The 67,172-nt window shown below is 38.9% G+C and overlaps 1 protein-coding gene and 1 pseudogene across 5 annotated transcripts; both read right to left on the minus strand.

Annotated features, from left to right (window-relative positions):
• Positions 1–21,050: 21,050 nt before the first annotated feature.
• Positions 21,051–51,401, minus strand: LOC118845753. 5 transcript variants are annotated; one of them, XM_036753774.1, is made up of 6 exons: positions 51,199–51,384; positions 49,918–50,013; positions 32,793–32,998; positions 24,664–24,854; positions 24,103–24,153; positions 21,055–23,622 (listed from the first exon to the last, which is right to left on the minus strand). In XM_036753774.1, the coding sequence occupies exons 5-6, from the start codon at positions 24,131–24,133 to the stop codon at positions 21,074–21,076; spliced, it is 2,580 nt and encodes an 859-aa protein (XP_036609669.1). In that variant the 5' UTR covers positions 24,134–24,153; positions 24,664–24,854; positions 32,793–32,998; positions 49,918–50,013; positions 51,199–51,384; the 3' UTR covers positions 21,055–21,073. The 5 variants fall into 5 exon arrangements, with proteins under 5 accessions (XP_036609668.1, XP_036609670.1, XP_036609669.1 ...); XM_036753773.1 differs by lacking the exon at positions 24,664–24,854 and having other exon boundaries at positions 21,051–23,622; positions 51,199–51,401; XM_036753775.1 differs by lacking the exons at positions 24,664–24,854; positions 49,918–50,013 and having other exon boundaries at positions 21,051–23,622.
• Positions 51,402–56,557: 5,156 nt separating this feature from the next.
• Positions 56,558–56,931, minus strand: LOC118845631 (annotated as a pseudogene).
• Between the last annotated feature and the right edge of the window lie 10,241 nt (positions 56,932–67,172).

The following is a 67,172-nucleotide window of genomic DNA, read 5'->3' on the forward strand; positions in this document are numbered from 1 at the left end:
ATAAAATATATTATTTATTTACTTAGTGCTGGTTTCCAGAGTTGTGCCTAGTTTGTTATAAATTAGTCAAAAAGTCATTCTTTTATAAATGCATTACTATCATTAATAAATACCATGGCAAGACATAGTCCAAGGAATTATAATGTTGACCTGCATTTGACTATCTAATTACATCAAAACATTTATTTTCTTGATCCATTTTTGTAAAAGGAAAAGTTTGGCAGGTGGTATGAAATGAACATTTAAAAAGACTAAGGAGGCTATAATGTGTATTTTGATGATATAAACCTTTCCACCCTTGCCTACTGTGCTCTAAAAGTATTCATCCTCATCTATGGTTCTCCACATTCTTCACAAAATGATTCTAGGACTATGTAAGTGCTGATGAATAGGTTCTGTGAAAAATTGCAACAATTTTTCTATACAGACAGAGTTACCAGTGGGAAAGTCCCAGCTTCTGATTTTTAGGGGCAAAAAAACATGTTGGCAAGGATGATTTTCTCCCAGTCATTTTTCAACACTGCTTTACATGTTTAACATTATCTTTGCTGGTTAAACAAAGATTATGTCTCCAATAAGGAGATGCTGCAATCTACTTACTTTCAGTTACTGTTGGGATCCTTAAAATAATTTTATGTAGACAATCTTAAAGTAGCTTTGTTTTGCCTCATGGAATAACTAGATGAAGTTTTAGAAACTTTTCATTCACCCAAAGATGTTAAATGAGAACATTTTTATAGTAAGATGTTGAAGAAAAGGATGCCAAAGAACATTTTTGGAAAAGATCTGAGGGTCAGAATATAATGTGCAGTGACGAGTAACGGCTATCTTCACAACTATATAGTAAAGTGTCAGCCTCTTGTTGACAAACTTGGCATTCTACCTGATTTCTCTGAGTCTTCATATAGGTCATTCCCCACATATGTAATACAGTCTTTCCTTGTATCAAGCTGATTAGAGAACTGGTCTGATTGCTGAGGATCTCCTATCCTTCTGGAATACTCTCCTTCCTCATCTTCCCTTTATAGAATTCCTAGTTTCCTTCAAAGGTCTGCTTAAATGCCACTTCTCCGATAGGATCAATATCTAGTAATCCCCTCCCTTCTATTTTCCCTTCCTTCACCAGGCTAGATAAGTTCTTTCACTAAAAGGGAAGCCTAGTTCCTTATCTACAAGGCTAGAAAAAGGGACTGAAGGATCATGGGAAGCAGAAGTCTACAACTTTTGAATCTTGGAGTAGATAGGGGCCAGTGATATGCTGGACTAGTGCTAGTGACCAGCTGATGTACTTGAAGCCTTGTCTGCCTCACTGACCCCACTTAAGAAGTGACCTTCCTGGATAAATCTACTAACTACCCCAATGAAATTAGGTGACTTTATGTCATCTCCCCACTCTGCACTCCCCTGCCTCACAGCTGCCTGGCATACTGGCATTTTACCCTTAACTGGTATGTATTGTAAGCATTTCTACAAGGGGTTTTTGTCCCCAGATAAAGATAAACTTATTTTTTTTATTCCAGTACAAGCAAAGATCTGCTACAAGAGCAGGCTATGGCACCATGCAAAAAGATGAAGGAGAACCTTTGAACAAATGGTCATAGACTGAATCACTAACCTACATAGATGATCCCCCACTCCCTCCCACCACTCCCCCATTCCCTCCACACACATACAATACTAGCAGAACTTCCTAGTATCCTCAGATTGTATTGTGGCTTCTGGTCATCTAATGGTTTTAAAGGCCCAGCCACATGGAGTTGGACCCTTCAGTCTTGGCACATGTCCTAAGGCCTCAGGAATCATCCCAACAGGCACTGTTGACCAGATGACCTCTCCTTATGGGGATGAGGCAGGTGTGGACTAAAGAGTCTATATAAAAATGCTTCACACTATTATTCTTATATCATTAGGAGTTCTAATTGACTCCACGGAAAACTGATATTTCAGAAGCCACAGCAGCTCTGTCATTGCTCCGAAGGTTTAACAAAACATTTCAACCGCAAAGCCATATATGATGTTTGTTCAGATTGAGTTCAGACAATGTGTGTTCTATACAGCAGCATCATGAAGAAATCATTGCATTGAAAAGACATACTCCTTTGCCTCTGGCTCTTCTTAGACTCCTTTTTGTTAGGTGGATCCATCCTTTGTCTTTGATCTTTATTAAATCTATTTTGCTAATTACACAGCTAATTTCTTCATCCTATCCCAGAACCATGATGATATTGAGTCTTTCAAAACCTAATGTGGGGCAGAGCCAAGAAGGTGGAGTAGAGACAGTTGAACTCTCCCAACATTCCTCTCCAAACAGTTTTAAAATAATGTATCAAATTGAATTCTAGAGTGGCAGAACTAGCAAAAGATCAGAGCCAGCCCAAGACAACATAGGAAGTCAAAAACAGAAATCTGACACAGGGGAGGAAGTTGGACCAGAATCTGTGTAGATAAAACACCAACAGTGGGACTAGGTGGTGGTGACAGAATCAGCAGCAGCTTTGAAGCTCTTAAGCAAGAGATGGTTAGGAGGACCTGGCAAGTGGTCAGAAAGAGATTACCCCTGTGATAGCACTAGACAGAGGCCTAGACACTGACAACTCCATTGTCCACTCCTATGCCCACTTCTGGGTCATAGTTCAAGGGTAGAGAAGAGCACTTTTGGTCAAAAAGGAGCAGTATCAAAGATGACAGGTGGAAAGCAGGGACTAGCGTGAGCTCCCTGCCGAGCCCCTCCAAAAACCCATAAAAAAATGGCTCTGAAGCAATTCTAGAACTGCAGAACTCAAAAAACAGCAGAGGGAAGCAGGGCTCCAGCCCAGGACAGCCTGGATGGCCTCTGGGTGAGGTCTATCCCGCATGGAGCTGGGAGCAGAGCGGAGCTGGGTGGAGTGTGCCCTAGCGCCCCGAATCAGTGAGCTGCAGCAGTTACCAGACTTCTCAACCCACAAACACCAAAGATAATAGAGGAGATTAGTGAGAAAAGCTGCAGGAGTGGAAGGAGTTTGAGGTTCGGCTACTGCCCCGGGGGCAACGGAGGTGTGGCAGCTACAGAAGTACAGCTGCAGTTGCTTCCATCCCCAGGCCCAACTGGTGGGAGGAATAAAGTGGCAGATCAGAGCAGGAGTGAAGAGCCTGCTGAAGATCTAAGTCCAGTCCGGGTTGGGGGTTCTTGGGGAAGGAGGAGTGCTGGTGTGGCAGAGCTGGTGCATCCCCCAAGGCGTGGAACATAGTTCTCTTAACTCCACAAGCAGTCATACCCTGCTGAAAAACTCGAGGGTCAAGTTAGTTGGCTGCGAATATGGCCAGACAGCGAAAACGCACCCAGATTCAATCTCAGACTTTGGATTCTTTCTTTGGTGACAAAGAAGACCAAAATATACAGACAAAAGTTGACAAAATCAAAGAGCCTACAACAAAAGCCTCCAAGAAAAACATGAACTGGTCCCAGGCGATGGAAGAGCTCAAAAAGACTTGGAAAAGCAAGTTAGAAAAGTAGAGGAAAAATTGGGAAGAGAAATGAGAAGGATGTGAGAAAACCATGAAAAACAAGTCAATGACCTGCTAAAGGAGACCCAAAAAAATACTGAAATATATACTGAAGAAAACAATATCTTAAAAAATAGACTAACTCAATGTTAAAAGAGCTCCAAAAAGCCAATGAGGAGAAGAATGCCTTGAAAGACAGAATTAGCCAAATGGAAAAAGAGGTCCAAAAGACCATTGAAGAAAATACTACTTTAAAAATTAGATTGGAGCAAGTGGAAGCTATTGATTTTATGAGAAATCAAGATATTATAAAACAGAACCAAAGGAATGAAAAAATGGAAGACAATGTGAAATATCTCATTGGAAAAACCACTGACCTGGAAAATAGATCCAGGAGAGAGAATTTAAAAATTATTGGACTACCTGAAAGCCATGATCAGAAAAAGAGCCTATATATCATCTTTCAAGAAATTATCAAGGAGAACTGCCCTGATATTCTAGAGCCACAGGGCAAAATACAAATTGAAAGAATCCACCGACCGCCTCCTCAAATAGATCCCAAAAAGAAATCTCCTAGGAATATTGTTGCCAAATTCCAGAGCTTCCAGATCAAGGAGAAAATACTACAAGCAGCCAGAAAGAAACAATTTGAGTATTGTGGAAACATAATCAGAATAATACAAGATCTGGCAGCTTCTGCATTAAGAGATCGAAGGGCTTGGAATACGATATTCTGGAGGTCAATGGAGCTAGGATTAAAACCAAGAATCACCTACCCAGCAAAACTGAGTATCATGCTCCAAGGCAAAATGTGGATTTTCAATAAAATAGAGGACGTTCAAGCTTTCTCAGTGAAAAGAGCAGAGATGAATAGAAAATTTGACTTTTAAACACAAGAATCAAGAGAAGCATGAAAAAGTAATCAAGAAAAAGAACAAGAAAAAGAAATTGCAAGGGACTTACTAAAGTTGAACTGTTCAGTTTACATTCCTACACGGAAAGACAATGTGTATGATTCATGAGACCTCAGTATTAGGGTGGCTGAAGGGAATATGCATATATATATATATATATATATATATATATATATATATATATATATATATATGTGTGTGTGTGTGTGTGTGTGTGTGTGTTTATGTATATTATATAGATGTTTATGTATGTATATATATGTTTATGTATATATATATATATATATAATAAGTGAATGTGTATGTATGTACGTATATATATATAGAGAGAGAGAGCGGGCACAGGGTGAGTTGAAGATGAAGGGAAGATATCTAAAAGAAATAAAATAAAATTAAGGGATGAGAGAGGAATATGTTGAGAGAGGGAGATAGGAAGAGATAGAATGGGGTGGATTATCTCACATAAAGGTGGCAAGAGGAAGCAGTTCTGTGGGAGGAGGGCAGAGGGCAGGTGAAGGGGTAATGAGTGAATCTTGCTCTCATCAGATTTGGCCTGAGGAGGGAATACCATACATACTCAATTGGGTATCTTACCCCACAGGAAAGAAGAGGGAAGAAGACAAAAAAACGGTGGGGATGATGGAGGGGATGACAGATGGGGGTGGAGGTAATCAAAAACAAACAATTTCGAAAGGGGACAGGGTCAAGGGAGAAAATTCAATAAAGGGGGAGGGGTTGGGAAGGAGCAAAATATAGTTAGTCTTTCACAACATGAGTATTGTGGAAGCGTTATACATAATGATACACATGTGGCCTATGTTGAATTGCTTGCCTTCTTAGAGAGAGTGGGTGGGAAGGGAAGAGGGGAGAGAATTTGGAACTCAAAGTTTTAAAAACAGATGTTCAAAATCAAAAAAAAAAGGTTTTGCATGCAACTAGGAAATAAGATACACAGGCAATGGGGTATAGAAATTTATCTTGCCCTACAAGAAAGGAAGGGAAAAGGGAATGGGAGAGGAGTGGGGTGACAGAAAGGAGGGCTAACTGGGGAAAAGGGCAACCAGAATATGTGCCATCTTGGAGTGGGAGGGAGGGTAGAAATGGGGAGAAAATTTGTAATTGAAACTCTTGTGAAAATGAATGCTGAAAACTAAATATATTAAATAAATAAATTTTAAAAAGAAAATTAAATTAAAAAAATAAAAGAGTAGACTAGAATAAAGTAAGATTATTAACCCCTTAAAAAAATAAAAAATGAAATATGCAGTGGTAAGTTTCTATTTCTCGAAAGCCTGTATAATAAATACTCGCGATCAGAGCTGTTTATCTTTAAAAAAAAAAAAAAAGGAGCAGTATCACTTCCAACCCCCAGGGATGGGGGACCCTGAGGAAAGTGTTGTTTCAATTCCAAAGGGTGGTGGAAACTTAAGAAGTAGTATCTATTATAATTCCAAGGGATCAGGGGCTCTTACCGGGTAAGGACCAGGGTTCAGATCAAGAGAGCAGTAGCCACACCTCTCCCCAGAGCACACCATCTTAGAAGCACAAACATATTTGGCCTAATGCCCCTTTTTGAAAAAAAATTACTCAGGGCCACCCTGAAAATCTACTTTCCTTAACCCTTTAGTGTTTTATTTGCATCATTTAAAAATATAAAATATATATGTACATATATATACATATACATATATATACATGTTATATATATATATATACATATATATACATGTTATATATATATGTATATATATATTAGATGATGCTTCTTAAATTTAAGAAATTAAATTTGTGGGGTTTTTTCTTTCATCGAAATTTTGATGATACAACATTTTATCATATATTATCATATTGTAAACAATTCATTACATGCACATATTCCTGCTTGCTGGACTTCCTGACAATGCATGACACACATGGCTGCCAACACTTGCTTGTTAAGACCTGTCAGAGGATTTGATTATTGGTCAGTCATAACTCAAATTTTGTATGTTTATTTGGAAAATAATATAATAACTATGATTTTAACTCTGTTACACAACAGATGAAGCATGTATAAACAGTTTTCAAAATTTTATTCTCTCCTCTCCTTATGCTTCCTTATGCTTTCCTTATGCTATACCACCCCCTTTATTCAATGTCCCCCAATTGCACCCAAGGATACTACCACACCTATGGATCATTCCAGAGGCCTCTTCCGGGGGGTGGTATCACCCACTTCCGGAGCTTCTGCACCAAAAGCTTCCAAACCCCCAGAACTAGCTCTGGAAATAGCAGTGAGAAAAAGCCTGAATCCTGAGAGAATGCCCCTCCCTGCCCATGCCAGGGACAGATACTGATATTAACATAAAGTTCCAATAAAGAAATAAGGTGGGAAAATGAGCAAGCAACAGTAACAAAAAAGAGCCTTACCATAAAAATAAAATGCCATAGTGAAAGGGAAGATCAAGCCCCTACTTCTGGCTCTTCTATTCCAGGGTTTTCCCCAGGGCAGTGTTGCAACAATCTTGCTAGCAGCTACCATGGCTGTGTAAAACCAACAACAACCAGCACACAGAACACTACAAGCCCAGGTTCTTTTGATCTGCTATACTAAGGAAAGCACGATTAAGGGGTTAACAATCTTACTTTAATCCAACATACAAGTATCGTTTACTCAGCTCAGGGGGAAAAGCCAGCACCCTAAGCCTCAGAGCAAATACAAACAGAGCAAATAGACATGAATCAACAGACAGATTTCTGTCTGACAAAACCACAATATACAGTTACCAGAGAAGCATCAACATCAAAGCCAGGGAGCTAATAACAACGGCTGGCCTAGAGTCATGCACCACTCCTGCTGTGGCTCAGAGCTCCAAAAGAGAAAGTCAACCTCTGTACTTATACATCCTGTTCAGGGCCAAAGGTGAGTCACACATGCGACTCACCCACATGACCTAAAATCGTTGCAAAAATGTGACTTAAACCCATGTGGTCCAAAAGCCTCCGATGTCACAAACATGTCACTCGAACTCATGTAAACTAGGCTTTCCTTTGAGGCAAGGAGGTCATCAAGAACTCCTAATTTAATCAAAGAAATAAAGGCCAAACTCTTCAAGGGCTCTTGGTTGAATAAGTGCTAAGAGGCCATCTTGATTCCCAATACAGGCAGTTTTCTCTGGGTAATTCAAGGGAAGGATGAGAGCTCTTAAGAGTTTACTCTGTCATCATGGCTCCTGGAAGTTCAGGAAGGTGAGTTTCAAACTTTTAGACTGTGGGCTGATAGCCCCGGGAGTAGCTGCTACTGCCGCTGCCACAGGCTCTGTGCTTCTGTCTCACCTAGCTCTGACAGAGAGGCCTGGGGATCACCACTGCAGCCAGTGGGCTGGGCCTACTCCCATTCCTGTATGGTGTCTGGTATGGTCTGGTGTAGTTCTGCATGCTCAGTGCTCTGCTAGCCCAGTGCAACAGATCCCTCCACAACTTTCCAGACTCTCCTGGATTGTAAATCTGCCACACTCTGTCTCCTAGTGGATTCTACCTCTCTCAAATTTGTTCAGATTCACTTTTTAAGAGGTATCTAAAAGAATTTGTGAGAGAGCTCAGGTGTGTCCCTGTTTTCACTCTTCCATCTTGGCTCCACCCATAACAACCATTTTTATGAAAACACCAGAAAACATAAGAATCAATGGAGTCTTCTATCTAAAACCAAGAGCAAGCATTATCTCTAATGGTGATACACTTGAATACTTCCCAGTAAGATCAGAGTGATTCAAGGAAGTCTATTAACCCCACTATTATTCAATATTGTACTAGAAATGCTAGCAGGGTGTAAGCTGTGTTCAGGCACTCTGGTGTGAGGGCTACTGAGCCATTTTTAGGGCTGCTCATCCACTTTTGGTGTTTACCTGATCCACCTAACTCTCACCCATGGCTCCAAGAAACAGTGGCATGTGCAGTGGCCGCCCCCACACCCGATAAACTGTTTCAGCAGACAGACTAAACCAGGTTGAGGGCAACTGAGGGGTCTCCAACCCACTGGTGAGTTAGGGGGTGTATACCCTGAGAATGTGAAGGCCTCTCCTGGTGGAATGGGTGGATGGGAACAATTTGTTCCAATAGCCGTGAAGGCAAGTGAAGCAGGTATTGTGGCATGCTTAGACACCAAAGACACCAAGGTCATCCACTGTATCTTGAGACATCACAAATGATCTTGATTCTATCCTGTCACTGAACTACGATGACTCTGGAAGGGAGAGTGAGGCCAACGACTTTGTGCAACTATGCCTAACTTTAGCTCAATTTGCCCACAAATCAAAAGACATCACCCATATCATTTTACCAATCTTTCCTATCTCAACACCTTGTGGTGACAGGCAAGTCATGAAGCAGCAGGTGTGGATACACTGTGAGTTGTAGTCACAACCCAGGGCACACAGGACACCCAGGGCAAACAGTCATTTTCTCACGGTTAGCAGCAGCCCAATGGGTGTCTGAGCATCCTTTTAAGGATTGTATTGCTCACCTCCTGGGGTGATGAAGGGGCCAGAAAAGGTGTTCTAAAATTGTCTGCTTACTCAACCCTGGCCTGATTACCTTAGCAGATGAGGATCCCACCCTGTGGTCAAAACACACACAAAAAAAGTATGAAAATTTCTGCAAAGATGATTCCACTCCTCATCAGTACATGGAAGGTGTGCACATTTATAGAAAACACAAAATCCAATAGATCTGAAAGACAAACACTCTTGTTGTGAGAGAACTCAGTAGGTATCACATCCAAATAGCAGCCCTGAGTGAAACGAGGCTGGAAATGAAGACCAGCTTACTAAAGTCAGAGCTGGATGCACATTTTTCTTGAATGACTGAAGTAAAGGGGAATGTTGTGAAGCTGGTGTAGGTTTTGCAATCAAAACTAATCTAGTCAAAGAGCTCGTATGCCTACCAAAAGGAATGAATGACAGGCTCATGACAATGCAATTGCCATTTGCAGGAAAATGCCACAGCACCATCATGAGTGCCTATGCTCCCCCTATGACAAACTCTGATGAGGCCAAAGAAAACCCTTATCATCAACGTGCCAAAAGAGGACAAGCTTATAATTCTGGGTGACCTTAATGCCAGAATAGACTGAGACTATCAGACTTGGCAGGGAGTCCTTGAAAGAAATGGAGTTGGAAACAACAACAGCAATGGTCAGTTACTACTCAAGACTTGTGCATCTCATGACCTTCTCATCACCAACACTGTCTTCCATTTACCTAATGCAATAAAACTTCAAGGATGCACCCTTGCAGCAAATACTGGCATTTAATAGATTATATCGGTGTAAGGAGAAGAGACAGATGGCATGTAAGAATGATGAAGGCATTGTGTAACACAGATGACGGAACTTGGACTTACCCTCTCCAAGCTTAAGGCAAAATGACTACCAGGAGAATTAATGTCAGCAGATTAGAGTGCTCCTCAAGAATAGTTTGTTGCTGACTTGAAGGGAAAGTTGAGCCAACACACAGTTGGCAACGGTGGAGAAGAAAAAGAACAGGAAGCTTTCAGAGATTTGTTGTACAGCACTGCATTTGCTCACCTGGGTCAGAAAAGATACAAACATCAAGACTGATTTGACAAAAATGATGGGAAAATTCAGAAGCTGATAAACGAAAAACAAGAATTCCACAGAGTTTACCAGCACGATAGTTAAACCATCTCTAAGAAGGCAGCATAGAGACATGCAGGATTCTTGGCTCAGTAAGAATACTGATGAAATTCAGTTTTATGCTGATAGTAACAATCGAAAATGATTTTATGAAGCCCTGAAGGCTATTTATGGGCCAAAAACCTATGTATCTCAGTTACTTGGTGCTGATGGAGCCACATTGATTATTGATAAGGACATGATCCCATAGGGATGAGCTGAACACTTCCTTAGTGCTCTCAACAAACCATTATCAACAAATGCTGAAGCCATTGACTATTTACCTCAGGTTGAAGTCAATTCCTCGCTAGCTGTTCCAACTTAAGAAGAGGTTTTGAATGCCATTAGGCTCCTTTCATGTGGCAGAGCACCTGGTGCTGATTCTATTCCAGCTGAGATTTACGGTCTCTTTTATTTTAGGTTGGACAATTTTAATCTCCATATTAGTACAATTCCTAGTAGAAGCTTAATTCATAGTAGAAGCTTAATAATTGTTCCTTTCCCTTCCTTTTCCCTATGTAAACCTCTAGTATTCATAAGAGTTAGGACTTAAATTGACTCTAAGGCTGGCCCTCTACCCACTGTGCTACATGGTCAAGTGCCTACTCTCTCACATAAACCACATAATATATGTGTGTTTGAACACATTTATATGTGCTTATACATATATGTGACATAAAAAACGTTCATTTATCTAGATCTGTGATAATTCTTTATCACCTGAAGATAGAATTTTAACATCAATATTAAAGGTCATGCTTCCAAGTGATGAAGCACACTAACCACCTACAGATTGCAAGGTAATGGAATCAAGATGCAGAATAAGGAATACATTTTTTGAATATACTGTACAAGGGAATTTATTTTGCTTGACTATGCATATTTTTCACAAGGGCTTTGTTTTTCTTTTTTTATTTAAGGAGGGGTGTGAGGGAGGTAGAGGATAAGGAAGTTAGGCACAGTGTAGCCTCGCCTCCAAAAAATACAGAAAGAAAAAGAATGTCACTTAAAACATTTTTATGCACAGAAGAGAATACAAGGAAGACCAGAAAGATTCACAAACAGGATAGCTTTGAAAGCTCTGTGTTGAATTTATTATATACTGAAAAAGAAAAGCAAACTATATATGATATGATAGAGATTCACAGTTTCACATACAATCTTCCTTTTATAATTTACTATGTCTGTGGAAATGTTTATTTTATTTGGCATTTGTTAAGGTCAGAATAAAAAATTGAAAATTAAAATAATGACTCACTATATCTTATCATGAGAGGAATATTGATTATTGATAAAGGATTAATATCAGAATCAATTGTCTATGTAATAAAATTACAAAATAGTTAGAGATAAGGTCAAAAGCAACAACAAATTAAGGTGATAATACTTTGGACAATATGATGTGTTCAAATGAATGTTCTATGTGCAAAAGTGGGAAATAGAAGAAGATATTGACTTTGATTATTATGATTTTATAAAAGTGTTTAACCAACATAAAACAAACACTACCACAAGACCAAAAGAATCTAAAAAGCATCATAAGCTGACAAACATTTGATCTTCTTGCCAAGAGCATCCAAGGGCACAGACACAGAACTGGTTTCAAATACAGATATTTCTAAAACTCTACAAAGGAAGATATTTTAATTAGTAATATAATACAACAAAAAAGCTGAGTGAATGAAAACATGTATGCAAAAAACCTGAAGAACATTTATTACACTTAGCCTGACATAAAAAGCCCCTATAATCTGGTACAATCCTAATTTCCCTATTTATCTTTCTGTTGACCAGAAGTTTATATTCATACTTTTCCTTGAGTGTTTTGGCAACCATGTCCCTGGCTCGTGAACTTAGATGTTGACACTTTTTGTTAACTGTGAATTGTGATTTGGTCTGTTTCTAATGTATCTTTGTATTTGTATTTGCTCTGAAGTTCAGGGTGCTGGCTTTTTCCCCTGAACTAAGTGAGTGATATTTGTATGTTGGGTTAAAGTAAACTTGTCAACCCCTTAACATTGCTTTCCTTAGTAAAACAGATCAAAAGAACCTGGGCTTTTGCAGAGTTCTATGAGCTGGTTGTTGTTGATTTTACACTGCCCACAGCAGCTGCTAGCCAGATTGTTGAAACACTAGGTAGGCCAGCAGATAAAACATTGGGCTGGAATTCAAGAAGACTCCTCTTCCTGAGTACAAATGGGGCCTCAGACAGTTACTAGATGTGTGACCTGGATAAGTCTTCTTTGCCTCCATTCCTCATCTGTAAGATGAGTGGCAGGAGGAAATGACAAACCACTCCATCACCTTTGCCAAGAAAACACCAAAATGGGATCGCAGAGTTGGACATGACTGAAATGACTGACAATGGTGAATTACAAGATAAAAAAGAAAACCTCTTAAAGAGATACCCAAATTGTTAGCATTCTGCTCAGGCTTATAAAACTTCAAATCCATCCCTATCATGTTCATTACATAGTAAGCTGCACAGCATCATACATTGAGGTCCTGTTCAGGTCCCATAGTCTATGAAATAAAGGTCCATAAAAGCATGGTGTCATAGAAAACACAAAGTTTACTACAGATTGACTTTGGGATACTTAAAGTATTATCTGTCTGCAGTAAGAAATGAGAATAACTCTAATACTGGGTACTTGGATTGGAAAGCATGGACCACACATTGAGGGGAGGAGCAGTTAGTAGTTTAGTTTTTTTTTGGAATGTGGGATACAGGGTTGAGTACTATGAAATAAAGATGGGAAAACTGGATGGAACTAGATTGTAGGGGACCTTTAAGTTCAGGCTAAGAAATGTGTACTTTAATCATTATCAAGTAAGAACCCATTAAAAGCTAATATGAAGAAGAATCATGTTATCAGATCTCAGCCTAAGGAAAATGCCTGATGGTATGTAAAAATTAGTTTGAAATAGGGTGATAATGGAGACAGGAAGACCTATAAGGCTGCTGTTGCAATAGCCTTCACAGGGGACAATTAGGCCATCTGTATTAGTGTTCTAGTAGTAGAAACTGGTAAGAGTAGAGAATACGTAGGACTTAGTGACTCAATGGGTATAAGAACTAAAGAAAGGGAAAGGGTCAAAAATTTCAAACACAGGAGACTGGATAAATGATGGTGTCAATGAGAAAAATAATAGAAAAACACAAACATGTGCTAAAGGAAAGCTAATGAACTTGGTTTTAGATGTGCTGAGTTTGAGTTTCTGGTGAGATAATCAGGTAAATATGTCACATAGTCAGTGGAGAATGAAGCATTAGTGCTTTGGAGAGAGATCTCAGTACTAGGGATAAGCCTCCAAAGAATACGAAGTTTCTTAGGAGAGTTTCCCTGCATTCAATTCAATGTCAAGCACCGGATAAGCCCTTAGTGTGTGCTAGTGAGGCACTAGAAATGCAAAAATGAAAAATGGCATAGTTTTTGCCTTTATAGAGATTACCATCGACTATTATAACAAAGACTCTTGGTACCATAAGATTTAGAGCTCCCAAAGGCTGTAAAAATAAACCACTCACTTTAAAATAAGGATATTCAAGCACCCAAGTAAAATATGCTTTAAAAACTCCCAAGAACTCTGTGGTCAGAAATCCCGACACTGAATTGCAGGTATTGGTGAGTGATTATGAAACAGGATTTGGTCATTTAAGTCAAAAGTCTGATGAAGAAGAAACATGAAAGTTGAAGACTTGCCCCTCAATCTGACCATTTCAAAGAAGATCTAATGAAGAAAATGGCAACAGAAGAACAAAGTAACCATTTATCTTAGGAAATGTAAGCTGTGAAGAATTGGCTGAGGACCCTCAGACCCTGAAAGAACCTGTTGCTGCCAAAGCATGTAAAAGATCTCCAGACTTTTCCTGCCCCTTCACCAATGCATATCCTCCATAGGCACTAAATAAACTTGTTTCCATCTGTATTAAAAGAAATGAGGATACTGAGGCTCACAGGAGCTAAGTGACATGTGTCACATAGCTAGTAACAGGTACAGAAATAAAAATACTCCTAGATAATGTGTTCTAGGAAAAATTTATATGAGAGAGTTTTGTATTAAGATGAAAAATTACAGGATTATAGATTTAAACCTAGAGGAGTCCCAAGGGAAGTTATTTAGTCCAACTTCCTCTAGATAAAGAAATTTGAATTGATGAAAACTTTAAAGAGAAGATAAAGAAAATGAAGATGAAAATGAAGAAAAACTGAGATCTGAAAGGGAAGATGAATGAAGGACTGACTGGTTGAAAAAGTATTTTTAAGTGCTTATTATGCCCCAGACACTGTAATAAGCACTATAAATACAAATTCCAAAAGAGAGATAATCCCTGCCATCAAGAAGTTTGCATTCTAACAAGGAAAGCCAACAGAGGGAGAAAGAGTTTTGGACTGGGGAGTCACAAAGATGGTGAAGCATATGGACAGGGCACTCAATTGACACACACCCTTTCTATTGATGTGATTACTGTGCCCACAATAAGACATAGAAAGTGGAGTTGTAAAGGTGGAGAAGAAAAAGGGTAAGCACTTAGGCAGATATCAAAATGACTCAAATGGACAGATGAATGGAAAAGAAAGATGAAACATGTTCTGGAATCTGGGGATGACAAGATATACTTAAGTTTATACTAGTTTTTAGGGAAGGAGGGCTAAAGTTGAGTGCATTACTGTGTTGGTAAGCAAAATGAGCTCTTAGCACTCAGTTCAACCAAATGCACTTGAAGAGTTTAGCTTTTGTTTCCTTTGATTAATTCAGTGTATTTCATTGAGTCTTACTATGTGCTAAGCCCCAAGTCCAAAACCATACTAGGCACTAAGCCTATGTGGGTGTGAAGCTCCCAGGGTACTAAGGGGAGGTGCTAACTCAAGAGCCAATCATAGGAGCCTAAGTTCTGGTCATTCAGATGACGTTTGATGATGTCTGAAATGTATAAGAAGAGAAGACAGCCATTTTTTCAGGGCTCTCACTCTTGGTGGTGCGTGCTGATGCAGAGACTCTGGGCAGCTGTAGCTAAGAGCCCTCCAGTTCGTAAACCCTGATGCTGGGACTTTGTTAAACTCTGGTAACTATGTATTGGGATTTGAATCAGACAAGGTCTGTCTGTCGATGTTTGTACTTTGTTTGTATTTTGCTCTGAAGTTCAGGGTGCTGGCTTTTCCCCCTGAACTAAGCGAGTGATATTTGTGTGCTGGATTAAAATAAGCTTGTTAATCCCTTAATGTTGCTTTCCTCCCTAAAGCAATTTAACTTGGGCTTTTGCAGTGGGCTGGTAGCACGCTTGTTGTTGGGCTTGTGTTGGTCTTTCACCCCCACAACACCTGCTAGCCGGATTGTTGAAACAATTACTTTCCTAGTGTCTTGGGACATAGGTTATAGAGTTTCAGATTGCAAAAGTCTAGGTCCAGTGTTAGGGTGATTGGGTCAAGTAGGGAGAACTAAAGTGACAGCAGCAGACAGAGAGAAAAACTGCTTGGATGAATGGTTTTATTGGATGTGGAGGTGAAGACAACTCACCTGAGATTGCATAGGCAGCAAGTAGCAGTGGCAACATCTGAATCTAAGTTTTCTGACTCCAAATTCAGTGATATTCATGGATCTTATGAGTATGCCTTTCTCTCAGACATCCCAGAAAGCATAGATGACAAAGATATATGGGTTCTACTTTCAGCCTATTATTAGAATAGCACAGGTTATTTTTTTATATATTAAATCAAAAGTTTTCCAATACTAGCTAAAACTGAGATAACTCATACGGCCTTCAAGCAATTATATGTTTTGTTATTTGGGTACCTGGTTTAAATGTAGAAACATAATACTTGATATTTTATCATTTGTATCACATGTATTTGTTATATCTATTATTTATTTTGCATCAATTGTTTATGGGAAGTGATCAATGAAAATCTCCTAAGAACTCTGTGAGATAGGGTAGGTAATTACATTAACTTCATAGGGTAGGAAAGTAATTGTTTACATTATCTGGGACTCAATTAACTACAGAAAAATGCAATGCTAGCACAAAAGTTAAAAAAAAAAAGAATGTTGATACATTGAACCTATGGGAAATAGGTGGTTAGGTTCCCATAATCACCAAAAACTAAAATCTTTCACTAGAGACAATGGAAAATACATTTTTCTTCATGTAATTCTTTATAACAAAACATTAATTCTGATAATATACTCTTTCTAACATAGTAACCATGAAATAACCATAAAATGCGGAGCACAAAATAAAATTGGTGACACACAAAGCATTTTTCTCACTAGTAATTTCCTGGAACTCTGTATGCTCTTGCACTAATATCTCAATAAAAAAATTTCAGATATTCACTTTTTGTAACACATGAATTCTACAGTACCATCAATTTTTTTAAAATTTAATTTATTTAATATATTTAGTTTTCAGCATTAATTTTCACCAGAGTTTCAATTTTGAATTTTCTCCCCATTTCTATCCACCCCTCAACTCCAAGATGGCATATATTCTGGTTGCCCTGTTCCCCAGTCAGCCCTCCCTTCTGTCACCCCGATCCCCTCCCATCCCCTTTTCCATTCCTTTCTTGTAGGGCAAGATAAATTTCTATGCCCCATTGCCTGTGTATCTTATTTCCTAGTTGCATGCAAAAACATTTTTTTTTGTATTTGAATATCTGTTTTTAAAACTTTTGAGTTCCAAATTCTCCCCCCTCTTCCCTTCCCACCCATGCTCCCTCAGAAGGCAATTCAACATAGGCCACATGCGTATCATTATGTATAACCCTTCCACAATACTCATGTTGTAAAAGACTAACTATATTTTGCTCCTTCCTAACCTATTGAATTTTCTTTATTGAATTTTCTCCCTTGACCCTGTCCCTTTTTGAAAGTGGTTGTTTTTGATTACCTCCTCCCCCATCTGCCCTTCCTTCTGTCATCCCTCCTTTTTTATTTTCTTCCTCCTTCTTTCTTATGGGGTAAGATACCCAATTGAGTATGTATGGTATTACCTCCTCAGGTCAAATCTGATGAGAGCAATATTCACTCATTCCCCCTCACCAGCCCCCTCTTCCCTTCCTACAGAATTGCTTTTTGTTGCCACTTTTATGTGAGATAATTTATCCCATTCTATTTCTCTCTTTCTCCCTCTCTCAATATATTCCTCTCCCATCCCTTAATTTGATTTTATTTTTTTAGATATCATCCCTTCGTATTCAACTCACCCTGTGCCCTCTGTAAGTGTCTGAGGCTGAATTTGAACTCAGGTCTTCCTGACTCCAAGCCCAGTGCTCTGAACCATCTAACTGCCTTCATTGCCACCATAGAATATTACTATTGGCAGCTGAATTCAGGGATTATTTTATTATCGAAACTTTGTAAATTTCCTTTGGCCTAATAAGCCAGAGAAGACCTGACAGCTGATCTTGGGCCATTTCTAGGCTTTATGTAGAAAAAACAAAAAACCAAAAATAAGTCTGTTTCCCATTCCTCTAAGACAAACACATTCAGAGTTTGTTTGGGAGAATAGTCACCAGTTGCATATATTTAGGGTGGGAGTAAGAGGGTGGTGGGGCAGAAGAAGACAGTCATTCTGTATAAGCTACAAAACATGTCCAGCTGTAGTATTAAATATTGCTTTGGTAAGACTTAGAAATCATCTAATCATTCTCCCTTCATAAGAACTAAATACCGAGTCAACAGTTGCTGCCCCTTCTTTTATAACGTTAAATTTCTTCTAAATCAAGACAATGGACAGAATGAGAAGACATGTATTTCTGAGAATAGTAATTTCTTGCTATTGGAAAAGGACAAATAGAGATTAGGATCCAAAGTAGTCTCTAGTTTTTGGATTGTCACATGTTTTGACTTATAATCATCTCACCTACTCATCCATTTAACTTTGCTACTCTTGTGACTGCTGAGTCCTGCCCACTAGTGAAGTTATCACCGATTTTTCTGTGATGGTCAAGCAATTTCATGTGCTTCAATGTCCACAAACCCAGTGTCCTGGAAAAAAATATAGTTATACAGGGTGTCCTCAAAATGCTGGTGTGGTTTTAACCTTTAATGGCTATTTTAACAGTTTAAAGTTTAAAGACTTTTGGGACACTTGTATAACAATGACATTCTTATAATGCTTACTGTGCACTAGGCACTATGCTGAGCACTTTATATTTGTTTTCTTATTTGATCCTTACAACAATCTTGGGTGGTAAGTGCTTTTATCATTCCCATTTTATATATGAGGAAAGTGAGGTAAACAGAGGTGAAGTGATTTGCCCAGGGCTACACAGCTAGTTTTTGAGCCAGGATTTTAACTCAGGCCTGATGCTCAGTCCCCTGGTCCATGAAGCTGCCCTATATTCTAAGAATTTGGCTACTCCCTGCAATTCTTATACTGTTCTACATCACTGCCTTTCTGAATGTGTACTCAAGGAGTTGGTTGGGTTTGGAAGTTTGTGAGTAAGTTACTAGCCAGTCTCTGGGTAGTCCACAGAGAGATGGAAAGAAAGCCTGGGCATGTGCGTACCAGATAAAGTTTGTATCTTTCTCGAGAATTGGCAGTCAGGATAGATTAGACAAATGGATTGTACAGTTTGAGATGTTAGCAAGAAAGATAACCTAATCTAAAAAGGTACCATAGCTGAAAGAAGGCGTATCTTTCTTTCTTTTTTTTTTATTTTTGGCAGGGCAATTGGGGTTAAGTGACTTGTCCACAAGGTCACACAGCTAGAACATGTGTCAAGTGTCTGGGGCTGGATTTGAACTCAGGTACTCCTGACTCCAGGGCTGGTGCTCTACTCACTGCACCACCTAGCTGCCCCAAGATGTATCTTTCAACAGAGGAATGATGAGTTCACATCTTGGAGTAAGAAAGAGTAGAAGTAAAAGTAGACTAATGGGGGTGGAGCCAAGACAGTGGCTGGAAAGCAGGGACTTGTGTGAGCTCCCTGCCAAGTCCCTCCAAAACCCTATAAAAATGGCTATGAACAAATTCTAGAACTGCAGAACCCACAAAATGGCAGAAGGAAGCAGGGCTCCAGTCCAGGACAGCCTGGATGGTTGCTGGGTGATGTCTATCACGCATGGATCTGGGAGTGGAGGGGAGCAGAGGGGAGCGGAGCCCAGTGTGGGCAGCGGCAGGACCAACCAGACCTGGAGCGGGGCGGAACAGGCCCTAGCACCCTCAATAGGCCCTAGAGCCCTGAATCAGTGAGCTGTGGCACTTACCAGACTTCTCAATACACAAACACCAAAGACAACAGAGAAGGTTATTGGGGAAAGCTGCGGGGACAGAGTGAAAGGAGTTCAAAATTTAGCCACTGTCCCAGGGGCAGTGCAGGTGGTACAGCTACGGAACTAGAGCTTCAGTTGCTTCTGGCCCCAGGCCCACCTGGTGAGAGGAATTAAGTGGTGGATCAGAGTGAGAGTGCAGAGTCTGCTTAAGATTTGAATCAGGTCCAGGTTGGTGGTTCTTGGGGAAGGAGGAGTGCTGGTGTGGCAGAGCTGGCTGTATAAAAATAGCTCTGAAAACAACAGCATAACCCCTCAAGCTTGGAACAAAGTACTCTTTACTCTACAAGCAGTCAAATCCCGACAAAAAACTTAAGGGTCAAGTAAGGTGGCTGGGAACATGGCCAGGCAGTGAAAACGGACTCAGATTCAGTCTCAGACTTTGGAATCTTTCTTTGGTGACAAAGAAGACCAAAATATACAGACAGTCAACAAAGTCCTCCTACATCAAAAGCCTCCAAGGAAAACATGAACTGGTCTCAGGCCATGGAAGAACTCAAAAAGGATTTGGAAAAGCAAGTTAGAGAAGTAGAGGAAAAATTGGAAAGAGAAATGAGAAGGATGCGAGAAAACCATGAAAAACAAGTCAAGGACTTGCTAAAGGAGACCCAAAAAAATACTGAAGAAAATAACACCTTAAAAAATAGACTAACTCAAATGACGAAAGAGCTCCAAAAAGCCAATGAAGAGAAGAACGCCTTGAAAGGCAGAATTAGCCAAATGGAAAAGGAGTTCCAAAAGACCCCTGAAGAAAATACTACCTTAAAAATTAGATTGGAGCAAGTGGAAGCTAGTGACTTGATGAGAAATCAAGATATTATAAAACAGAACAAAAGGAATGAAAAAATGGAAGACAATGTCAAATATCTCATTGGAAAAACCACTGACCTGGAAAATAGATCCAGGAGAGAGAATTGACCAAAAACAAACACTTTCAAAAAGGGACAGGGTCAAGGGAGAAAATTCAATAAAGGAGGACAGGTCAAGAAGGAGCAAAATATAGTTAGTCTTTCACAACATGAGTATTGTGGAAGGGTTTTATGCATAATGATATGCATGTGGCCTATGTTGAATTGCTTGCCTTCTTAGGGAAGGTGGGTGGGGAGGGAAGAGGGGAGAGAATTTGGAACTCAAAGTTTTGAAAACAGATGTTCAAAAACAACAAAAAAAAAGTTTTTGCATGCAACAATGAAATAAGATACACAGGCAATGGGGCATAGAAATTTACCTTGCCCTACAAGAAAGGAATGGAAAAGGGGATGGGAGGGGAGTGGGGTGATAGAAGGGAGGGCTGACTGGGGAACAGGGCAACCAGAATATACACCATTTTGGAGTTGGGGGTGGGTAGAAATGGGCAGAAAATTTGTAATTGAAACTCTTGTGAAAATCAATGCTGAAAACTAAATATATTAAATAAATTTTTAAAAAAAGTAGACCCATGGATGTCAACTCCTTACTAAGCCTTATGAGGCTACATAAGCTATACTCCTATTCTATGGAATGTGCGAGTCATTCTTTCTTCACTAAAGGAAAACAAATGGGAAAGGGAGAAACAGCAGCTTGTTGTCCTGCATACTTAGAATACGTCACCACCTTATGAATCAATAAGAAAAGTCAAATTCAATTTCTACCTGTCTGTAAAAGCCAACAATTAACTCAGAAGAAAAAAAAAGGTTTTTTCCCAAAGATACACAGGAAGTCAATTACATTAGGAAAGAATGACATTTTTTTAATTTTCCTTCCTCTTCATTTGATATCTCTCCAGAAAAGATTTGAAAATTCCCGTAGACTCCACCGATTCTTCTTTTCTCTTGGACGTTTTCCCCGGGAACAGCTCTGGACTTCTACTTGTTTTTCTTCCAGGTGACTGATGACGCTTATCATGGCTATAGTCAAGCCACGAGACCAGCAGAGATTCAGAGGGCATAGGTTCTGAATAAGGGGGTGAAGGAATGACAGGTGAATAGTATGTGTGGTGAGGCCTACCAAAATTTGGGAATGTGAGGTAAATATCAGGAGATGTCCTTTGTGGGGGAAGTTGGAGAATAAACTTAATGCCCATTCTTATATTAGAACCAGGCATAGGTGTTGGTATAGCCATCAAATGGGCTATTGTTTGTCCATGCATTCTATCCACATGAGAACAACCATGCGGAATCCAGGAAGCACAAAGGACACAGACATCATAACTTGAACAAAGGCGTGGCCCATCCTGAAAATTAGGACATTGTTTCATCCGCTTAAGAAGAATTTGTTTTCGAATGTCATTTTTAATTTCTTCCTGAGGGATAGAACTTATGATATTGTTAACAGTTTTGTTATGTACAGTACCACCCTCAACTATGTATGGTCTAATATAATTAAAACACCATGAAGAGTCTCTGTTCTTTATTTCCTGGGTCCGGTATTTGGGAACAGATATAGCCTTCACCTGTTTGTCTGGATGTGGTAAGACCTTGGCACAATGGTCAGGATATGAATGACTTTGTACAAAAGGGATAGGATCTCTTGGAGGCTCCAGCTTCTCATCAGAGGTTGCTGGGTTCATTTGTTCATGTTCAAAGTTCAGTGGAGATGTTTGCTGATGGTCAAGCTCTTGGGAGGGTGTATCTGGATGTTCAGGATGTGTAAAATGTGTGGCCCAGTATTTGGGAGTCTGTGAAGGTTTGAGCCATTGTTTCAGGGCTGAAGATGTAACTTGTGTATTTCCCAGAGGAGGTGTGGATGGTGGGTCAAGACCTGAATAAGGAGCCGTCTGATTGTTGGGGTTTTGAGGTGTGTCCCTGTGTTTGGTGTCTAGAGGAAATGTGACCCAATTTGTTAGATTTGAAGGAAGTTTAATCCTCTGGTCAGGATCTGGTGTAGTTCTCATCTGAAAGTCAGAATCTGATGAAATTTCATCCAGCTGTTTAGGTCTTGCTTCATATTTAATGTAGTAGTCAGTACCCTGTGTAAGTTTGACTTTGTGATTTAGTCCTGAAGCAAAATGAACTTGTGGTGTAGGACTTGTTTTGCCCTCTACCTGCTGCTGATCAGCATCCAAGGTAGATTGAACATTGTGGATAGGAGCCAATAGACAGTTAGCCTTCTTATCTGGCCCAAGATCATCATTATCTTGGTAACTGGGGCCCAGACAAACCTGGGCATGGTTATTGGATCCAAGAGAAAACTTAGTTTGGTACTCTGGGTCTGGTAGAATTTTGGTAAACATTTGATCAGAGTCTGAGAAAACTTTAGTCCTATGCTCAGGATCTGGTGGAAGTGAGACTTGATGGTCAGGGGCTACCTTTGTCTCTGTCTCAGGATCTTTTGATTCTAATGGATATGTAATGCAAAATTTGGGGTCTGGAACTTTGACCCATTGGTTGAAGGTTAGTCTACCTTTATCCCTGTCTTTGTCTATCATCTGATCAGCATCTGCTAGAGGACTTGCCCTGTGATATCTGCCAGGTTCACCACTGGCTTTAGAGAAATCAGGGCATAGCAGTGGTGAACCTTTGATTCTGTGTTGGTGACTGAAGGTCTGCAATGGTAATGGGGAGATTATACCCCTTTCATAGTGCTTCATGGCCTGTGGAGCTTTAGACTGATGACTACAGGATAGAAATGGAATAGCTGTGGCTTTGGCCACTGGGCCAAAGTTAAAGGATAGAGAAGCTATAGTTTTGACTATTGGTCTGCAATCTATATAGGATGTAACCTCATTCTGATAACAAGGGGATGAGGCAATTGTGGGCCAGTAGTCGATGTGTCGTACATTTTCAGCCCAGTGGTCAAATCCTTGGGGAATCCTAGGAAGGTGCTCTGGGTCCAGTGAAGCCTTGTTCCAGAGGTTAGGGCTAAGTGGAGGAGCCATCCAGTTTTCTGAGCACGGTAAAGCTATGACACCAGCTGTCCTTGCCCTAGTATCAGGAAATGGCAAGGATGGAATTGTGCTTCTAGCCCAATGTTTAGGGCGTGGTGACTGCGTGGCTATAGGTTTGGTAGGGCCTTGATGATCGAGATGGGGTAAGGGTACAGCCGCTGTTTGACTCTCAGCATGGGATGATTGTATAGCTGTGGTCTGGTGTTTGAAGCATGGTGAGGGAGTGGATGTGTTCTTGTGGCCAGGATGGGGTAACACCTTGCTTTTGGCCTGGTTTTGGTTTAGGCGTGGCATCATCAAAGGCTTGGACTGATGATCTTGTTCATTTGATGGTACAGTCTGGTGTGAGGAACATGGTGACAAATCCATCTTGGTCCGGTGATTAAGGCCTTTTCCAAGGAGTTGGTCTGAGGCTGTTGAGAGATGACATGAGTGAGGGTAATGTAACACACCTTCACCAAAGTAAAAGAATGCTATGTGAGCAGGATTTACGAAAAGAGCAACTGAGAAGGAGAACGTGGAACTGATATAAGAAATCTAAAAGTAATAATACCTGACATTTTTGTTACAGCTTTCAAAGCACTTTCACACATGTGAGGTAGGCTGGGTTGCTATTATTTTATACCCTTTTGGAAGAGGGAAAATTGAAGTTCAGGAAAGTTCAGTGACTGTTTCAGGATCAAGCGGTTAATAAGTGGCAGAGGTAGGACCAGAACGTTGATCTTCCCATGCTTCTACCAGAGCTCTTTTGGCCACAGATTTGAAGGCCACTAACTATAGAGGATAAATGTCAGATAGATGAGTCACAAAGAAAGATGGATCCATGGACTTACAGGGAGAATAAAGACTAAGCAAGGAAATATGTGATAAGCACCAAATACTAAAGTTCTCACCGTTTGACAGAATCTTCTGTCTTCTTCTCATTGTGATGTTGGATGCTTTTCCTGGAGAAAATATTTTTTAAAATGAATCAGGTGACACCTCCATTAGACCTCCCATGCACAAAATTCAATTCACTAGGACTATTCCTTATACCTAGTTGCACTAAGCCCAAATAACTTTTTAAAAAACTATTTCTATTGTTCTTATCTCTGTTCTTGGTAATATATTTTGAGTGATATCCTCATCTTTCCCACAAATGAGAAATAGGTAAAGCCAGTCAGTGGCCGTCTGCCCATCCTGCTTCCGTTCTTAAAAGTCATTATTCAAAGGGAATTGTATTTATTTTTGCTTGGCTCAAAAGGGCAGAATTAAAACTATTTGGAAGTTACAGAAAGGAAGATTTTGATTTAAAATAAGGAAAATACTCCCTCTACAATTAGAGCTATCCTTTATGTAATGGGTAGCCTAAAGAGTGAGGGTAAGTATGACATTATCAATACATATGTTTTTGTTGAGATTTAATGTTTTTTAGATAATTAAAAACAGGACTGAGAAATGCTCATTTCTCCTACCCTTCTACATAGAACCATTCTGAAGAGCCCTGATGATATTTTTCCTCTCTGGCTTCTCAGTCCTCATTCCAAATTATTTCTCACCAATAGGAATTTCAAGAAGTACAGGAAACAGTATTCTAGATGTTCCAAGGATCAGGAACCCAGATCAGTCCAATTCCAAGTAGTGATAATGGTGGTAAAAAGCTTCCCTAATACAGGATGATGTATAATGGATAAATGAATTCTCTATAAAAATAAAGCAACTAAGAAAAAAAAAACAATTTGTCCAGAAATACAAGAGTGTTTCATGAGAACACTATGCCCTAAGATGCAGAGAAAAAAATAGGATTGCTTCTTCAGATACAGATATGCTGCAACTGAGCCCTTATAGTCTGGAGTCACTGAATATAGGTGATTTCTCCTCACACATACTTAAATTGCTAGGTTCATTTTTTATTCTTTACTTGTAGCCAGAGTTTCCTTATTCATCTCTGGGGTACTACTCGGGACAGATTCAGAAATAACACTGTTTTATTGACTTGCAGAAACATAAAACAATAATAACTTGCATTTATGTATTTAAAGGTTTGCAAAATACGGTTTTCTCACAACACACCTTTGCAAGTTTGTTGAGTATTCCTATCCCCATTTTACACATGATGAAACAGTCCCCAAGAAGTTAGGTAATCTGCCTGCCCACAACCACGTGGATACTGTTTTGTGAAAATACTTGAAGTCATGTTGTCTTCCATGGTACACAAATTGTTATGCTTTGTATCTGCATCAAACCCTAAAATTTCCTATTGCTCCACACCAACTGGTTTCTCCAAAAGGGCTATTCAGTTCAAGAGAATAATTCTTGGAGAACACCAAACACTCGAGTTTCTTAAATTCAAATTTAGTTTTTATTCCTCTCTAGGCCTTAGGCCTATAAGCTCTATGACGGGAGGTACCATGTCTTAATAATCTTTTAATTTCCTATAGCTCCCAGCGTAGGACCCTGAGTATTTATTAAACAAAAAAAGTTAATAAATGATTTTTAGCCAGGAAACAGTAGATATGTGGTAACGTATAAGGGCTTCTGTTGGATCTTGGGACAAATATAAGAGGAATAAAAGAAAAAACCAGCAATGTTTCATGCCAGAATTTCTTCTTCCTGGTAGGAAATATAATCCATATACACATCTCTTTCCCCCTTAAATAAAGGAAACATAAAATATAGATTTAATTTGAGGCAGCAACTCAGTAGAAAATTATTTTTTCCTATGTCCTTATCTAAAAAATATCCCATTTGTCACTGTAATCCATTCAACCACAGCAATGTCCATCATAAAATTGCTTAAGGAGTATTAGAAAGAAAACATTTTTTTTAATTTTTATTTTACAAAACTCAGTTCCACAAGTTTTTGAGTTCCAAATTTTCTCCCCTTCCCTATCCTCCCCCCCTCTCCCCAAAGACAGCATGTAATCCCATATAGGTTCTACATATACCCTCACATTAAATTTATTTACATAATAGTCAAGTTGTAAAGAAGAGTTATAACCAATGAAATGCATCATGAGAAAGAAGAAACAAAACCAAAAAAGAAGGAAAAAAAAAGAGAGCAAATAGTTTCCCTCAATCTGCATTCAGACTCCATAATTCTTTCTCTGATCTGGATAGTTTGTTTTTTTTGTTTTTTTCCTTCATGAGTCTTTTTGGTACCCTTGAAGATTTTGGCCTTTGTTTCTTTGATTAAATTAGGAGTCTTTGATGACTTCCTTGCCTCAAGGGAAAGACTAATTTGCATGGGTTTGAGTCCCAGGTTTGTGACACTTTTAGGTCACATGTGTGAGTCACATGTGTGACCCTGAACAAGATATATAAATCCAGAGGCGGGTGTTCTCTCCCTTAGGGCTCTCACTCACTGGAGGAGTGGCACATGACTCTGGGCCAGCCGTTGTTAAGAGCTCCCTGGCTCATTAACCCAGATGTGGATATTTTGCTGGTAACTATGAATTGTGGTCTGGTCTGTCTATATTGTGTATGTTTGTAATTTGTTTGTATTTGCTCTGAAGTTCACGTTGCTGGCTTTTCCTCCTGAACTAAGTGAATGATATTTGTGTGTTGGATTAAAGTGAGATTGTTAATCCCTTAAAGTTACTTTCCTTAGTAAATCAGATCAAAAGAACCTGTGCTGGCAGCTCTTGTTGCTGGTTGTTTTTGGATCTCACACCCCACAACAGCTGCTAGCTGAATTGTTGCTATATCATCACAGATACTGTGTGTCTGTAATTGCGTATAATGCTCTCCTGGTTCTGCTCCCCTCACTCAGCATCAGATCATGTAAATCTTTCCAGGTTAATATGAAGTTCATCTGCTCCTCATTTCTTATAAGACAATAGTATTCCATTACATTCATATACTACAACTTGTTTAGCCATTCCCCTGTTGATGGATATCCCCTTGATGTCCAATTCTTTGCCACCACAAAAGGAGCAGATATAAATATTTTTGTACATGTGGGTCCATTTCCCACTTGTGTGATCTCTTTGGGATACAGCCCTAGAAGTAGTATATCTGGGTCAAAAGGTATGCACATAGTTCCAAATTTTTGTAGTTCCAAATTTCTCTCCAGAATGGCTGGATCAGTTCATAACTCCACCAACAATGTAACAGTGTTCCTATTTTCCCACATCTTTTGCAGCATTTATCATTTTCCTGTTTTGTCATGTCAGCCAATGTGACAGGAGAGATATGGTACCTAAGAGTTGTTTTGATTTACATTTCTCTAATCAATAGTGATTTAGAGCATTTTTTCATATGACTATAGATATCTTTAATTTCTTCCTCTGAAAACTGCCTGTTCGTATCCTTTCACCATTTCTCAATTGGGGAATGACATGTATTCTTATAAATTTGACTCAGTTCCCTATATATTTTAGAGATAAGGCCTTTATCAAAGACACTGGTTGTAAAAATTCTTCCTGATTTTCTGCTTCCCTCCTAGTCTTTCTTGCATTGGGTTTATTTGTACAAAAACTAGAAAGGGAATAATTGCTTGGGTAAGCTCCACATACAAGCCTAACCTTAGCCATCCATTTGTGAGCCTCTAGGACTAATGGTCATGAGGAAGAAAACCTAAACTAACACAAAGAATCCATCCCATAATCCATTTCTAGCCCAAGTAGTTGTAATGAAAAATCTTCTCTATTGATTGGAACTGCAATATGGCAAGTGATTCATTTGTAACTCATCAAAGCATATACTGGTTTACATGCGAAGAGTTTAAAGAAACTCAAAGTGAAGGCTTCTGGCAAATCTAGCAACAGTCAGATTGTGAAATCAATCATAGGTTCTTCCTAAAAAAATTACCACAAACTTTCTGTTTATATGGTCTCATTAAATACTATTCCAAAATATTGAAACACTTTTCAGTATCATAAAGATAGATTAGGCATCAGTAGCCTAGATCATCGGATTGCCTATCCCAGAATCCTACTATCCCAGTATTATAGATTTGGAGCTGTAAGGGACCATAGAGATTATCAAAACCAGCCTCTTTGCTGTATAGATAAGGAAACAGACCCCAAAAGCAGAAGTGACTAGCCCAAAGTCTCACCAATCATCAATGACCAAGATATAGATATAAAAATACACAGCCTACATGATTCCCAGGAAATTCCCTTTATCAGGGCCAAAGTCTTCAGAGAAGCCAGTTTCCTTCTTCCTTCTTCAGCTACGAGTGATTCCATTTGATTCCTAAGGCCTGATCCTGAGGAGCTCAGACCCTTATGCCTTTTTTTCCATTTTTGTTACACTAAGAAAATGTCTATCATATTTGCCCCTTGTAATCTCTATGACCCTGACCCCTTTACTCTTTGGGCAGCTCTTTTTCTAAAGGCATGTTCACCGATAAGAACATCAGGCACAGAAGAATAATAGGATATTTAAATACAAATCAGGAAACTGACCAGTTTTGTTCCAAGTGGTCCTGATGAATACAAACTCCCTCCCTTCCAACTCCCAACTAATGTGGTCCCAGTACAAAAAAGGCACTGTTGTGATTATAAATAATAAGCAACTAAGAAAAAAACCATCCAGTACCCCCCCCCAAATCATACTCTTTTCTTCTCTTAAGGGAATTGTACCTGAGATGCAGAGAAAACAAAATGCTCTTCTTTAGATATTTATTCCATGATTTGAGTCTTTAGCTGCCCACCCCAAATAAATTACCTGTGGTTACCTTAGAATCACAGAGCAAGGGGGGAAGAGCCAAGATGGTGGCTGGAAAGCAGAGACTAGCATGAGCTCCTTGCCAAGTCCCTCCAAAAACCTATAAAAATGGCTCTGAACCAGTTCTAGAACTGCAGAATCCACAAAATAGCAGAGGGAAGCAGGGCTCCAGCCCAGGACAGCCTGGATGATTGCTGGGTGAGGTCTTTCACACACGGAGCTGGGAGCTGGGAGCAGAGCAGAGCAGAGCCCAGCATGGGCCCCACAGACCAAACAGACCAGGAGCCAGGCAGAGCAGGCCCTAGTGCCCTGAATCAGTGAGCTATGGCAGTTGCCAGACTTCTCAACCCACAAACACCAAAGACAGCAGAGAAGGTTAGTGGGAAAAGCTGCTGGGGACAGGGTGATAGAGTTCTCGGTTCAGCCACTACTCCCAGGGACAGCGGAGGTAGTGCAGCTACAGAACTACAGCTGCAGTTGCTTCAGGCCCCAGGCCCACCTGGTGGGATGAATTGAGTGGTGGATCAGAACAGGAGTGCACAGCCTGCTAAAGATCTAAGTCCACTCTGGGTTGGGGGTTCTTGGGGAAGGAGGAGTGCTGGTGTGGCAGAGCTGGCTGTAATAGCTCTGAAATCAACAGCACATCCCCCCAAGCTTGGAACATAGTACTCTTTACTCTACAAGCAGTCATACCCTGACAAAAAACTTAAGGTTCAAGTAAGTTGGCTGGGAACGTGGCCAGGCAGTGAAAACGCACCCAGATTCAGTCTCAGACTTTGGAATCTTTCTTTGGTGACAAAGAAGACCAAAACATACAGCCAGAAGAAGTCAACAAAGTCAAAGAGCCTACAACAAAAGTCTCCAAGAAAAACATGAACTGGTCTCAGGCCATGGAAGAGCTCAAAAAGGATTTGGAAAAGCAAGTTAGAGAAGAAAAGGGAAAATTGGGAAGAGAAATGAGAAGGATGCGAGAAAACCATGAAAAACAAGTCAAGGACTTGCTGAAGGAGACCCAAAAAAATACTGAAAAATATACTGAAGAAAACAACACCTTAAAAAATAGACTGTCAAATGGCAAAAGAGCTCTGAAAAGCCAATGAGGAGAAGAACGCCTTGAAAGGCAGAATATGCCAAATGGAAAAGGAGGTCCAAAAGACCACTGAACAAAATACTACCTTAAAAATTAGATTGGAGCAAGTGGAAGCTAGTGACTTGATGAGAAATCAAGATATTATAAAACAGAACGAAAGGAATGAAAAAGTGGAAGACAATGTCAAATATCTCATTAGAAAAACCACTGACCTGGAAAAAAGACCCAGGAGAGATAATTTAAAAATTATTGGACTACCTGAAAGCCATGATCAGAAAAAGAGCCTAGATATCATCTTTCAAGAAATTATCAAGGAGAACTGCCCTGATATTCTAGAGCCACAGGGCAAAATACAAATTGAAAGAAACTATCTATCACCTCCTCAAATAGATCCCAAAAAGAAATCTCCTAGGAATATTGTCGCCAAATTCCAGAGCTCCCAGATCAAGGAGAAAATATTACAAGCAGCTAGAAAGAAACAATCTGAGTATTGTGGAAACACAATCAGAATAATCCAAGATCTGGCAGCTTCTACATTAAGAGATTGAAGGGCTTGGAATACGATATTCTGGAGGTCAATGGAGCTAGGATTAAAACCAAGAATGACTCCAAGGCAAAATATGGATTTTCAATAAAATAGAGGACATTCAAGCTTTCTCAGTGAAAAGACCAGAACTGAATAGAAAATTTAACTTTCAAACAAAAGAATCAAGAGAAAGAAAAAGAACAAGAAAAAGAAATTGCAAGGGACTTACCAAAGTTGAACTGTTTTGTTTACATTCCTACATGGAAAGATGATGTATATGATTCATGAGACCTCAGTATTAGGATAGCTGAAGGGAATATGCATATATATCTATATGTGTGTGTGTATGTGTATATATATATATATATATATATATGTGTGTGTGTGTGTGTGTATGCATGTATACATGTTCATATATATATATACAGAGAGAGAGAGAGAGAGAGAGAGAGAGAGAGAGAGAGAGAGAGAGAGGGCACAGGGTGAGTTGAAGATGAAGGGAAGATATATAAAAGAAATAAAATCAAATTAAGGGATGAGAGAGGAATATATTGAGAGAGGGAGAAAGGGAGAGATAGAATGGGGTAAATTATCTTCCATAAAAGTGGCAAGAAGAAGCAGTTCTGTAGGAAGAGAAGAGAAGGCAGGTGAAGGGGAATGAGTGAATCTTGCTCTCATCAGATTTGACCTGAAGAGGGAATACCATACACACTCAATTGGGTATCTTACCCCACAGGAAAGAAGGAGGAAGAAGATAACAAAAGGGGGGATGATAGAAAGGAGGGCAGATGGGGGAGGAGGTAATCAAAAACAAACACTTTCAAAAAGGGACAGGGTCAGGGGAGAAAACTGGATAAAAGGGGATAGGCTAGGAAGGAGCAAAATATAGTTAGTCTTTCACTACATGAGTGTTGTGGAAGGGTTTTACGCATAATGATACGAATGTGGCCTATGTTGAATTGCTTGCCTTCTTAGGGAAGGTGGGTGGGAAGGGAAGAGGGGAGAAAATTTGAAACTCAAAATTTTAAAAAAAGGTGTTCAAAAACAAAAAAAAAAGTTTTTGCATGCAACTAGAAAATAAGATACACAGGCAATGGGGCATAGAAATTTATCTTGCCCTACAAGAAAGGAAGGAAAAAGGGGATGGGAGGGGAGTGGGGTGACAGAAGGGAGGGCTGACTGGGGAACAGGGCAACCAGAATATATGCCATCTTGGAGTGGGGGGGGGGAGAGTAGAAATGGGCAGAAAATTTGTAATTGAAACTCTTGTGAAAATCAATGCTGAAAACTAAATATTTTAAATAAATTAAATTTTAAAAAAAAGAACCACAGAGCAATAGTCTTTCATTTAAACATCTACATTCAGTTTCTTCACCTATCTACCGAATGCTAGTCAATACAGGGGCTGACTCAGAGAAGGCCTTGCTTGAATATAGAGTAGAAACAGAGGCCAATCACCAAAACCAAAACAAACCAAAAAAAAAAAAAAAAGAACAACCAAAAAACAACCAGACAAATCTCACTACCAACAACAACTTGAAGAACACAGAGCAATAATTGATTTCTTATTTGAGCCCTATATTGCAGCTTAACTTCTACCTTTTTGACTATGAGGCCAAGTAATGGTCTTTGGAATTTTGACAGCATACCACCTACCACCACAACCATTTCTGGTACTTTTACCACTATTATTTCTGCTTCGACTCCTGCTGCTACAGCTACTACTACTGCTGTTGCTGTTACTCCTGCTACTACTACTTCTTCTACTACCACAACTACTACTACTACTGCTGCTACTGCTGCTGCTGCTACTAATCTACTACCAGTATTTCTGCTTACTATTGCTGCTCCCACTGCTGCTGTTAATACTAATACTACATTCCATGCTTCTGACTTCAGCCTATCTCAAAGTTTTTGCATACATTATCTCATTAGAATTCCACAATAACTTTGTTAATGTTGACCATAAAGGACCCAAAAGTGATTACTCAGATAGGGTGATAGATTAGTTATCTCATCAGTGTGGGTTAGCCCCTGATAAGCCAAGCACGATTTCTAATTCTAAGAGATATTTGCCTGTGTCTTTTAATGAATCCTTCCTAATGAATCCATCCAAAGTTCTGGGTGTTTTCCTTTGCTTCCTTTAATACATGAGGGGTACCAATGTAGAGTTTCATCCTTCCCATTCTCACTCTTTAAGCCTCTTACTTATTTTAGTCATATACGTCATTAACTTTGAATTTCATCCCACTTCTCATGCAAAGATCACTATTGATCACTCATTGATGCTTACTATATATTAGGTGTCAACCTACCATTTTTCTCTGCATTGTCCTTAGGATTACTTGTAGTTTTTATTCTTCAAATTCACAGCCTTGTGAGAATACTGGTTTTAAGGAGGTGGACTTCAGTAGCACTAAGCAGTTGGTGATCATTGAAAGTCCAGAGCAATTTTCCGGAAATGACCCTGACTAATCTCTTCTTTCTCAACTCTAAATCCATCATTTTCCATCTACAGCACCTGTCCAAGATAGACATAGATATATTTATAAATAGACAGACAGGCATACAGATAGATGAGAGAGAGAGAGAGAGAGAGAGAGAGAGAGAGAGAGAGAGAAAATTACCTCTAAATCAATGAGTTTTTCCATTTCCAGTCTACATAGTTAAGATACAGGCCCTCTAGACAGTTGTAACAACTTTCTGCTTGCAGCTGCTATGGAGGTGTAAGGCCATTAATGCCAGCACACAGGAGGGCTGCTAGCAGCATTGTTGTTATAAAATGGCATAGTTGTGCCAGATCTGCAGATTAAAAGGAAAGTATGGGGCTTTAGGGGACTAGGAGAGTTGTTGGATGTTTCCCAGTTATTCGGTTGCTCTTTATACTTATAGTGGCTATGGTTCTGTGGAGCCCCAGGAGCAGCAGTGGCCTGAAAGAAAACAGGCAAATAGCAATGATGGGAGTGGTTTCCTGGGTGCCTAGAGCGGGCCCCTGGGAGATAACCTCTCCTTCCCCCTCCCTACCCCACTAGCACTCCAGAGGAGACAAGAGGAGAGAGGCTGGAGCAACAGCTGTGGGAGGAAAACTAGCAGAGGCTTGGAGGAGGCCAGAGCCAGGGCTTGAGTGGATTAGCTTGGCTCTAGATTGTGCTGCAAGGGTGGATGCCCTGAAAGGGTATTGTATTTGGAAGCCAGACCAGAGCAGCTAGAGCCTGTGTGAGAACTTAGGAAAGGTGAGAGCAGGAATGGAGAAGTGCCTGCATCAGGACTCAGGCAGAAGCCAGGAGCACTTGGGTCCTGCTGGAAGATGAGGAATGCTGGAGCTAAGAATTCAGCCCCAGGGCAAGAGAAAAAGTTTGCAGTGGGCTCTGACTGTGCTCTTTTGCTTCCTTCCTCTGGGACAGTTTGGGATGGGGAGGAGGAGGCAGAGTTACCTATGGGGGGTGGAGAGAAGTGCTATGGACCCCCAAGGACCCTACCCTGTTGGCTTTGTTGCCCAGCCCAGTGCCCCTCAGGACTTGGAAGCAGGAGCTGGAACAGTGTAGACTAGAAGAACACACCCCCCAAGAGAAATTTATTTCGACTTTTTTATTTGTCTTGGGACTTTGTTATTAAAGCATGCTGGTACCTGAGGGTGCCAGGAGGAAGCCTACAATGGCAGCATGGGGAGAAGGACACACCTGCAAGAAGGACTTCACTTGGACACTCTGTGTTCACTAAAGAGATTGTAACTTGCTGTGACCTAGGGGAGAATGGTGTTTGTATTGTAAACAAATATTTGGGGGAATGATACTGAATGATATGTTTTGTTATGTTGTGAATGCTGTGCTTTAGTTCCCTGAATGTGATTGCAAAGCATAGTGCCTCTATTTGTTCCAGGATTCATGGCCATTTAAATTGTAAGGCCAAGGATCTTGGAGGGGTGGATTATAATGGTAAGAAGGGTGGGGCTTTTTTTTTTTTTTTACTGTTTTCTCTTTTGGAATGCTAAGGTAATCAAGTACCTTTGACTCTTGTCTTTCAAATGTAATGGCAAGCAAAGTGGAACTTTTTGCTGTTTTTTGTTTGAGTGCTTCTCAGCACTGAGGTAATCAAGTGCCTTTGATGAGCTTTGCCTTTGTTTCTTTGATTGAATTGAGAGTCTGATGGCCTGCTCAAGAAACAAGAAAGCCTAGTTCACATGAGTTTGAGTCACATGGTTGTGATGCCCTCTAACCCTGAGAAGGTCATATAAGATCTGAGGTTGGCATTTTGTTTTGGCAGTTCTCACTCACTGGAAGAGTGTCATGTGATTTGACCAGACAAGACCCAGGTAGCCATCATGGAGCTCCCTCAGCTTTGAAAACTCAGATGTTTATGCTTCTCTCTCTGGTAACTGTATGTATTGCTAAAGTTAGATGGTTAGAAGCATGTCCACTGATTTGTGTTTGCTCTGTTTATATAGTGTATGCTTGTAATTTCTGTTTGTATATTCTCCGAAGTTCAGGGTGCTGGCTTTTTCCCCCTTTTCCCCTATATGTTTAATTAAAGTAAGATTGTAAACCCCTTAAAGTTACTTTCCTTAGAAAAGCAGATCAAAGAATCTGTGCTAGCAGCCCTCGTGTGTGCTGGTGTTATTGGCCTTACACCTCCACCACAGCTGCAAGCAGCATTGTTGGTACAACAGTTTAATCAAGTATGGCAAATAACTCATCTCTTAATTGGATATTAGCCCACCTATGTGCTCAGAGCCTAGAAGAAAGCAAGGAGGAATCCTCCAACACTGCCAGTGCTTAAATTATGGAAATCATACAGGACCAACCATCCCCAAAGAAATTCAATATATACCGTTTTGCATTATTATAACATGAACTGTGCTTCTGTTATTTTTTAATACAGAAATTTTTGTGTGTGGGGGGGTGAATTGTAGCTACTGTGAGAGTGATTTCTGTTAAATCTTTTAGACTGACTGTGCCAATTTAGAAGACAATAATTATATCTATATATACTTACCATTTTAAACTATGATATTCTTATAGAAATGTAACCTAAAGTAACTCTGTTGCTGAAAAATTGGTGAGAAAGTGGGCCAAAGGCACCAGTGATATAAAAAGTAATGATGAAGATTAAAATAATACTTTTCTTTTGCATAAAACTTTATAGTTTTCAAAGCACAAAATATGGTATGGTGCAGCTCATATTTCAATTTTAAAAATTAACTCACTGGGTATTTTTGGCAAGAATAAGATGTTGAATTTCAGCCTTACTAAGAAAAATAACGTGAAGTTAACCAAATACATAACTAAAATTATAAGAAAATGGTAATTCCTGATTTAAAAAAAAATAAAATGGAAGGCTATGTTACTGACTCACTAAGCTGAGTTACCCTCAATGAACCTTACTCCTTATCTTACCATGCCATTATTTTGAGTTTTGGGTAGAGTAACATATATTGTCTTTCCAATATTTCCTCTTAGCAATTATTCAGAATGACACATTGTGTTGGCAATCAAAATGGGCTCTTAGCACTTAATTCAACCAAGTGCCCTTGAAGTGTTTGGCCTTTCTGTCCTTGATTAAATTAGGAGTCCTTGATGACCTCCTTGCCTCAAGGGAAAGCCTAGTTTATGTGGGTTTGAGTGACATGTTTGTAACATCAGAGGCTTTTAGACCACGGGGGTTTAAGTCGTGTCTTTGTGACGATTTTAGGTCAGGTGGGTGAGTCTCATGTGTGACTCACCCATGACACTGAAAAAGGTATAAACCCAGGGGTTGGCTTTCTCTTTCTTGGAGCTCTGACCCACAGCTGTGGTGACATGTGTGACTCTGGGCCAGCCCTTGTTATGAGCTCCTGGGCTGAACTTAGGTGTTGGTAACTATGAATTGTATTTGGCCTGTCTCTCGATGTTTGTAATTTGTTTGTATTTGCTCTGAAGTTCAGGGTGCTGGCTTTTCTTCCTGAACTAAGTGAATGGTATTTGTACTTGTATCAAAGTACACTTGTTAACCCCTTAACATTGCTTTCCTTAGTAAAGCAGATCAAAAGAACCTGGGCTTGCAGCATTCTGTGAGCTGATTGTTGTTGATTTTACACCCCTCCCACCCACCCCCCCCCCCCCCGCAGCAGCTGCTAGCCGGATTGTTGAAACACACATTCTCTCTCTTACCCTTGGCCCTACACCTTAAAGAAAGGATAGCCTTGGATTCTCCTGCTCTTGCAACAGAGAAAGTCAGTATATTGTGTATTGGAGAGGCACCTAGAAGCATAGAGCCAATTAATATGTTATCTTCTAAAAAGTAAAAAGTATTTCTTTACCAAGTGAAAAGAATGAAGATAATCCCAGCTGTGGTTTTTCTCCATTAGAATTTCCATGTGGCAGGAATACATGAGGCTAAACACTTACCATGCTGCGTAATCTGAAGAGGTCATTAAAGTCACTTAGCCCTAGCTTTCTAGATGGAAAAAAATGGATGGTAGTGGATAGGGAGAGGGGCCTAGCAATGTAGGACTTAAGACATTGTTTGGAATAGAGAGGAAGGGAAAGATGGTGAGAAGGCCAAGAAGTGAAAAAGAGCAATTGAATAGAAGCCCTGTCCCATTTAGATATATTAGCAGTGAGAATCACAAGGAAGGGGAAGATGGCAAGAAATATAGAAAAATTTACAGTAAAAAGAATAAACACCATTGAGTGAAGAATAGTAACTCAGAAATTTATGATCAAAAGAAAAACTTTGCAACAAATTCTATGGAATCCCCACTAATAAGAAAAACAACATCAAGCAACTCAAAAATAATTTTAAGAGAATCTTTAAGTAACAAAAGACATTAAGCAGAAATCAGAGCTCTCAAAGAAGAAATATGAGGGGAAAATAAAGTGTCCCAAAAGAATTAGTGCAATTTTAAGCTATTAAAGATTGAAACTGTCATAATGTTTTTGGGACATTCTCTATTCTGGGGGGGGGGGGAATGAAATATTTGGACCTCAAAAACATAGAAGTACAATAAAATTTGGTAGAAGGGAATCGAAACATGAGAACATAAACAAGACATATGGGTTGTTATACAAACCAAGCACCTGACTTTGAAAATATATTAAAAGAAACATTAGCCTACTTCAGGAATTAACTCAAGAAAATTCTCCTGAGGAATTGGAAACAGAAAATAAAGTACATAGAATCCATGGAACATAGACAGAGAAAAACTCCAAGTTTAACTCACAAGGAAACATAATGGTGAGATATCAGAACTTCTTTGTCAAAGAAATACTCCAGGATGCAGAGAGCAAGTTATTAACCTACCAAAGAAGTGAGTTTGAATCATTTAGTACTGCACCTTGTCTTTAATAAACCAAAGAGCAAATCAGAATATGATATTACAAAATGCAAAGGAGACTTCTGTCCCCAAAATAGCATATCCCACGAAGCTAGATCTAATCATCAATGAGAAAATATGGTTTTTCAGTATAATTAAGGAGTATGAGTCATTCCTCCAAAATAAATCACAGGTGAGTTGGATATTTGACATGGAAACACTTCAAAAAGAGAAACATATGGATACTAAATTTTAAAAATGAAGATGAAGCCTAGCAAAAGAACCATTGCTGCTTTGATTCTAGGTATAGGTAAGGCTATTTTACTGAAGATCAAAGAATACAAAAAGAAAATATAGAAGCAAAAGACTAACAGAGGTTTAAAAGGTTAGGATAAAGAGAGGGAGAAAATAAAAACTTTTTTTTTAAAAAGAGGTGGGGAGTGGAGTAATGAGATCCACAAAAAAAGAAAAACTAAAAGATGTGATAGAGGAGGGAACAAAGCTTCTTCTCCACAGAAGACCTGGGAAGGATATAGATGCTAACAGTTATGCTCCACAAATAGGATATTAGATTCCAAAATAACCCAGTACATAAAAGAAGTAAGGGTGGTAGTGAAGTAAATGAGCACATCCTGGAAAACACTGCCCCAAATAAATAAATATCATTAAAGTGAAGAGAGTAGATATTTAGGCAAGGCAAGAAGGATTCTGAATATTTGGGCAGAAAAGGAAGGAAGGAAGGAAAGAAGGAAGGAAGGAAGGAGGGAAGGAAGGAAAAAAGGAAGGAACAAACAAATGAATGAACAAAGGAAAGAGGGAGGGAGGGAGTGAGGAAGAAAGGAAGGAAGAAAGGAAGGAAAGAAGGAAGGAAGGAAGGAAGGAAGGAAGGAAGGAAGGAAGGAAGGAAAGAAGGAAAGGAAAGGAAAGGAGAAAGAAAGGAAGGAAGAAAAGGAGGGAGGGGGAGGAAGAAGAAAGAAAGGAAGGGGGAGAAATAATCAAAAAATAAACACAAGAAACATGGGACAGAGAAAAGTAATGGGAGGGAATAGGGTCTGCCAGATGAGTTTGGGATCAGATCAATGTGAAACAAACCACAGGGACCAAGAACTGAGGGAAAAAAGGGGGGGAGGGACAGAAAAGACATTGATAGAAAAAAACAAAATGGAGAAAAAACTAATTATATTCATATATGTATGTATATATGTGTAGACATGTATACATACATGTGTATGTATGTATATATGTGTGCATATATATATATATTCCTCATTAAGATGAAAGAATATGATAGAATGGATTAAGAAAGCAAAACTCAAGAAATTTTTGCATTACAGAAATACAATAATTCCACACTATTCTTTCCCTCCACTGAGACTTTACTATAATTTAAGCCTCATCACTTCTCTTCTAGATTATTACAATAGCTTAAACATTGATCTTTTTCCTTTCAGTCTCACCCCACCCCCAATCTATCCTCCATATAGTTGCCAAGTTAATATTCCTAAAACAAATCTGATCATGTCATATACCTACTTAAACATTTTCAGTGGCGACCTATTAGTTGTAGAAATAAAATACAAAATCCAAAGATTTTAAATCTTCCACAATATATTTTCAACCAGACTTTTCTAGTCTTATTTTATATCACTCACCATCACTCTCTGTTCCAGTCAAACTGACCTGGTAACTGTTCCTCAAGCACAACATTCTGTCTCCTTCGTGTGTGGAATGCTCTTCATCCTCAACTTCACTTCTCAGAATTTCTAGCTTCTTCCAAAACACAGCTCATAAACCTCTTCCTACACAAAGTCTTTCCTGATCTCTCCAATTTTTAAGGTTTTCTTCTTGAATTTACCTTGAATTAATTTGTTTCTATTTTGTGTTGGTGTGTGTGTGTGTGTGTGTGTGTGTGTGTGTGTGTGTGTTGTAAGCCCCTAGAAAAATGGAAATGGATTTTTTTTCTTGGTTTCCATATTGCCTAGCACATAGTAGACACGAAAATTTTGTTAAAATGAATTAGAAAGAATTCTAATTCAAAAATGAGAAGCAGGTTATTAGATGATTTCAAAAAAGCAGGAATTGAAATTATGATTTTAGGTAAGAAATAATATAATCTGATATCAGGAGTAAGAAATTCAAAACACATTATGCTTAAAGACACAAGTTAAATGAAATAATACCATTATTAAGTATACACACACACACACACACACAACAACACCAAGTAGCACAGTTTCTAAGTATTTAAGAGAAAACTAACAAATTCCAAAAAGGCATAATTATATAATAATTAGGAAACTTTAATATTCATCTTTTATAACTAAATAACTTTTAAAAATAAATAATAGGGAAAATATAGAACTCAGTAAGCAGTTAGAATAATTACATTTGAAAATTTTTAGCAATTTTTTTTTTTAGAATATGAAGTAGCTTACATATTTCTCAGCAACTGGTATGTTCACAAAAGTCATGTTGTAGGGCATAAAATAGGAAAAGGCAGAAAAACTAACCATATATTTTCAAAACATAGAACAGTAAAAAGTAATTAATATAGAAAACATAAACCTAAAGGTAGGCTAAATAATGTCAAAAAACAAATGATAGAATATTATATATAAATATGTATATATATATGTATATATATATATATATACATATATATGAAATTGATAGCATGAGAAAACAAACCAAAATGTATGTAATGCATTGCATGCAGTATGCCTCAGAGGGATAGATATCTGAAAATATGCATATTAACAAAATGGAAAAATAAATAAGAGCAGTATGCATTTAAAAAGGAAACAAGAGAATAAAGAAAATAACCAAAAAAAGAAATTCTGAAATTAGAGTATAAACTGAAAAAAATATAAATAATATACTGACAAGCAATACAAAGAATTGTATTTTGTAGGACTAAGCAAGTTTAATTACCTATAGCTAAAGATTTTTTAAAGACAATTATAGGCTAAAAAGTATATGATTATTTACAAAAACATAAAATGCCAAAATATCAAATAAGAAATAAAGATAGTTTTTTTAAAAAAATCTGACACTAGAAAAAAAAATTGAGAAGCCATAAATAAAATTCCAAAGGGGGAGAAAGAGAAAATACCAGTAGAGAGAGATTTATGCTCTAAGTGAAATCTATAAAATACTTAAAAGTAGTTGATATGTATCTTATAAAAATTATTCTCAATAATAGAGAAATAAGGCATTTTGCCAGACTTGGGTTTTTTGAGGCAAATACAAGAATCTAAAGAGGCATAAGACAGAGAAAGGCAATAATAGAATTATTTTACTAAAGCCTATTGGTATAAGAATTTCCAAAAAAATCCTAGGAAAGAGATAGCATCTATATTTTTAAAATCCACTGTGTTGGATTTATGTTTAGCAATATAACTAGCATAATTAATATGTTTGTACATAGAGATATGTTTTTTTCTGGATTTGTGATTTCATTGATACAGAGAATTCATAGAAACTCGACCAATGTAGACCAGCACAATTTTTTCCTCTAGATTGTTGTATTTGAGAGTCTCCTAGGGCCTTTGATATCTTAAGTGACTTGCCTTGTGTTCCTTACACAGTTGCTGTTGTTTGTTCATTTTTCAGGCCTATCCAACTCTTTGAGAACCCGTTTGGGATATTCTTGGCAAAGATAAGAGAATGATTTGTCATTTCCTTCTCCAGATCACTTTGCAGATCAGGAATGGAAGGGTTAAGTGACTTGCCCAGGGTCATACAGTTAAATAGTGTCTGAGGCTGAATTTGAATTCAGTGAAAGTTTTCCTGATTCCAGGTCCAGCACTCTAATCCACTCCACTACATAGATGCCACAGTTAATATGTGTCAAAGGCAAGGTTAGAAGTTAGGTCTTCCTGACTGCGAAACCAGCTCTCCAACCAATGCACAATATCACCTCTCATGTTTAATCACTTAAAAGACAAAAATCACATGTTTATATCAATGGATGCAGGAAAACTCTAACAAAAAGGACATGCATGCAAAGGTTCTACTTTAACAGGATCAATCATCTAAAATAAAGAATATCATATGTGGCATAAAATACCAGAAGTGTTTCCAACAAGCAAGTAAAGCAAGAAATGCTAGCTAAAGAAATGGAAGTGAGAAGGAGAGAATAAGGGGGAAAGAGAGAGAGAGAGAGAGAGAGAGAGAGAGAGAGAGAGAGAGAGAGAGAGAGACATACTTCGATTCCTCAGAGAATCTAGAATAAACTAATTAAAATAATCAATAACTTTACTATTGTGGTAGGACCAGTGGTTTCCTCATGCAGCTTCCCTGACCCTGACACAACTTCCCTGATCTCCATCACTACAGAAGAAATATCTTTCACGTCAACTGGGAAGCCAATATTGTATTTTTTTAATTACATGGATAAGGTTATTATAAGGACTTACATTTCACTGCTGACAGGGGTCATAGGGTGTGGCAGGCCTTGCCCTAGCCCTCTTATAAATTCAATCTATCAAAACAATTTCCTTTAGGAATATTTCATCCTCTCCATTGCAGATCCCCTTCTGTGAGATGGCTGCAGCAAGGGGAATTCATCTTTACAAGGCCAAGTCACCTAAAAAGGGACAAAGATCATATCCCTTCTAAAGGCTCTAACACATTTAGTTGGCTCAGTAAAAGGTCTTCAGAGAGTTTCTCCAGGCTCTGGAAATCCAAAGTATTATCAGACCACACCCTCAGAAGCCATGGCCCCAGGGACTACTCAGATTTCTCTTTGAACTTCACCTGCAACCACTTCAGTTTCCTGGTAAAGAGGATCCAACCACATTTCCCCACAGGTAGCTCCTACACAGTTCTGTCCTCCTTCAGCTGCTGAATGAAGATGGACAAAATCACATAACCTTAACTCTTCTGATTAATAACCATTGGTTACACAACTTCAATTGGATCCTCAATGCTGCTAGGCAATCCAACTATGTTGTTGTTCATCCTTTGTTTTTGAAGAAGACTAGAGACATCACGATGAGTCAAGGTACAGTGTGTTTGGCTGTGGCTTATCAGTCCAATGTGAGTTCAGAAGACTCAACCGTAAACCAGGCATAAGTAGTCTGTAGGAATATTTGAGATGGAGACATCTCTGGATTTGTGTAGCTCATGTTTCCTTTGTGCAACGGCGATTCTGCTTTGCTCACAGAAAACTGTACTTTCTTTGATGTGGGCATGCCATGGTGGATGGTCCTATGCCAGGGTCTCCCATGTCTCACAATCAATACTAAAGTTTTCAAAGAGACCTTGAGAGGGTCCTTGTACTGCTTCTTCTGACCATCCTGTGAGCATTTGCTTTGTGTGAATTCTCTGTAAAATAAATTTTTTTTAGGTAAGTGTGCATTTGACATTCAAGTTACATGGACAGCCTATCAGAGTTCCTTTCCTTGCAGTAAAGTTTGAATGCTTGGAAGTTCAGCTTGAGAGAGGACCTCAGTGCCTGGTACCTTATCTTGCCAGATAGTCTAGAGAATCTTCCCAAGTTGATTCAAACTGAAGTGGTTCAGGTTTCTGGTATGGCACTGATAGACTGTCCAGGTTTTACAGGCATACAGCAATGAAGTCAGCACAACAGCTATGCAGAGCTTCAGCTCAGTATGCAGTCTAATAGCTCTTTTCTTTCACCCTTTCTTTCAGAGCTTCTCAAATGCTGAGCTAGTTCTAGCAATGAGTATATCAACCTCATCATATATATGGACATCCCTAGAAAGTATATGGCCAAGGTGAGTGAACTTATCTACAGTATTCAAAATGTATCTATTTCCCATAAGCTATGCTTCCACATACAGATAGTGTGGTGCTTGCTGGTAGAGGACCTCTATTTTCTCGGTGTGGATTGTAAGGCCAAAATTAGCACAAGTGGCAGAGAATCAGTGTGTACTCTGTTACATCTTAGCTCTAGAGGCTACGTTGAATACGCAATCACCTGTGAACAAAGAGTCATGCACCAATTCATCTTCATTTTGGTGTTACCTTGCAGCCTTATCAAGTAAAACTGTTTACCATCAGTGCAGTAGCGGACCTTGATGCCATTTTCATCCTCATTGAAAGCATCTGACAACAGAGTAGAAAATATTATGCTAAAAAGCACAGGAGCAAGCACACAGGTTTGCTTTACTCCATTGGTAATTGGGAAAATATGGGAGCATTGCCCTTCATCCAGAACCTGTACAAGCATGCCATCATGAAACTGGAGTATGGGGAGGTAGAACCAAGATGGCCAAGTAAAAGCAGGGACTTGCTTCAGCTCTCCTCCAAACCCCTCCAAATAAATGTAAAAATGACTCTAAACAAATTCTAGAGCTTCAGAACCCACAAAATGACAGAGTGAAACAAATCTCCAGCTCAAAACAACCTAGAATTTAGACAGGAAGGATCTGTTGCACCAGTCAGAGAGAAGAGCACAGCCCAGGGTGGCCTGCACCAGCATAGAAGGGGCTAGATCAGTCTCCAGGGGATTGAATCATTGGTAGTTGTGGCAGTTTTCAGACTTCTTAACCCACAAATGCCAGAGACAAAGGAGAAGGTCAGTGAGAAAACTCTGTTGGACCTGAGTGAGAGAAGAGCACAGTCCAGCCCCTGACCAGAGGTGGCTGAGGAGATGGTGGCAGCAGCATCAACAGCAGAAGAAGAAGCAGCTTCCAGAGCCCCAGGCCCACAGACAGTGTGGGGATTGAGGGGCTGATCAGAGGGGGATTGCAGGGATCTCTTTGCAGGCACTGAGGTAGGATTTTCTTACTTCGCCCTGCTTGGATCTGGGTCCCAGCCCTGGGTGGCAGTCCTGGGCTGAGGAGGTACACTGGCATGGCAGAGCTTGGGGCAACTGTGGAGAGGGAATCCTCTTAGCAGTTCCAAGGCAGAAAAGAGTGATTGAGGTCACTCACAGACCAGAGCACAGGCTAGGAGAGGAGTGAACACCTCTCTTTTTATCATATCACTTCAGAAGAACTGAAAATTTATAAGTGCCTAGAAGTGGCTATGAAAAAAGCTGTGCAAAACCCCTGAAACTTGGGACAGAGCACTCTCCACTCTAGAAGCAGAGGCTTACCTTGACAAAGAGCTCAAAAGGCAAGTAACTAGCTAGGAAAATGAGCAGACAGTGTAAAAAAAACTCAAGACTATAAAATCTTACTTTGGTGACAAAGAAGATCATAACATATGATCAGAAGAAGGCAACAAAGTCAAAGTTCCTATATCAAAAGCCTCCAAGAAAAATATGAATTGGTCTCAGGTCATGGAAGAGCTCAAAAAGGTTTTGGAAAATCAAGTTAGAGAAGCAGAAGAAAAATTAGGAAGAGAAATGAGAGTGATGTAAGAAAATCATGAAAAACAAGTCAACAGCTTGCTAAAGGAGACCCAAAAAAATACTGAAGAAAATAGACTAACCCAAATGGCAAAATAAGTCCAAAAAGCCAATGAGGAGAGGAATGCACAATTGGCCAAATGGAAAAGGAGGCCCAAAAGCTCACTGAGGAAAATAATTCCTTAAAAATTAGAATGGAGCAAGAGGAAGCTAATGACTTTGTGAGAAATCAAGAAATTACAAAATAAAAGCAAAAGAATGAAAAAGTAGAAGACAATGTGAAATATCTCGTTGGAAAAACCACTGACCTGGAGAATAGATCTGGGGAAGATAATTTAAAAATTATTGGACTCCCTGAAAGCCATGATCAAAAAAGAGCACAGACTTTTTCTTTCAAGAAATTATCAAGGAAAACTGCTCTGATATTCTAGAACCAGAAGGTAAAATAAAAATTGAAAGAATCTACTGATCACCTCTTGAAAAAGATCCCAAAAGGAAAACTCCTGAGAATATTGTAGCAAAATTCCAGAGTTCCTAGGTCAAGGAGAAATATTGCAAGCAGCTAGAAAGAAACAATTTGAGTACTGTGGAAACACAATCAGGATAACACAAGACCTAGCAGATTGTACATTAAGGGCTTGGAATATGATATTTCAGAAGTCAAAGGAGCTGGGATTAAAACCAAGAATTACCCACCCAGCAAAAGTGAGTATAATCCTTCAGGGCAAAAAATGGATATTCAATGAAATAGAAGACTTTCAAGCATTCTTGATGAAAAGACCAGAGCTGAACAGAAAATTAAACTTTCAAATACAAGAATCAAGAGAAGCAAGAAAAAGTAAACAGCAAAGAGAAAACATAAAGGACTTATTAAAGTTGAACTGTTTATATTCCTACATGGAAAGATGATATTTGTAACTCATGAGACCTTTCTCAGTATTAGGGTAGTTGAAGGGAATATACATACATACATGCATATAAATATATGCATATATAGACAGAGGGCACAGGGTGAGTTGAATATGAAGGGTTGATATCTAAAAAAATAAAATTAAAGGATGAGTGAGGAATATATTGGGAGAAGGAGAAAGGGAAAGAGGCAAGAAAAAGCTGTTACAATGGAGGAGAAGAGGGAGGAGGTACGAGGGAATGAGTGAACCTTACTGTCATCAGATTTGGCTTAAGGAGGGAATAACATACACAATCAGTTGGCTTTCTTACCCAACGGGAAAGTAGGGGGGAAAGGGATAAGAATAAGGGAGAATGATAGAAGGGAGGACAGATTGGAGGAGGAGGTAGTCAGAAGGAAACACTTTTGAAAAGGGACAGGGTCAAAGGAGAAAATAGAATAAATGGGGGCCAGGATAGGATGGAGGGGAATAGAATTAGGCTTTCACAGCATGACTATTATGGAAGTGTTTTGCATAACTATGCACATATAAACTATATTGAATTGCTTGTCTTCTCAATGAGGGTGGATGGAGAGAGAAGAAGGGAGACAATTTGGAACTCAAAGTTTTAAAAAGGAATGTTCAAAATTTGTTTTTACATGCAACTGGTAAATAAGATATACAGGCAATGCGTTATAGAAATCTATCTTGCCCTACAAGAAAGTAAAGGGGAAGGGGATGGTGGTGGGTAATAGAAGGGAGGGCAGACTGGGGGAAAGGGTAATCAGAATGTTTGTCATCTTGGGGTGGGAGGGGAGAAATGGGGAGAAAATTTCGAACTTGAAATCTTGTGTAAATGGATGTTGAAAACTAAAATTAAATTAAAAAAAGAAAAAAACTGGAATATGATACTGATGAACTTCTCCAGGCAACCAAATTTTGCCATAATCATCCCCAAGTCCACATGGTTCAAAGCCCTTGTTCAGGTTGACAAATGTTATATAAAGATCTCTGTTCTGCTCTTGGTGTTTCTTCTGTCAACCATTCCTTGGCCCTTTCTGAAGTTATACTGGCTCTCAGGCAGATGACCATCTTCCAGATGAAGGATCCGACTATTAAGGAGGACTCTGGCAAGAATCTTGCCAGCAATAGTTATGAGAGAGACCTCCCTGTGATCAACACAGGACTATCCATTTCCTTTACCTTTATAGAGATGGACAATGGAGGAATCCTTAAACTTCTGGGGGTTAACCTCCTCCTGCCATATAATCCAGAAGGTTTCAGTAAGCTTCTGTATAAGCAGTGGATCCCCTGCCTTGTAGATCTCTGCTGTACCTCCCTTATCAACTCACTTTCTCACTGCACAACAGCTCTTCCAAACCTCCCATGGCTCTTCCTCCCCCTACTTTTTCAGCTGAGAACCTTGCCTCAGATTTACAATTGTCTTTCAGACATCTTAAATTGGATGACCAGTAGACATCTTAAGCTCAATATGTTTAAAAAAAAAAACAAGCTTCCTAAACCCTCTCCATCTCCTTCTTTTTCTACTGCTGTAAAAGACAATATCATCTCCCTAGTCCCTCAGGCTCAAATCCTAGAAATTATCCTGGACTTCCTACTATCTCTCATCCCTTATATATTCATGCGAACTATTTGTGCCTGACCTGTGGTAGAGCCTTCTGAGCTCATATTGTTCTGATCAGACACAATTAGATGCACTATACCTCAACTCCAACATAGTGGCGTCATTTTGGTCCTCTTTGAGAATAAAAGACAGCAACCAACCATCCCCCATATCCAATTTAATGTCCTCTGCTGATTTCACTTTTGTGACATCTCTGGAATACATCCCTGTCCCTCTAACATTGCCACCACTCTCGTGGACTATTGCCATAGCCTGCTTATGGGTTTGACTGCCTTAAGTTTGTCTTCACTTCAATCCATCCCCATTTTCCTAAATCACAAGTCTAATCATGTTGCCTCTCTCTCTCCCTCCCCCCACCTCTCTCTATCTATACACACACACACACACACACACACACACACACACACACACTCCTCAATAAATTCCAAAGGTTCTCTATTGCTTTCAGGATCAAATATAAAGTGTTCTTTTGGGCATTCAAAGCCCTTCATAATCTATCCCTCTCCTATCGTTCCAATCTTCTTATATCTTACCCCAACACATACTTTGATCAGTAACACTGGCTTCCTGGCTCTTCCACAAATAAGACACTCCATCTCAGTTCTGGGCATTCTTTCAAGCTGTCCTCCATCCCCATACCTAGAATGATCTTCTCTCTTCTACTCCAACTAACCTCCCTGGCTTCCCTTAAGCTCCAACTGAAATCCCATCTTCTACAGGTAGCTTTCCCCAACCCCTCTTAATTCTAATGCCTTCTCCTTGTTATTTCCTATTTATCCTGATTATTATAGCTTATTTTGTATATATTTGTTTGCATGTTGTCTCTCCCATTACTTTGTAAGCCCCTTGAGAGCAGGAACTGTCTTTTGTTTCTTTTTATCTCCAGAACTTAGCACAGAGCCTGATACATAAAAGGATCTTAATAAATGTTTATTGATTGATTTATTGGCCCCTGAAAGGTGAGAGTTCTGTCCACAGTTAAATATTCAGTGCTTTTATTATTCCAACATTGAATCTGAATTGTGAATGCTTCCATTAGAGCCACACCTTAAACAACTCTTTTACTAAATAGCAGAATAAACATTTCACCATATACATGATCCACATTACTAAGGGGGAAAAAGAGGAAACAATAGAAAGGGAAATTCTTTTAAAAAATAACTACAAAATGCATAAAGTATTTGGAAGGTGACCTACCAAAACAGTCTAAGAACTTATATAAACTGAACTACAAAATGCTCTCTATTGAAATAAAGCAAGAATTAAATAATTTGAAAAAATTTGTGCTTGGTCACATCAGAATAACCTAAAGCAAAATGACTACATGGTCTATATTAAAATATATTTATTTCTATTCCAATCAGTCTACCAAGAAATTGTTATAGAAAAACTAAATGAAATAATGACAAAATTAATTTAGATGAACAAAATTCTAGAATCTCAAGGGAAATAGGTGGGGGTAAGAAACAGCATTGAAGGAGCCAGATCATTGCTGGATTTCTATCTGATATGACATTAATTCTCAAAATTATTTAATGATGGTCAAAAAATGGAAGAGTTCATCAGTGAAATTGAATAAATAAGACCTAGAAGCAACTGAACACAGTAGCCTGGTTTAAGGTAATCCAAGAACTGCTAGATAAAGGATTCCTTATTTGGTCAACATTATTAGAAAAACTAGAAAGCAGTTTATTGATTCCATCCAACAAATATTTACAATCTCTTCCTTCAAGGAGCTTATGTTCTCCTGGAGGAACACAACATATACTCAAAAAAGAGAAAGCTAGCAAGGCCCCTAGCACACTGGGTGCTTGTGATGACAAGCATGAGTGAACATGGACGAGAGTTAAACAGGATGGGCAGACATGGATGGGCAGTGATATACATCTTTGCAGAATGCTTACATCAATGAGATCATAGATCCTTTTAAATATTTAAAGTTCTTCTTAAAAATCCTCAAGTTACATTGCAAACATGCACGATGACTCAGTGTGATAGTATTATTTAAAAAATCTGCCAAAGGCCTAGAATTGACCATCATGAAAAAACAAACTATGACTCTAATTTCTTATTCTATTTTAAGCAATAATTCTAGCAAAAAAAGAGTGAAAGAGTTCTAGAAGTGGTGATGTAGCATTCTAGGTGTGAACAGATTAGCTACATGTTATAACATACGATCAGTTGGGAAAGACAGAGTAGTTGCCAGCAAGAGTAAGGGTCATTCTATATGTAAAACTGGCAACCTCATGAGAAGTGAATAAACTAGATAGCCAAGCTCCCACTGTTTACAGACCTGAAGATTCAAGTGATGGATGAATCTCACATGAGGGGTCCTACAAGGTTCAGGTAACATAGACTGGAAGCTTGAGCTTAGTTCAACTCTAATTCTCTGTGGGAGGCAAAGTGGTGAACAACAGAATAGGTTAGTAAGAACAAATCGTGCCATTCTGGGAAGACAAGTATCAATCTCATAGGATAGTCTCCTGTTGGATAGCAACTATGATAATCTCTGTGAACAGGAAGGGAGCTAATTCTGCAAATATGAATAGACATATTCTGGCTAAATGGGTCCTTCTTGTCTTTATTCTCTTTGATTTAGTGATGTTTCCATAAAGCAAAAGAAATAGAGAAAGAGGAATGGAAAGGAGAATAGGAGCTATAAGAAAATTAATAATAATAGTCTTTGGCTTCCTTATTTTCCAAGATCTTGAAGTAAATTTTGCTATAACTTGAAACACCTATATAAGGAGCATAAAATGTTCTTGTCTGCAGTGTGAAATTTTCTACATGGAAATCAAGGAAAATAATAAGTTTACTCTTGATTCCTTTAAATCAGGAAGAGGGGTGGGACCAGAAAAAAGAAAAGGATTCATCCAAAAAAATACAGCCTATATTATTCCCCAAATGGACAATGGCATGAGCGAAAATGCAGTGGTACTGGATAGTCAATGAATCAATACTGTACTTTCAAATATATACTTTATGGATAATCTTGTACCATTAGGTGCTAAGATATATTATAAAAGGCTCAGAAGACAAGGTTTTTATCCTTGAGACATTTACAATTTGGGAAGATGAGGTGATAAAATAACATATGAAAACTTGTAAGACATTAGGTATATAAAAAATTGATTAAATATTGCAAGCTGAAAGATACATGTGATTAGAGCCAAATGGAGAAGACCAGGAAATGGTACAAGGGGAGAAAGGTACTATCATATGCCCCTTCAGAAAGTGAAGTCCTGATTAGGCCTTGGGATTACTTCCTTAAGAGGAAAGGAACTATTCCCCTGCATGGCAGATGAAGCTGACTTTAGCCACATTAGGCATGTATCTATCCTGGGTAGTCAAGCAAATGCTTGTTTTCTACATATAATCATACTTATTAACATTTGTATAGTATATTGTTTTGCTTTGCTGCTTCCAATTGTTTGCCATTGTATTATGTTCACATACAATTTTTGAGACAGAGATAGTGCAAGAATTATTCTATCCACTTTATAGATGAGGCAAATTATACAGTTAGCAAGGTAAAGGCAGAATCAGAACTAGAGACTGCTAACTAGAGACTTACCTTCCGTCTAGACTATGCTGTCTTTCAGGGGTCTTAATCTATCTGAGAATTAATTTTCCAGACAGAGAGTTCAGGGGTTATGGTGAGATTTTTGGTTCTCTGAGAAGATAGAGATAAGGACATATATATATAAGATGGGCACAAAATCACATGGAAAGTTCCAGTTAGTAGTTGGGTTCCATGACTGTTGGAGCCTTGAGAATGTTGTGGATTTTTTTTTCAGATGGAGGGCAGTAATAGCAAAAACAAACCTGAGCTTTGATCCTACTTTGTTGTATTTCTGGGACCAGATGCTTCCTACGCCCATTCATTCATTCATTCAACGATTTAATGAGCACTTATTTAGTACCTTCCCTGTGCTAGAACTTTGAGATATGTGACAAGTGCAAGAAGTTTATATGAGGAAAGATAACTAATTCCATAATTATATGAAAGGAGTAGAGAGAGGTGGGAGAAAAGGAGGTAGCTTTATTGTTATTTGTTGTTGTTAATTATCATAATGATAATAACTAATATGTATAAAGAGCTTTATAATTTGAAGAGCATTTTACATACATTAATTTTATCCTTAAAATGACCCTATGATGTAGGTATTTTAGGTATTAGTATTATTATTATTAAAATTGGCAAGATATAGAGCACTTTTAAGTTTTGTTATAAAATATGCTTTTGTTCTGGTCTTAGGAATTTGTATTCTCCTTTCAAAGAAACAAGATATTGAAGCGTCAAAAGAATATTCTTTTCTGAAGTGCTAAGTTTTCAAGTATATCAAATAAACTAACTAATTCACATTTCACTCTTTTAAATTAAGAAGAGGGAAAGGAATAGAAGGAAGGTACGAATTCATCTGGAAAAATATGGACTAAATTATTCCCCAAATGGACAATTTCATGGGTGAAAGTACATCAATAGTAAAAGGAATAGCATAGAAAGGGAGTAGGTAAGATAAGAAGTAGTTTTGAATGGATTAAAGCGTTTGCATTCTCTATAATTCATGGTACATAATACATTAGTCTCGGAAATACTTTTCAGCCCATAATTCCTCTTTGATTCATCCTTCCACCACTGATGGAACCTAGAATATTTTCTCCTAATTTGAAAACACCTTCAACAACTTTATTTTCTTTTCCAAGTCTCTTCATCATATAAAGCAGCTATCTCTTCATTACCAAGTATAATATAATGGTACCTTCAGTGAAGAAGGGGAAATGTAGATAACAGGAAGCATCTTGCATTGTGGGAATCACAACCATATCATTCTCATGATTTAAGGGGAGCAACTTCACTGGGGCATGGGACTTGGATTGCTATGAATTTTTCTCGATATATATTTAATGAGTTAAAAAGGGAAAATCCATAATTTAGACAGCAGAATTTCACAAGAGATTTCAAATAAATTTTGCCATATTGTTAAATGAGTATTCATTAAATATTACACATATGTGTGTATGTATTTGTTATATATACATGTGTGTGCATATATATAGTTAATATAAAATGATAGTGATTCCTCAATTCTCTACATTTTTCTTATATATATTAAAGGTTCATTCATTTAATGAATATTTATTAAGTGTCTATTATAAGAAGATACTATGAAGTATATAAAGATAGATTACACATCCCTGAGGATCAATCTGCCTGACTCAGCTCAGCAGTGAATCAGTTCAGGAGCTGAGACACTGTGTTCTGCAAGCAAGGGAGCACCTCATACGTGAGTTGCAGTATACCCAGAAGCTTCTTGAGAGGGAGTGAAATGTTTGTAGCAACCACATTAAATCAGAGCCCACTCTTAACACATGACAGTAGAGGAGAATGTGATCCTGGTTTGGGAGATTTTTGTACCTCAGCTCTTGCTATATCTTCTCAGAAAATATCCATTTGTAAAAGCTAATTAATGTTAACTCCATCAATGATAGTGAAGAGATAACTGCCAAATTAATATTGCATAATAGCAAACAGGTAATGAGTGAATGATATTGGGTACAACACATTAGATGAGGACTTGTGATCTGATGATGAAGCTGGTGACCTTGCACAGCCCTCCGTCACTCAAATCAAAGTCAACTGCAAGTCATGTCATCATTTCCCTGATGTCATGGTCCTCTTCGAAAACGAAGGACAAACACAACCAGTTTGGGAAAGTAAGTCCAGAATCTATACACACACACACAACAAATGTTCAAAATATCATACTCATTTGCTAACAAAACATCAGGCAACTCAACTACTGCATTTTGATGTTTTTTTTTATATTTTCAAAGAGATTATTTATTCCTAGATATATTTTAGGAATGGCATATTTTCAGAAACTTCATGCCATAAATACAAAGCACACAAAAAAGGCTTCGATCCAAATGCATGTCTTTTCAATCACTGTACTGACCCATGGCTCATTAGGAGTGGCTGACTTGGGAGTTTTGGTAGCCCTGGTCTAGGAACCACTGAGCTTGTTAGTGTTTATGCTATGCTAATTTAATGTCTTTAAATTTGCACTGAATAAACAAACCAGTAACAGTGTGACATCTGTTTTATACAACATCCCGGTTCCTATGGTCCACTAATAGAATCCTCATCACCCTAACAAATTAAGTCAAAAATTCTTATATCATCTACCTGTTCACCACTCTGATTTTAGTCATGCAGTATTTCTTTCCTATTCCTTCACTGAATTGATTTGGCTTCTATTTCAGCTTCTCAAGGGCTTCTGCGTTGTTTGGTTATTCTGAGGCAAATGACAAGTTGGATAAGAAGATGGTGCCTGGGAACATGATTTTTGAGAAATGATTAAAATTATGTAAATGAAAAACCCTTGACCCGAGGAGATAGACACCTAACAAAAGCTGATAAGGGCACATTTGCCTGGGACTTTGCAAAAAATTATCTAAAGAACTATTATCTGACTAGGAAAGTTTCAACATATATCCATCAAGCTATATACCACAGAAGGTATTCACAATATAAGAACAAGAACAGCAGTTAAGACATCCAGAAGGTCAAAAGAGAGAGAGAAAATAAAACAGTACTTAGCACAGTCCCTAACACATAGTGGCTCTAAGGCAAGCATTCACAATTCATATTCAATGTTGGAACACATTGTAAACACTTAATAAGTGCTTGATGATAGATTAATTGAATGAATCCAAGAAAGGAGCTATTGCATAAAACATACAAACTTTAGGAAACTAGCAAGGTGAACTAAAGATCCTAGTGCAAACCAAAACATTGATACTTTACAGGTACCACCAAGACTTGGAGGGATGAGAGCAAGACAGGTAATATGGCTCTGGATAGCTATGCCTCATTCAAAAGAAACAAGTATGAGAAGAAATGGAACAAGGCTTGTTGCATTTTGAGAAGGTTCACCAATGTGAAGAAATCTAGGAGCTGGAGAGGGGAAACATTTAGATGAAGTTCAAAAGAAGAAAGAGAAGTGATTTCGATATCAAAGCCTGCTACAGACTACTTGATGGATTTCAAAAGAAGAGTACAAGCCTAGCACAAAATCACGGCACAGTAGTGATAGTCTTTCAATTATCTGCACTTCTGTTGATCATATCTGATAGTGGAACAGTTAATATCTTCTTCACTCAATTGTAATTTCATGTTTCATAAAAGTGAAGAAAGCAATAAAAAGAAATCATTTTCTATATTTGACCTGCTTACAGGTGTGGAAATGACCTGGTGGGAAATGCCCACTCCATCCTAGAATCTGGGATATAAGAGACACAAGTAGAGGATACTCTGATATACTGTACATTTGGGTGAAAAGACTTCAAAGAGTTCAGAGGAAGGAGGGAGGATCTCACAGACTAAAATTTTGTGGAGAATGTCGGCCCAAGCCAGAAAGGGAAACTCTCAAGAAAAAAATTTTGAAAACAAAAAGTAAATCTGAAAAGATTGATGTGGATATGCAAAGAACTCACCACCTAACTTGGATTTTCAAAAGATATATACAGAAGAGGGAAGAAAGGGCAAGTAAGAGGATAAATAAAATTTTTGTAAGAAGAGTGTCAGGAATATAAAGTTCAAAATGAACTGAGACTAGCAAAGAAAGCTAAGGAAAACAAAAATTTGTAATTTTTTAAAATTTTTTTTAAATAAAAAGATACATTAGGGAAAAGATTATTAAAGACATAGGACCATTGCTTAGAGTAGGAGGAAAAAACATGAGAACTAACGAAAGAGAAGGCCCAGCTATTCAAATCCTACTTTGTTTCTGTTTTCTTTACCAAGGAGGATGACCTTTGAACTGAAAAGGACAGAACAAAAACAGCTAATAGAGAACTGATATCCAAAATAATTAAGATGAGAGAGGGCCTCACTGCCCTTGATGAGTTCAACTTGTCTGGCCCAGATACTGACAAAACTGAAAGATATGATTACTGAGCTATATTTGGTGACATTTGAAAGGTTATGGATACGTAATACTACAAAGACTAGAGAAGGGCAAATGTCCTAATTTTGAAAAAATAAGAGGAAGAAAATGAAATCTGTAAACTATAAGCCAGTGAGCTCAACTTCAAACCTTGGCAAAATTGTAGAATGTGTTTGTAGGGACAAGTAACAGAAACATATAAAGGTATCCCATTCAGACTTGATTTACACTTTGGAAAGGCTTATCCTCTTTTATATTGGAATATATTTTGCACTTTGGAAAGAACAGACCCACTTACATCTTCTAAAGACTGCAAAGTTTCGAGTGGCTCACTTACATTTGAAAAGGGCAAGAGAGCAGCTGAGCTATGAGCAGAAAAAATAAACTTATTCTCAAGGTATGAACTGCTTCTGTCCCTTTTCTCTACCCACTCATGTGCGTGGACCAACAGGAGACACTTGCAATTTTAAAAACTGGGGGACCCTGAAACTCAGAGTAGTTTGGTAATTACTGAGCAAAAGACCATTGCCTGACTATGGTCTAGCCTGAAGAGAAGAAAAAAAATTTTAAGAAAATTTTCATGGTTTTATTGTATAATGAGCCATTGGAACATCTGAACAAATCAAGATCTGGGCTGCACATTAAGTTACTGCTTTCGCCTTCGTTTCTTTGGATTACTAGAGCAACTTGTCAGTATATTAAAAACAAAAAGACAACCTTTTGCATTACTTAGTCTTTCTAAGGCATGCACTAGTACAATACAAACTTCTCCTGTCAGATGCAGCTAGTCTAACGTCCAAACATCATGCATAGCACACTCAAATAGTGATACCACTGCCACCACCACAAAGTCCACCCACTGCAGTTTTGCAGGTTTGTGTGTGATATTTGGAGTGTTCTGAGGGGGCTAGGAAGAAGTGTGAATAATATCAGGAAGAGGAGAGAGAAGGAAACGGAGTGGGCATCTGGGGAAGAGGAGGCTCAGCCAAAGTTGTGCAGCACTAGTCTGAACATGTCATTGGTGCACACACAAGCACCGTTGATGTTCTTTAATAGAAATATCTGGGGGAATCCCCTGATGTGGTCTTTATCGGCCTTTAGCTGCCCCACCACCATATTAAATATACAGCTGTCAGGGGTGGGCTGGTGGTCCTGAGCTGTGATGCTGGGCTGTATTTTCTGAAATGGAAGGCTAGACAATTTCTCCACGATGGCTGCTTTGCTTTGCTGCCCTTCCCATGGAAGGCAAGATACATCAATATATATTGCTCCTAATTGCATTCTATAATTATCACATAACTGATAGCAATGTTAAAGCTGGATCCAATCTGCTCCCAAATTGGCTTGTCTCCCATTCTGGATCCTCACCTAGCAGCAGAAACCGACTGGCTGGCACAATGGCAGTAGAGGTGCCAGCAACTGAGCACAGTCCCAGACCGACTGTCTCACCCACTCCCCTCCCCCCTCCCTGCCCAACACACACCCACCTTCCCTCTTCAGATGAAACTTTGAGAAATGTACTGTGTAGACACCTTGAGTAAGAACAAGGTCTCTCATCAAGGAGACTCAGCCCTGAACCAGGAAGAAAACACTAAGCCTTAAGGATTTGCTAAAATAATCCTTCGGTCTCACCTCCTGCCTGGGAAATAGTAGGTTTCGGAGACCAAGTCTCTAAAGTATTACAGGTGGAGAAGCTTCAGCCAGTCCTCTGAAAGAGCACTACAGTATTTTTATGACAGCAGCTGAGTCTGAAGCCAGAAGCAGTGGAAACTACATCCTACCCAATGAGACAGTTCAAGTGAATCCATACAGATTCCAGACTCAAAAACGCTTATCTTGATGCGACATGAGAAAACAACATGAATTGAAGTAGGAAAAGCTGTGAGAAACTGTATAGAGGGACAAGGTTGTTGGGACGAGAGATATGGCAAAAGACGTGTTTGGGCAGATACAGTGTTGCGGAAATTCCATCATGGATTATAGAACCCCAAGGAGGTAATCTTACCACTCCCTTCTCTTGTATTTTCTCATGGAAAGCTGAAATCTTTCCCTCTGGGAAAGTCTATTAACTATTCTTGGTTTTATATGTTTATTTGTCTTTTTAAACATATAGGCCTTTGCTATTATAGTTATAGGAAATGCAGTTGGGAGACAATTTGGGAGAGCACCCTCAGAGAAGTGGACAGCGATAACTGATGGCAGAGAGGGCACAGCTATTCTGTTTTCCCTACCAAACATAACAACCTTTGAATTGAAAAGAACAGAATAAAAATGACTAATAGGGAGTTAATATTCAAGATAATGAAGTTGACAAAAAGAGAGAATCTTGAAGCCCTTGTCAAATTCCCAGATGAATTACATTCTCAGGCTAGAGACCGATTTAGCACTAAGGTGTTTTGTCAGAGTATTTTCTCTGGCTTGGGTTTCAGAACTAAAAATTATTAACTGAAAATCCTTTGATACCACTTTCTAGAACAGATAAGAATTGCTTATGCTGGCAAACCCATCGAATCAGAATTAGTAATGGGTTTGGGGGACTAATAGAAATGCTGGAATGACTCTTCTTACCATACTTCCCCACCACTGTTGCATAATATTAAAAAGATGGTTGATGAGCAACAAGAAAAGAAAGCAATGATCACAAGGAAATGGCATGACTTCACCAAGGACAAGTTGTGCCAGACTAAATTTTTTGACAGAATAATTAAGCTCGTAGGTTATGTAAATTTTCCGAGAATCTTTCAAATTGTTTTGTAATATTTCATGCTATTCTTGTGAATACTATAAAAAAGATGTGAGCCAGACAATATTACAATTAGATGGATTTGCAACTAGTTGAATAACTGGATGAAAAGGTAGTCCTTAATGGTTCAGTGTCTATTTTGAAAAAAAATTCTAGTAGTGTGTCCAAGAGAACCATGCTAGACCATGTGCATTTTCTCTTGGCTTCCCTGGTTTCCTGCAAGTCTGAGCTATAATCCCACCTGCTAAAGGAAAACTGCCTTAAAACAATGATAGAAGAAACCCTTAGATGATTATGTGGACCCTAGTCCACTCTATTCCCAGGCACCCACCATTAATTAGAAGCAACCAAACAATTATTTGAGCCACAATTGTGCAAAATAATAATAATAATAATAATAATAATTCTTGGGTTTTCCTCAGTTCTTGCCAAGAGTCTTCATTCAGGTCCACAACCTAACACTCCACCTGCTCAGTATAAAGAGAGCTTCCCCAGATCCCCTTCTAGTTCTTCTCCCAGAGAAACCCAGCAGACTCCTTTGAGAGCTACCAACCAACTCCTCCAGAAGAAAACAACAAAAACCTTTCCTGCACTTCTCCACGGGTGCTAGCTCCCTGCTCAACATTTCTCTAATTTTCCCAATGAGTTGTACTTAATAATACCTGATGAAAGCCTTTCTCTTTTGTAACAAACCCTAAGCCAGCAACAGAATCACTAAATTCATTTCTCAACCTCACTTAATCCTGGTGCCTTCCCTTTGTTCTCCAATTTATCCTGTATATATCTTATGTGCATGTTGTCTCCACATTAGACTGTGAGTTGCTTGAGAGCAGAGACTTGTCTTTTGCCTTTCTTTGTATCCTTAGCACTTAGCAATGTGCCTGGCACATAGCAGGTGCTTAACAAATATTGATTGCCTAGAATGAACTCCTTCCTTATCTCTGCCTTTTAGAATCTTCATATTTTATCAAGGTTCAGCTCTGGTGCTAAAAGCTTTGTGTATTCGGATTCCCTCAACTGTGAAAAGTATTCTTTTAAAAATCCTCAAATATTAACTAAAAATGAATTCCCCCTGTTGTGAAGTATTCTCTTACTCTTCAAATATTCACTCAAAGTAAACATTCCTCCCCTGAATTTTCCACTCTTTATGCTTATTTTTGATTGTAAGGGGAATTGGCACACCACTAGAGTTTATTGAGTAAGGCCCTGATATAGTCAGACCTGCACTTTAGCAAGATTACTTTGGCAACTGAGGGGATGATGGACTGGAGAGGGGAGAGACTCAAGACAAAGAGATTAACCAGCAGGCTATTGCAATAGCCCAAGCATGAGGTGATAAGAACTTGCACCAGGGTAGTGGCCACATGAATGTAGAGAAGGGGTCATATATGAAATATGTTGGGAAAGTAGATATGGCAAAACTTTGACATATTGGACATGTGGACTGAACCCAGGTGACTAGGAGGATGATGATGCTCTTTATAGTAATAGAGAAATTCAGAGAGAAGATTTGAGGGGAAAGATAATGAGTTCTTTTCTGGACTTGCTGAGTTTGAGATTTCTATGAGATGAATACTTCAAAATGTAAAAGAAGCGGTTAGTGATATGTCTGGAGGTTGGAAGAGAGGTTTGGGGATAGGTAAATAGGTCTGAGAATCACCTGCATAGAAATGATAATTGAACCCATGGGAACTGAATAGATTACTATTAGAATCTTTTTTTTGTATCATGAATTCCTTTGGCAGTCTGATGGACTATGGACTCTTCAGAATAATGTTTTTTAATGTATAAAATAAAATGCATAGGATTGCAAAGGAAACCAATTATGTTGAAATAAAAATGTAATTTTTCCATCCAAGTTTATAGCCCCCTCTTTGCAAAATCCATTAACCTCTTGGTTAATGGATTAAAAATGCCTGATTATGGAGGAAGAAGATTAGACAACCCAGGACAGACCCTTGAGGGACACCAGTTGTTAATGGGTATGACCTGGAGGAATATCTAGCAAAGGATGAGACAGTAGCAGAACAGGAAAGAATGTTATCACAAAAAAAGCCTTAAAAAGACAAAGTATCCAGGAGAAAGGTGATCAACAGTGTTAAAGGTTGAAAAGAGACCAAGAAGGATGAAAATAAGAGAACCAGCAGTTAGATTTTTGAAAGTCCTGGAGACAGAAATTTCAATTCAAAGATGAATTAAAGTATAGAAGATTTAAATTTGAGAAAGAAGTGAAAACATTGATTGTAGGTAGTTAAGAATTTTAGTTATGAAAGGGAGGTTAGATTGTAAATGATAGTTAAATGGTTGAATCAAGTGAAGTTTTTTGTAAGGATTGGGAGACGTGTGTATTTGAGGTCAATAGGAAAGAAGCCAATAAATACAGAGAGATTGAAGATTATTGAGAGAGTTGGGATGATAGAAAAAAAAAACATTCTGTTAGGGAAGATGGGATAGAATGGGATCAAGGATACATGTAGAGTGGCTTGCTTTGGCAAAAAGTGCCACATCTTTATATGATACAGGGATAAAGGAGGAGATAATTGAGGAAGACATCTGAGTGGTATGTGACAAGGAGGAGAGAAGAGGATGCTCCTAGCAGATGTCTTCAATTTTTTCATTTAAGTCTAAGACAAGTTCCTCAGTTGAGAGGGTGGGCAGAGAGGGTGGGGAGAGAGGGTGGCATAAGAAATGTGAGAAGGGATGAAAAGGTTTGGGATAGTCACTATGGTGAGTGGGATAGTGAATTGATTAAGTGGGTATAAAAGGATTCTCTTACTGCAATGAGAGCCTGGGAACCTCTTTGAACTCTCCTTGAATCTTCCCACTAGATCTAGCCTCACCCAAGGCCATAAGCCTTTCCTTATCACTAGGCCCGAATCACTACCTGGCCTAGACCAGCTGCTTCCCACCCTTAATCCTATCAAAATTCCATTCTCTTATTTCCTGGAGTCTTGGACCCCTAGTCATCCCAGTTCCATCAAGATCCTCCTTAGACTCCTCCTCAAGACCCTCCCTAAATTCCTCCTCTAGTCACCACAGACTACTCGATCGCCCCTCAATCCCTCCCACAATCTTTCTGTATATAAGTCTCATCTTGCCTCCATGAAGGCACTCAGATTCAATCTAGCTCAAATTGAATCTGGCCCGCTTGTGAAAACAAGTGTCACAAATGGTAAGATTTTTTAAGACAACTCATTATGGCGAATCTTGGCTGAAAAAGCTTGAATCGAATTCATTCGGCAGGACCCGGCATGTCAGTGTTTGGGGTCTCGAGCATCCCTAAAAACCTGTGGCTCCCTACCATCATCATTTTTCTTTAACCTCACCAGATCAATTCAACAAAGTTTTATTATTTTCTCAAGCTTTGTTCAGCAGCACATGAAAAGGAGCAAAGGTGAGTGATTGTCAAAGAATAATCTAAGGTTATGGCCTGGTAAGGCATGATCAGTGATAGGAGAGTGGAGCAAGGGTTCAAGTGTAGAAAATAGTGTAGAGTTTAACTTATTCATAAAAAAGGGGTCAAAAGAGGGAAAAGGAAAGAGAGAAGACTGTAGTCAGTACAATAGCCTGAGAAAGAACTGAGAGTTAGAGGTATGATTTTGGGTGACCATGAGGACAAAGGCCAGGGTAAGGGGTTATAATGCATAGGGAAAGGGGGAATGATAAAATATTAGGATCTCATAAAGGAATTACAGAGTTTATGAACACAGAAGATCAATACTTGTAGGAGACAAAGTGGAGAGTTAGGTGATTTTTTTTTTAACCGAGCAGAGGGAACACACTTACCAGGGTTTCTTTAGATATCACAGTGAGTCAGTAAGTGTATTAACAATCCAGCTAGCAGCTTCTGTGGGGGCGTAAGATCCCTCCACAGCCACAGGAGGCTGCCAGGCACGCCAGAAAAGCACAGGTTCTTTTATCTGCTTAAACAAGGAAAGCATGGTGAAGGGGTTGACCAGCTTACTTTAATCCAGCATTCAGTTAGCATACAGACAACATTCATTTAGTTCAGGGGAAAAAACGCCAGCATTCAGTTAGTTCAGGAGAACAGACAGGCCAAATACAGATTACAGTCAGCTAGTTCAGGGGAACAAACAACCAGCATCCTGAAGTTCAGATCATTCATTTAGTTCGGGGGAAAACAAACCAGCACCCCGAACCTCAAAACCAAAATACAAACAAATTACAAATATCAACAGACAGACCCAATACAATTCATGGTTGCCAACATCTGGGCTCAGCCCGAGAGCAAGGGCTGGCCCAGAGTCACACTCCCCACCGCTGCCGCGCCAACCAGAAAAGGACAGAGAGCTCTTCAAGCTGTCCTCTCCCCTCTTATAGAGTTTTTGGCATCATCAAGCACTGCCTGAATGACCAGGGCTGATTGGTTCTTGAGTTGGCCCCTCCCCCTGGCATAGACTAGGTTAACACCCAATAAGGCGTAGCTCTGGAGTCAACACCTCCCCTCAGCCAGCCCCATGACTCATCACACAGGAAGTTCTCTTCTTCTTGGCATGGTTTCTGGGCTTCCTGCCCCGCAAGAGAAGCCCCCAGCGCCCAGTGAGGCTCAATGAGGTAAGCTGAGTCACTCAAAGAAAACAAAGGTCACTCTGGTTACAGTGAGGCAAGGTAACTATCAGTAAACTAACATTTATTAAGCACTTACTGTATGCCAGGAACTGTACTAGGTGGTGAGGGTACAAATCCAAGGGAAAAAACATAGTCTCTTCCCTTTGAAAGCTTATATTCTAAGGAATGGTTTTCTAGTCCAGAAAGGAGAAGATCCAATAGAATAATGGCGATTAGCTAGTCTGGATCCCTCCATAAAAATAAAGACCCCACAAGGAACTAATCAACAGTAGAAGGGGTCCTTTAAAGCTAACTAGCCTGCAGTGAATCAGGCATCATTATGACCTATGGCCTTGTCTGAAAAGAAGCTACTTCCACAGAAAGTAGGGGCTTGAGGAAGCAGCAAGAGAGAAAATAAGAGAGAGAAAGAAAGGGAGGAGTGGTCCTGACCATCACCCCCAAAAAGTGAGTAATGGTAAATTGTAGTGGGACAGTAAAGAGCTCAGTAGTTCTGTTTGCCTGCTGCCAGCCCAGCAAAAAGAAGAATATGGCACCTTTCTTGCATCAACTCCCTAAAAGCAAGGAATCTCCATGACCCCTTTGGCAATAAGAAATAAACTCAGTTGTTTTGACGGCATTAAGTCCTAGACCACAGGTCTAAAGTAGAAGCCTGCAAATGTTGAACAGGGCAGAAAAATCTTTTTTTTTTTTTTACCATTATTTTTCTCTGTCTTCCTGCAGGGAATATGGCTCGAGCCCTTCTTCCAATTCAGCCAGGAGTCTGCTGATTTACCTGACTTAAAATTCATTTATATTTTGAGGACCTAGCCAACAAAAAGGCATATGTGTGCATATGGGGGTGGCAGTAGTTAGAGGATGGGAATAGAGTGACACACCTGTTTCACCAGCACTTGATTTCTCTCTAAATTCTCGAATTATCTATATCCCTGTCACAGCTCTGCTCCATCCGTACTGAGAATAAGTCTGGTGCTTTGACATAACTATTTTGCATTAAGCCATTTCGTGATGAAGTATTTTGAGGTTTGTTTTTTTAACTTATTTTTCAATATTAAGATCAACATGCATGTGTTCAAAAACAACTGGTGAACATATGAGACCTCCAGATAGGACAGACCACCATTGGAAAAATTTGATAAACAAACTTTGTCATTAATTTATGTCATCAGGCACCAATCAAATTAAATGGCAAACAAATTAGGTCACTGAACACCAATCAGAATTTGGGTGTTAACAGTTAACACTCATAGCTGGGTACCCCCAGCCTCTAGTTTGACTTTGGGTCAAGACAGTTCCTACATGCCCCACGGTGTAGATTCCAGCATTAGCTATATTCGTTTGAGTTTGTACAGTGCTAGCTGACTGAGATTTGCTATCTCAGATGGAGATACTTAGCTTCTCTCTCAGCAGAGGGAGCCGTGTACAGAGTACCAATGCAAGACACACTTACTGGGAAGTCTTAGAAAATCAAATTGATAATTGTCTAATGTTTGTACTGTTTAATAATGAATATGAACTGATGTTCATATTCATATAATTAATAAAGTTTGGTTGCTAGTAATGAGAAGTGGAAGTCTAATTAGTCATTCCACTGTACTAGTTAGGATAAATAATGGTAAAATGGTTTCGCATCTGCACTGGACCTTACATCATCTGCCTGTTAATTCAAAGCCCAATGGAATTCTGTCATACTCTGATTTATCCCCAAATCCCTAAAGCCCCAAATCACCGCTACTCTAAGAGAACTGTGACTAGAAATCTATACTACTATATGTAATGCCCCGTTGAATTTAGATATGCTTTTTCTAGGGTTCATTTCAATAGGAAAAAAATTACTTCAGGAACATTATCCAATAGAACAGGTAACCAAAAATGTTTGAAAAACTCAATCAAGGGAAATATGGAAAGTTTCCAAGGTTATTAATTCTCCACTAATACACCTCAATGTCTCCACCCTACAGCAGGGATTTTGACTGGCCCTGGTGTCAAAGCAATTAGTCATTTTCTAAACAGCACCTGAACTCTAGCCACAGGTTCCTCTTTCTGCATTCTTTACCAATGTGCTCTCTGGTCTCCAAGGATCATCGATTCCCCACCCTAGTATGATTCATTTCATTGATTCATTTCAAAATATTTCAGCCTATCAAATATCTTTATCCCTTTATATCTGGATGAGCCTTAGTCTCTACCTACAGTGTCCTATGAGCACTAGACAAATAGCCTTTTCAATTTACAAAATAAATAGCTTTTGAAATTAGACATACAGTTTTCCCATCAATCATATTAATGCATCCCTAAAGTTCACAAGGAAGAGCAGCATAGTATAGTGGATAGAGGGCTAGCCTTGGGGCTAGGAAGACATGAATTCAAGTCCTACCTTTGACACATAATAGCTGGGTGATGATAGGTAAGATACTTCTTGGTAACCCCTACAATGCTCTAAAAATATACGTTATAGGTAGTTGATCATTTTCAGTGGCAGGTGTTTCGCTACACCCTCTGCCAAGAAAATCACAAGTCCAAACTAAAAGAAAAACAATTCACAAAGATCTCCTCCCCTTAATTGCAACACATTGCAACACTCACTCATTGGACTTTACTGTTCTAACAATTACACAGGATTAGGGTGGGGTTTTTTTGTTTGTTTATTTGGGGTCTTTTTGGTTAAACTTTGCTCACTGATGAAATTTAATGATTAGTGAATAGAGTGATTAGTCTGTAATGGTCGAAGCCACAGAAATAATCTCCCCTGCTTATATAACTAAAGACCCAGATGGTGGTGTAACTTGGATATGTCTGCTGTAGAACCAAGAGCCTATTTAAGATAACAGATTTTTTCAGGTTGCTGCTTCCCTGCCTCCCTAGTTTTCTAGTAAGAAGAATGATAGTGACTTTAGTCAGAATACTTCTAAAAGGCTTGATCACCTTGTCAATTATGTACCCAAGTATAAACACATTTCAACACCATAATAGGAATTTTTACACATAGTAATACGAAACTCAGATAATCCAATACATTTGGGTACTTTTGAGGCCCATGAACAAGTTCTTCATAAATGGATGGGACATGGCACAGATGAGTATTCCAACTCTCCTGAGACTTTTGGTACCAGAACTGGGAGGGAATAAATTACAAATTGGAGACCTTAATAAGGATGAGGTTTATTTATAAGGAACTACAGCTAAAAGGATTCCATTATCATTTCTTTCTCTCATAAAACTATGGACATGACTTCTTTGGGGGCTAGCATTTGGGGTAGATAAATGAATCAGTAGCAGAAGAATGACAAATGCTATGAGTGTCCTTACCAAGTCTTATGAATAGAGAGAATAAAACACAAACTGATAGAGAATACACAGAATGAGACTTTTTTGCCTTATGAGCCATCATTCAATCTGAGTATAATCTGTCTAGAAGCTTGAAAAGGGAGAGAAAGAAAAGGGAGAATATGGAGCTTTGTCTTCCTGTGTCAGCATCCAAAACTTGCTGCCTCATGTACCCAAAAGAGAGGTCTACCAGTTTGACTACAACAAATAAATGATACAAAAAATCAGATGTGATTTCGTTCAAATATACATACAGAGTTAATGATTTTAGAAGAGATTGTTACTTTAATGCATTCTTTTATTTTGAATTTTCTCTAGTAGGGTTGTTAAAACTCCTTTAGGTGTCTTTGGTCTTACTTCTATTGTGTTGTTGCTCTTTGTATATATTTTTTTTTCAAATGGCTTCTGGTTTACAATTTGTTTTTTCTTGATTGGCTGGTGATCTTTGTCATGGCTAGATGGAAGCCTGGTTACCCTTTCTGGCAGATGATGATAAGGTGGTGATCTAGGTGGCACAGGGTCTAAAAGGGCTAAGGCGGGTGGATAGTAGGGTGAGTGGTAGGGTACATTATAATGTTGGGTTTGGAGGTAGTTGGCGGATAGCCTTCTTTCAGGTACTTGAAGAACAAATTTTATACCCATCTCCTCCTTAGATCCAGGCACAGGCATTGGTATGGCTACCAATTGTGCTCTACCATACTGTTTAGTCATATTAGCATGGATACAGCCACGGGGAACCCAGGAGGCACAAATTAAACAGACCGGATATTTACATGACAATCGGGGACCAGGCTGAGTATTAGGATGTTTTTCGATCTGCCGTAGGAGAATCTGCTTTTGTATATCACTTTTTATTTTTTCTTTGGGGATAGAATCAATAATATTGTTCACTATTTTATTAGAGATATTTCCACGCCCAGTAGTATATGGCGTAAAGCA

Source organism: Trichosurus vulpecula, chromosome 4 (assembly GCF_011100635.1).
Source record: "Trichosurus vulpecula isolate mTriVul1 chromosome 4, mTriVul1.pri, whole genome shotgun sequence".
Taxonomy (NCBI): domain Eukaryota; kingdom Metazoa; phylum Chordata; class Mammalia; order Diprotodontia; family Phalangeridae; genus Trichosurus; species Trichosurus vulpecula.

Coding starts and splice junctions, on each gene's coding strand:
- LOC118845753 (XM_036753773.1), bottom strand. CDS start 24,133: ATGAGAAGAAGACAGAAGATTCTGTCAAACG. Junction 23,623..24,102: donor ACAGAAGATTCTGTCAAACG/GTGAGAACTTTA, acceptor ATCTCTCAACAG/CCTCAGACCAACTCCTTGGA.